The 72,089-nt window shown below is 37.1% G+C and overlaps 2 protein-coding genes across 6 annotated transcripts; both read right to left on the bottom strand.

Moving 5' to 3' along the window:
• Nucleotides 1–15,333: 15,333 nt before the first annotated feature.
• On the bottom strand, nt 15,334–19,294 carry LOC112174531 (beta carbonic anhydrase 5, chloroplastic). Of its 5 annotated transcripts, none has more exons than XM_024312318.2 (9): nt 18,992–19,294; nt 18,837–18,904; nt 18,175–18,336; nt 18,042–18,090; nt 17,776–17,889; nt 17,594–17,647; nt 17,140–17,222; nt 16,928–17,030; nt 15,334–15,678 (listed from the first exon to the last, which is right to left on the bottom strand). In XM_024312318.2, the coding sequence occupies exons 1-9, from the start codon at nt 19,070–19,072 to the stop codon at nt 15,475–15,477; spliced, it is 918 nt and encodes a 305-aa protein (XP_024168086.1). In that variant the 5' UTR covers nt 19,073–19,294; the 3' UTR covers nt 15,334–15,474. The 5 variants fall into 5 exon arrangements, with proteins under 5 accessions (XP_024168086.1, XP_024168088.1, XP_024168087.1 ...); XM_024312320.2 differs by having other exon boundaries at nt 16,928–17,033; nt 18,175–18,333; nt 18,855–18,904; nt 18,992–19,291; XM_024312319.2 differs by having other exon boundaries at nt 16,928–17,033; nt 18,855–18,904; nt 18,992–19,288.
• A 37,036-nt stretch (nt 19,295–56,330) lies between these two features.
• Nucleotides 56,331–58,533, bottom strand: LOC112172608 (serine/arginine repetitive matrix protein 1). Its single transcript, XM_024310008.2, has one exon. It carries the CDS (start codon nt 58,386–58,388, stop codon nt 56,661–56,663), a length of 1,728 nt encoding a protein of 575 aa, XP_024165776.1. The 5' UTR covers nt 58,389–58,533; the 3' UTR covers nt 56,331–56,660.
• Between the last annotated feature and the right edge of the window lie 13,556 nt (nt 58,534–72,089).

Below are 72,089 nucleotides of genomic sequence, written 5' to 3'. Positions count from 1 at the left end.
ATCTCCAATTGTTAGCACTGCATATAGTCCAATCTTCAATTGATTCTTTAATTCATGCCTTTAAAGTTCAAATCTCTTAAGGAGAAATCATGAAAAGAGAGGGAGTAAGAGAAGCAGAAAGGAAATTTGGTAAGTTTGGGGTGGCTTTTAATTAATTTATTAATTCATTTGAGAACAAAGCCAAGAGTTCTAGCACTTTTTGATGACTTTGGTCAAGAATGGCAAAGCATAAGGGGACGCTGAAATGCATAAGGAAGAAGGTTTTGGTCTAGGTTTATTCTTATCTTTTTATTTGTTTTTTTTAAGGATAAGTATAAAATTGTATTATTTCCATATCATCAGGATCTTAGTTGCAAAATTGATGACATAGCAGGTGCCGCATCATTTGGTAATAATATTTGGTATAATCTTTTGGTATCTCAAGCATTTTCGTTAGTGAAATAATCTTCTCTTGACTACCATTTTCAGAGAATAATAACTCATAAGTCCATTTAATCCATGCCAAAAATCCTCCTCTCTTTTCATTATTTTCTGTTTGGTCAAACCCTCTTTTAGATAGGATTTAATTCCAATAAATTTCCAATATTTCTTTTCTCCACTTTCTCTTTTTCCAATTAATTAAAATAACTCTTTTCCTTTTTTCTTCCTCTTTTTCTTCTCACTCTTCACCAAGAAACATCATCTTTTTTCTTTTTTCTTTTTCTTTTCAACCAAAAACAACATGCAAATAAAATTGAATAATCCACCCCAAGTGAAAAAAACCAATTTACTCCATTAAAGTTGCCGAATTTGTGAGAATGAGGGTTATTCTTCAACCCAAGAACCTTACCCTTTGGATTTCACCAAAAACTCAATCGATCTCCTCCTTGGCTCCTTTGACAACACTCTATCTCTACATAAAACCAACATGCAATTCACCATCTTACAATAAACCCAAAATTTCAAGGCTAGGGCATGAAACCTTACCCAAAGATGACAATTTTACTCTTCTCCCTTTGATTATGACTACGAGCTTAGAGATATCTCCAAATAAATATGAAATTTATACTTGTATGTCACTAAATCTTAACCTAAAATATAATAGGAACTCGGATTCAAGCCTAGAATGAAGAATCTCACCTCAAATTAACCTATGAATGGAGAAATCTTGAAAACCCCTCTAGTTTGCTTTCGAGTTTGAGAGATTTCGTGGATTTGAGGCTTGATCTCATGATATCATGCTCAGATTTGGGTAGAGGAGAAGAAAACAAGAAAATTTGGAGGTTTTGGCATTTTCCGGCGGCGGCAGCCGGTGAGGTGTTTCCTACGGCTGGGCGATTTCCGGCGAGAAGATTGAGAGAGAGAGTCTTGGGTAGAGAGAGAGAGAGCATAAATGAAAATGAGGCTAGGGTTGGGCTTTAATCTGATTTTCACTATAATTTCTAACCTATTTGCAAGCCCAATGCTTAAACACCAAATCCAACTTCCAATCCTTATTTCCTTATCGAAATTTCTCAACATCCCAACACTTCCGAAACCCTATATTTCTCTAGACCTATAAATTAATCACGCCTTATTTCCATGGCCTCAAAAAATTACCTAAGCGCGAAATATATGTGCTATAAAGTAAAAGAAATATTACTGAGGCTCACAAGAATCAAGATTCAATTGTTGACAAAACCTAGCTTTTGGGCGTCTAATTACCGATCAAAGAAAAAAAAAAGGGAAAACTTTAAGAATTTACCTTTCGTGGTGTGGTGAAGTGAAGCTAAATCCATCTCTGGGATTTGAAAATCTGAAATAGCTCTCTTGATGCGGCTAAAATAGCCTCACAATTGAACCCTGCAAAATATAGTTGTCAGTATAGGATAAGCAGGGATCGTTCAGTCCGGGGATTGTAGGGTACACCTACACAAAAAGGTCAATTAACAAATAAAAGAATAAAATGGGGGGTTTTGAAAGTTGGTTCCTAATCTACTTAAATAAAAAACAAAACAAATAAACCTATATACAATGATCGACTTGCCTAACCTAGACCAATATCACTCGGAAATTACTAAGTGTAAAACCAGAAAATTCATTTCAACATGATACAAAAATGTGCCCATCTTAAATGCCTAGATAAGAGCCCAAATGAAAAGCCTCAGCGAATCAAACCATTTATCTTATTGTAGGATTGGATCGGAAAAGTCCTTACCAAGCCTAATACTACTAATTTTCGAAAACACTAAGCGTAATTCTCTTAACTAGTAGTATTATCTAACCCTCGAATCAACTCACACGTGCAAATTAACCATTAGACAAAGAATTTAACACGTAATTTTCAGAATCATTTAATCATTAAAGCATGAATTTTTACCACCCGTTAGAACTAATTACTACTTGTTTAACTCAGCGTCTTAACAAATAACAATTGCTCTTGGCAAATTAAGCAAACACACAAGAACTCTCACCGTTATTCTAGTATGCAAACTTATTAACCTAACTCTGAAAATTACCTAAACACGAAAAAGGGCACAAGATTGTAACATGCATCATAAAGGAATTCTCGAAATCAACTCAATAATAAACTGAAAATCTCAAAAATATTAATAAAAATATTCTGAAAATCTCATGTCTCCAATTACACAACTCGCAAATCCAAACACACAAAACTGAAACAAAAATTGTAAATAGAGTCATAGTTACACTTTGAAGCTTTCCTCAGCGGCTTAGCAACACGGTGATGAACTCGTCTCTGCTATGGTGGTGGAGCGTCCTTGACTCAGCGCCTAAGAGCTTTGTAGATTGATGGATGGATGGTGTCATGGTCTTGTAGGAGATGGAAGTTTAAGGAGTGAATTGGGCAGAGTCTCGGAAAATTTTTTGGCTAGGAAGTGATGTTAATTCAGTTCTGGACGTTGCCTATTTATAGGGGAGCATTGGTTGGCTTTTGTCGATCATACCCTCCATCATTGGACCGATGGGATTGCATCGTAATTCCTTTAATTTTCCAACTGAAACATCTCCTTTATGGCCTTAACTCCTCTCATAATGTGGCAATTCCTTTAATTTCCAAGCTGAAACGTCTTTCTCTTATTTATTTTCCAGTTGAAACATCTTTCTCTTTTATTCCTCAACTGAAAACATCTTTCTCATTTATTCCCCAATTGAAAACGTCTTTCTCCGTTATTTCCTTTCTTCATTGCTTGGTCAAATATTTTAATGCTTTATTTTATGACTCCATCATTGCTGTTTCCAAGAGTTCCACCAGGCAACGTTTCCTACAACAAGCAAGAGAATATCAGAATTTTCTAGAGAAAATAAAGGGAATTAAAATGTAAAGACCGCAAAAACAGTCGACAGTGAGGAATCCCGATCTAGCTAAGATTTTTCATGAATTTTACTTTTTTCGCCTATTTCACTCCAAACACTCAACAAGACTCTGAAAACGACTCGATGACTCAAAACATGAAACTAAAAGAGAAACAAGGCTAAAATGGGGCATATACTCAATAATATTGTCACACTTTTTGCTCCTATCAATTACCCCACACTTAGCTTTTTCTAGTCTCTTAGCAAAACAAAAATACAAAACAAAACAAAGACTCGACAAAAAACTAGTAAATGACTCTACTTCCCCTAACTGTTGTCTCAGAGACTCCAAACTCATGGCTTTCACGTTAAACACTTATTCAAAATTGCATATATAATTCCATGGTTAATAAACATGTGACACTCATATGACTAAGCAAGATATGGAGAACTTAAGTTATATAGTGAATGATAGCATGTTTCGAACAAGTTCAATCCAAACTCATAGGGCATACTCTCGATTTTTCTCTCAAAAATGGCTATGCTTAAAAGCTTCACACTCAAGTATATGTAAGAGAATAAATTGTAAGGCAACAAACAACTTGCATATTTCATCAATAAAAGCATTTTGTGAAGAATTATTAAAGACCTCAAGAAATGACTAAGTGCACAAATGGACCTAAACCATAAGCTCGACTGCGTACCTGACTCCACTAACCAAAGGCTACCCATCTCAAGGATCAAGTAAGTACTTAAAACAGGTTGTAATGGGGCTAAGCTAGGGTTTTTGAAATGAAGATTAAGGATACAAAAATCCTAAGGACCTAGCAGAGCATATATGGACCACCTTATGTCACCATTTTTGTGAGCCAATTATCATTGTTTTAGGCCCAACCTTCACTCTAACTAATATGGAAACGGACAAAGGCCAAATTTTCAACTTTGAGCCTTCTACAAATTTGAAAGTCCAAAACCATACTTAAACAATTTCCCAAGAGTTTTCTTTTCAATTTTTCTTTTGTTTTGCCGTTTTTCTTTCTTTCTTTTTCATTTTCATTTTCTTTCATTTTTTTTTTTACGGCAAATTTTTTTTTTCTTGGATTTTCCCCACCCCACACTTGTCTTTCATCGTCACCCTTACATACTATGTCATGCTCTACTAAGTTCCTAAGACAAGGGTAGAGATATCCTGTACTAAGCTCATGGTAGGGTAGTGAAGGTGATGAAACAAAGGTTTTCAACGTAGGCTCAAAGGGGTTCATTCTAAGGAATCCCACGATGGGCACAATTGGGGACACATGCTTGTTTGGCTCTGGTGGTTACCCTAATGCCTTCTATCCTATCCAGGATCAGAGCATATTATGGCATACAAGTTTTGACAGTCACAACAGTCGAGTTCTAATATTCTCTAGTCCATTAAAATCTATGGCACATGATCATTGGATTTTCAAAGAATGATGAGGTTTTGCAAATATAGCCATGAAATTATGAATTTATCAATAAGCACTCGAAAAGAAAGCAGTTTTAGCTCAACAGCTCACTTAGGGTCAAATGAATTAGACTTAATCCTAGCATGCTTAATGAACCAAGTTACAATCCTATCTCAAATCTTCATACAAGTATCACAACGTCGATTAACCACATAATTCAATTAAGTCCTATTTTGACTGTGAAAACCTTCAGCCATGAATTCAGAGACATGTTCATCCCAGACGTTAGGGGCATCCTAAGACACAAGCAAACCAAAAAAAAAAAGACTCTAAAAAACCATGGAATTTTTTTTTTATTAAAAAAAAAAACTAAAATAAAAGTGTAAACCCCCGCCCCCCACCCCCCCCCCCTCCCCACACACACACTTAGAATCTACATTGTCCTCAATGTAGGCAAGAAATATGGTATATAGACCCTAAATATGGGGGGCTACGAAAATAAGGGAAAGGTAAAATAAACAAACAAACAAAGACACAAGTACAATTCAACGTAAGCAAGTGAAGGGATAGAAATGTCAAACTCTCGTTGATGGCTCCTCCACAGCTTCGGTTGAAATGGGTTGCCTCCCATGCAGCGCTTAATATTTATAGTCCTTCAGTCTGGACTTTTCTCCTGGTTCACACGTGCTTGGTCAAGTGTTAGTAACATATATAAGGATCGAAATACAAACATTATGTCTTTCCTAAACTTTCTAAGTTACTTTTATTTACATACTTAGGTACTGGAACAGAGAACCTCGTTTGTGCAATGGGACTATAGAACGGCTACCCTCGACGAGGTCATGTTTAATCCAATATACCTTAAGCATGTCACACAACAATATATATATATATATATTTTTTTTTGAGCTTGTTATAAACATAGTTAATATCTCAATTGATTCCAAGTTGTAAGTCGAGCCCAATAGAAACCACTACTACTGGTGAGATACGATATAGAGATAGTCGCCTAGACATAAGTCTCTTTCCTTTGTTTCAGAAGGCCGAATGGCCAGATTAAGAGGTAAGTGAGAGGGAGGACTCATTTTAGTGATACTACGGATGCTACTCCCTCATTGAGGTTTAGGCCATTATTGGCTACCCCCACATAGTGGTTTAGGCTCATTCTATAATATCTCTGAGATCCAATTGAACCCATCACCCAACGTCTCAATCTAAGACACCATCCGTATGCCCCTTACTCAGCTGGGAAATTAACTTATGTGTTAGATCGTTCTCCAAGTGCTAATAAAGGCCGCCCTCAATCTCAAGAGACCTTAGTAAAGGTACTAATGAAGGGTTTAGGCCAATATTAACAAAAGGGCCCTTGTCTACTCATACGATTTTACATACTTACAACAATTAAATATTTACCTAAATTCATAACCTAAGTATATTAATCTAAGTGAAACACATTCAATTTACAATATGGTTAAAAAAAAAACTTCTATAAATTGTACAACAATTATAAAAGACATGCTTAATTCGTAACACTCATAAAACTTAAACAAAATCACAATTAAAGCTGGGCCTAACCGAAATCGCAATTTGTCACCATTCCACAAGTGTAGTACAAAAATTAGCATGCATTCTATATACAACAAAATCAATGACACTTTAAGTGCAAGGGATTTTAACAATCCCCGGCAACGGCGCCAAAAATTGATGCGGCTAAAATAGCCTCACAATTGAACCCTGCAAAATGTAGTTGTCAGTATAGGATAAGCAGGGATCGTTCAGTCCGGGGATTGTAGGGTACACCTACACAAAAAGGTCAATTAACAAATAAAAGAATAAAATGGGGGGTTTTGAAAGTTGGTTCCTAATCTACTTAAAATAAAAACAAAACAAATAAACCTATATACAATGATCGACTTCCCTAACCTAGACCAATACCACTCGGAAATTACTAAGTGTAAAAACAGAAAATTCATTTCAACATGCTACAAAAATGTGCCCATCTTAAATGCCTAGATAAGAGCCCAAATGAAAAGCCTCAGCGGATCAATCCATTTATCTGATTCGTTCTAATGTAGGATTGGATCGGAAAAGTCCTTACCAAGCCTAATACTATTAATTTTCGAAAACACTCAACGTAATTCTCTTAACTAGTAGTATTATCTAACCCTCGAATCACCTCACACGTGCAAATTAACCATTAGACATAGAATTTAACACGTAATTTTCAGAATCATTTAATCATTAAAGCATGATTTTTTACCACCCGTTAGAACTAATTACTACTTGTTTAACTCAGCGTCTTAACAAATAGCAATTGCTCTTGGCAAATTAAGCAAACACACAAGAACTCTCACCGTTATTCTAGCATGCAAACTTATTAACCTAACTCTGAAAATTACCTAAACACGAAAAAGGGCACAAGATTGTAACATGCATCATAAAAGAATTCTCGAAATCAACACAATAATAAACTGAAAATCTCAAAAATATTAATAAAAATATTCTGAAAATCTCATGTCTCCAATTACACAACTCGCAAATCCAAACACACAAAATTGAAACAAAAATTGTAAATAGAGTCATAGTTACACTTTGAAGCTTTCCTCAGCGGCTTAGCAACACGGTGATGAACTCGTCTCTGCTATGGTGGTGGAGCGTCCTTGACTCAGCGCCTAAGAGCTATGTAGATTGATGGATGGATGGTGTCACGGTCTTGTAGGAGATGAAAGTTTAAGGAGTGAATTGGGCAGAGTCTCGGAAAAGTTTTTGGCTAGGAAGTGATGTTAATTCAGTTCTGAACGCTGCCTATTTATAGGGGAGCATTGGTTGGCTTTTGCCGATCATACCCTCTATCATTGGACTGATGGGATTGCATCGTAATTCCTTTAATTTTCCAACTGAAACATCTCCTTTATGGCCTTAACTCCTCTCATAATGTGGCAATTCCTTTAATTTCCAAGCTGAAACGTCTTTCTCTTATTTATTTTCCTATTGAAACATCTTTCTCTTTTATTCCTCAACTGAAAACGTTTTTCTCCTTTATTCCCCAACTGAAAACGTCTTTCTCCGTTATTTCCCTTCTTCATTGCTTGGTCAAATATCTTAATGTTTTATTTTATGACTCCATCATTGCTGTTTCCAAGAGTTCCACCAGGCAACGTTTCCTACAACAAGCAGGAGAATATCAGAATTTTCTAGAGAAAATAAAGGGAATTAAAATGTAAAGACCGCAAAAACAGTCGACAGTGAGGAATCCTGATCTAGCTAAGATTTTTCATGAATTTTACTTTTTCCGCCTATTTCACTCCAAACACTCAACAAGACTCTGAAAACGACTCGATGACTCAAAACACGAAACTAAGAGAGAAACAAGGCTAAAATGGGGCATATACTCAATAATATTGTCACACTTTTTGCTCCTATCATCTGTCTCCCTCTCCCTCTCTCCCCCCCCCCCCTCTCTTTCTCTCTCTACAAAACGGAGATTAACTCCAACTTGGTCAATGACAACAGTATATATAATCCCTCTCTAATAACTTCTAAATCTCCTACAAATTTGTTCCACAAGTTCACACAAACTCTAACCTGGGACTCTTCCCATAAATTGAGAGAGAGAGACTTAGTGAGAGACTTTTTTTGATCTGGAAAGAGCAAGAAACAAGATAAGAAGAAAAAGAGAGAAAGGAAAAGATTTTTAGAAATAAAATAAAAATATAATAGATTAAGCCCTGAAGGGACGGTAATAAACTTCAAAAATTGCTAGCTGACAACCTCCGTAACAGAGCTAACGACTCTAGGTACTTATCTTCGATCAGAGTAAGAATAGGTACCGCTCTGATATTTTCAAAACGTGAGGTACTGAAATTTATATTGAGCAATAGTTCAGGTACCGTATGGACTAATTTTTCTATTTTGTTATGCTTTTACCTTTTATTAATTAGTTTTTAACCTAGTTTTATTTTTATAGATCTCTTGGAGCAATAGATTGAAGAAATGAGCTAAATGGCACATGTTAAGCATGTGATTCCACAAATGACGGCATGAGGAATGGGATGAGACGAATTTGGCATGTGTTAAGCACATGTGACGTTTTTAGAGGCTTGGCACATGTTTTGCATGTGAAAATTGAAATGCCTAAATTTTAGCTAAGTATCATGTGCATTTTTAATAAAGAAATGTGACATTTAAATGAAAATGTGCAATGATAGGAGCATTTTAATGCGATGTTTTAATAGTTATTTCCTTATATTTTACTTAGTTATTTCCTTAAATAAATAAATTTTAATTTAGTTTTTATTTTCTAGGTACATTGGAATAAATGACAAGGAAATAAGCTGAAATGAAGAAATGAAGTTTTCTTGGTCCAACTAGGAATCCCAGTCAATGCAGGAATCCTGATGAGGCTAGGAAACCTGAAGGCACTAGGAGACCACATGGCTTGAAGATGACGTGGGAGATATTATGGGAGATTAAATCTGATTTTTGCATGGGAAATGATGGAGATAATGTGAAAATCAAGGAGATTACGTTGAGAAAATCAAGGGAGAGTTTCAAGGGATTGTGCAACAAGAAAATGCTCAAAACAAGTCCACATTCGTTTCTTAATTCCCTCAAGATATGTTGGCTGGAATTAGAGAATAAAATCTGCAATTTTAATGTGAAAATCAAGAGAAAATCAAGGGGAGGATATTAAGGATAAAGCCATAGAGAGATTTAAGGGAGAAAAGGTCCAAAATGAGTCGGGATACATTGTCTAGGTTCATGCCTAGATATTTGGCCGAAAATTGTGAATAAAATCATATTAAATCATGGGAAAATCAGCAACAAAATATTAGGGATTGATTTTGGAGCTTTTTGATTGGTTGGATGACACAACAGAGCCGACGTGGCGCTACGTGTTTGGTCGAAGTTGTGTGGTGCAACCAGAAAATTCTTTGGAAATTAAATTCATGAAGCCTTGCCTTCCCCTATATATAGCCTCCTCTCTAGACATAACAACACCATCACAACACAACAACACCTCCCTCCCTCAGTAAATAAACATCAGAAAAATTCTCTCCATTCTCTATAAAAGCTCTGCGTCTCAACCAAGGAGGAGAAGAAGTCATGCAATACATCAAGATCCTATCCGCCATTCACCCTTGGGTCGTCCCTAGAAGGTTGCTTGCTTTCAAGGATCTTCGAGTTCTTCGTCTCAAGGCTTGTCATCCATCTTTCACGGTGTATTTCATACTTTCTTTAGTTTTCCTTTGTTTGATTCATAGAGTTATGAATTCTAGTTAACATGACGTTAAGGGCAAAGTTTAAAGCCCGTTTATATGTTTTGAAATAAAGTTGTGATTTCTTTATGTTGATTTATATGTTGCTTATGTGAGATTGCTTGATTGATTTTGTTTTACAGAGAACTTTTGCATGTTTATGTTCTTTGGTGGCCAACTTAGGATATATGCATGTAATTGGAGATAATTTAAGTAGTAAAGGCTTTGGACAAAAGTCGAAATCAATTAAGGAGGATTGCAAATAGGTGAACTTATTCATAACTAAGTTGTGCACTTTGGTTGACATCATTTCTTTGTTCTTCATGCATTGAATGCGTTCTTGAGTAGCTAGCTTTCTAGACTATGATTGCATGTTCAATAGGTTTAATTTAGGTGCTTTCACTTAGATTAAATATTGAAGGAAAGTAAAATATGGGAAATCGTTTGCTTTCTAACGTTTCACATGGTCAACTTCTTTCTCATGACATAGAAGATCAACTATAGGAATTGTGATTAGATTTCATTCATATGATTGTGGTTTTGATCTTTGTTACTTTCGTTCCACCCGTGTATATATGTTTTTATATTTTCTTTATTCTGTTTAGTTTAATTTTCGAAAACCCTAAGTCTATAACCCCACCTTGGTTTTGTTATTTTGTATATATACTTTATTTAATTTTTGTAAATATTATACTTTATACTTTTATTAATTCTTTATTTGTTTTACAATGATATGTGTACCCTCAATCCCGGTTAAAACGATCCCTATTTACCGTATACTAACGATGACATTTCAGGGTTAAATTGTGTGCTTACTTTTAGCGTATTCATGCAAGGCATGTGCAACTTAAACATCATGTGCAAGGGAGGATGTGGCGCCATTTAGGCCTAAATTTTAGGGAAATACTTTCATAAGTTGTAGGACTTTCCTATAACTAACTTTCTTATTTTTTAGGGAAGTTGTTGTTTGACTTTTCAAGGCCTATTTGGACAAGAATTTCTAGTACACGTTGGAGAAGGATTCCATAGCTCACAAGGAGACTTTGAAGACTTAATATTTCGGTCTTTTAAGGAGCAATGTTGTGAATCTCATTCATAATTTCGTCCTAGATTAAGGTAAGGCCGTGAAGAATATTCAAGTGAGTTCATGTTTAATGAAGGCATTCATATTTTTAGTGAAGGAATGTGACATTTAAATGAAAGTGTGCAACTTAAACATTATGTGCAAGGGAGGATGTGGTGCCACCTTGGCCTAAATTTTAGGGAAATACTTCCCTAAATTGTAAGACTTTTCTATAACTAACTTTCCTATTTTTTAGGTTATTGTTTGACTTTTCAAAGCCTATTTGGACAAGAATTTCTAGTAGAAGTTGGAGAATGATTCCATAGCTCGAAAGGAGAATTTGAAGACTTACCATTTTGGTCATTTAAGGAGCAATTTTTTGAATATCATTTATAATTTCGTCCCAGACTAAAGCAAGGCCATGAAGAATATTCAAGTGAGCTCATGAAGATTCAAGATCATTCTAGAAGCCTTCCATGACGTCAAAGATGAAGACCAATCCATTCTAGATTAGATTTCCCTTCTCTAAATAGTTTAGAATAGCCTAAGTTGTTTAAGAGATGGATTTTGTAAGGCTAAACACTATATAAAGCCATTTAATTTTCACAAAGAAATTCACCATCCTTCTCTCATCCATAGCTTACTCAAAGTTTCGAACTCTCTAGCATCTACAAGTGTAAAAGCTGAAGTTCCATTCATTGTGCCGCAACTCTCATCCTTGAGACATCGAGGAGTTCATTCAATACATCTTCTCTTCCTTTCTCTTCTATTTTTAGTTCTTACTTGTTTATACTTATGAATTTTTGCATGTTTTACAAAACTATGAATAACTAACTTTCTTTAAGTCAGGGAAGTCACTATGAAGCCCTGCTTATGTGCAAACTTATAATGTTTTAACTTAGAAACTCTTTGATTGATTATGTAAATTTCGATTTGTTTTACAGAAAACTTTTACGTGTTGATTGTCTTTGGTTGCAAACTTAGATTAATTTGCATGTAATTGGAGCTAGGGTTAAAGAGAGAATTCACCTAATTGTTTTGTTTATTTTATCCACTAAATAGTAACCACTTTGGACAAAGGGGAAGTCGAAAATTAATTAACGATTTTCTTAAGTTAGTGTGTTTCACACTAAGAAAACTTTAATCAACACACAAACTTTCTTTGTGCTCAATTATTCTTGCATGACTTATTAGTAGTTATGTTTCAATGCTAGGGAGCCTACTTAAGAATGCGTTTAACAAAAGAGTGAGTTTCACTGCGTTAAATGACTTTAGAAAGGTAATAAGGACAAATTCAATGTGTTTCATGATTGTTTTTGTTTGTTGTCAATCACATGTTAATTGAATGTTTCTAAAATCTTTTTCTAAGTATTGCATATAAATGGTTGTGGATTGGTAGTGCCTTTAACTTGTTCACCTCATTAGTCACATCCCTTAAACAATTCTAAAGCTTTTTAACTTGTTTTTTTCGTTTCCAATATTCAAAAACCTCCAAAACATTTCGTTGATTTTCTTTTCTTTAATTTCCTTGAGTTTTATTTTAATTAATTTTAATTACTTTCAATTTATATTTTCTAACGTTTTAGTATTTTTGTATTTACTAGGTACAACGTGAAAAGACAGAGTATCCCTCCAATCCTTTTGACTACAAACTATTACAACGAGAGTTAAATTGTGCACTTACTTTGAGCATATCAGATTTATAATTTAGGATTAAATACTTGTTACTCCTCATACTTTTCCCTGAAAAACAGTTTGGTCCCTCGCCTTTTAAATTAAACTGAATAGTCCTTATTCTCTCTAATTCTCACAAGTCCAAAATTATCCGAAATGACTATTATGCCCCTCATTTTCTTTTTTTATTATTATTTTAATTTTTTCTCTATTTTTTTAATTTTTCTCCCCTTTTTTTAATACTCTCTCTCTCTCTCTCTCCCCCCTCTCTCTCCCTCCCCCCCTCTCTCTCTCTCCAATCTCGACAAGCTACTCCTGAAATTGGCTCCACCCCAACCTCCCCAACTCGACTGGAAACCCGGGATTTCTCTCCTTCTCTCCTGGCCGCACGGTCTCTCTCTCTCCCTCAACCTCTCTTCTTCTTCTCTTCCTCTTCCATCATCGAAGACCACCACTTCCGGCCACCATCTCATAGCACCACAATCACCAGTCGAATCCATACCGAAACCCGAGCCAATCACAACCATACGCAATCACAACCATACATCGATCCTCGTCCCCACACGCACACTGCAAGCTCCAATGCCACTACTCCTCACCCATCATCTTCTCCGGTGCTCCGATCATCATACCGGAACTCATCACTTCCTTCAATCAATTCCAACACCACGGCCGGTGGATCAATCACTCTTCCTCCATCTTTATTCTCCAAAACCTCGTAGCTGCTCTCCATCTCCTTTAGCCCCGCCCTCTGGTTCCCACTCATCTTCGATAGCGAATTCGACCCCGCCGGAAAAGCCATCGACATGTTGTTGATTGAAACGTCGTCGTTTTCGTACCTAACATTTGGGGACATCAACGGCAGAATCTGCGATTGTCGGTGATTGTACCACTGGAGAACCAGGAGGAGGTGGATGAGGAAGAGCTCCTCGAATAGCACCGGAGCCAATTCCGTCTGGGCGAGCGCCAGCTCGGATCGAAAGATCTGGGGGATGCAAACGGCGGCGGCAGAGGCCGTAGATGAGGGAGAGGTAATAATAATAAAAAGAGAAAATGAGGGGTATAATAGTCATTTCAGATCATTTTGGACTTGTTATATGAGAATTAGAGAGAATAAGGACTATTCAGTTTAACTTAAAAGGCGAGGGACCAAACTGTTTTTTATGAAAAAGTATGAGGAGTAACGAGTATTTAATCCTATAATTTATCCATAAATTTCAAGTCCTAGGACATGCAATGGGTGAGAGGGACTTGATTTCACGGATACTTAGTGCAAATTTTGGTGGTTAACTTACTTCTAGTCACATGGTTAAGGAATTGTTTTAGCTCTTGGGGTACCTGCCATTAAGGATATATTACATGTATACAACTTCAGACTGATAAGGCCTTATACTAGAATGTTTGGTGTTATGGAAAGCTTATCAGCAACATCAAATCTCCTCTTTTAAATAATGAAGGATTCAAGAAAGTCGGTTTCAATTAAGTTTATGTAAATTCTTTTAGTGGGATTCAAGTTAACAAGTTGATAGTCAGTTGACGACAGTGCAAATTTTTTCCGTACTTACTTATTAACTGACTTTTCTGGATTCAGGCTCACGTTTGTATCAAGTTATATATCCTTGGTCTAGACTCGAAACAAAAATATCTTGGTGCAAGTTGTTCTAGTTGTTTACTACATATAAAAGGAAAAAAGAAAAGAAAAAAAAAACTCTTTTCCGGCAACATCGCATGGGTGAGTTACCTAGTATTTGCTCGTATATAGGGTTTGGGACCATTAGCATGAAAAAGTATGAACTCAAGGCCATGATACATTTGTTGTCGCTTTCCTCAATTATAGTCTCCAGGACTTTAGGCCCAATTGACTTTCTTCCTACCTTGATCTACTTTTCTTCTTTCCCATGGGCTTACCATAGGACGTCTCAAAGAAGAAAGAAACTAGCAGATTCGTAAATTGCATGAAACCAAAGTAAGATCCTCCGAGAGTAGCGACTAATGCTGGTAACTTGAGCCTAAATGCAGTATTTTCTCATCGGGCAAGGATTGATGTAGGTAGCTTGAACCCAAAGGTAAAGATTTCTCATAAGAGCAAGGACTGATGCCGGAAAACGCATGCACACTAGCAAAGGCACCTGCCTTCAGGCCTTCCTCATGGTCAGAAGTAGTGGTGTTGGGGGTGGAATTTTTAGAAGCTACCATTATCAAAGCATCATGTTTAGGTTGCTTTTCGATAAATTCACCATAAATTCCAAACCTCAAAACCCTCAGAAGTCAAATTTCAATCCAGACCTCGAGACTATCACCGGAAGGAGCCTCCTGTCAAACAGATACGCAGGTCACCACTTTAGTGAAGACACTTGATTGGAGAAACACGTCAACCATAACAACACCAAAAAGCAAACCATAGGGGCCAGAAAACCCCGAAGCAAAACCCTAGTACGTAAGGAACAAACCCCAATTAGAACCACTAGGAAGGAAGAGAGATAAGATCTCAATGCCAGCTCCACCCAGAAACCACAAGAGAATCAAGGAGAGAGCTCAATTCTCCATCAAAACCATCAAAGAACTCCTCGTCCATCCTTGCGATTGCTATTACTGCAAGCGAGGGTAAACACACTACAAAGTTCAAGTGTTCTCCTTTTATCGAAGCTCTCAGGAAAGTTTAATTTAATAACACATTAACCCAATACATTTTATTGTTCAAATCGTCTTATTACATTAATGGTCACACATATCTCAGAATAATATGAGGAAAAATTCAGACAACAGAGCCAAAATTTCAGCTCCAAAGTATATGACTTTTAACTGAGATTCTGCCATTTTTCTCTTTCAAATTGTCTTCCTTGTAATCGAGTGTCCATTTCTCAAATGTACAGTCAACAAAATCATAATAACCACCATGTACAGAAAGAATGCCTTTCTTCACCTTTTCTTCTATCCAAGGGTAAGTGAGTAGGTTTAACAACGAACGGTTGACTGATTCCTGCACAATAACACCCATTCAACATTTCTGTAATCAGTGCCTTTTCTTCATAGAAGTTTTTTGATTAAATAAAAAAAAAAAATTAACAACGATATACAAAGTGGGAAAAAAAAATAAAGACAGTTTGAGCAAAAGATCTAAATGCTCAACTGTCACTCACGTAGTTAAAACCCCAATCTATGTCACAAAAAGAACTAAATCATTGAAAATATTTGATTAAAGTATTGGGAGGAATCATCACATCAAACTGTGTTGAACTTTGTAGATAGCAACACTATGAGAATATCACTTTGGTAATGAGCACATACCAATGAAATAAAGAAAATACAAATTGACAATTGTTGTGCAAAGGAAAGCTAGTGCATGGCACCAGTACTTGATGCAGAAGTTTGTGAGCTGTGAAGTGAAGCATGTTTTCCGGGAAATTAACATGGTTGCTGACATGCTATCCAAGTGTAGCCTTACTGAGGATTTGGGTTTGCATTTCATGGAGCAATGATGAGGACATCATAGCCAAACCTTTTAAGGTTTATGAGCGAAAGAAATGGAAAAGAGAGCAGCTAGTCATTCCCTTTCCATATGGTTTGATTAAATTGCTTTCAGTCTAGAAGTCTCTAGGCAGGTGTATTTCAGTTTCAGTTTGGGTCAGTTTCAGTTTGGGACTTTTAAGGTTTCTTTATTATTTCAGTTTCAGTTAGGAGTTTAAATTCCTTTATTAGGTCTTTTATGCTTCAGTTTTGTGAAGTGTAACAGCCCTAGCTATGAAAGAGTCTTTAATGCTAGTTAATATGAGCTATCTGCTCAAATATAAATAAGTGTAAGTGCCAAGTGGCCAGATATGTCGTGATGAATAAAAATTTCAAGAGTGTTTCTGAGTTTTCCAGAGATTGGAGTGTTGGTGTGAAGCCTTGTGTGTGGGTGAGAAACCTGGGAGGGAATCCTAGTTCTTAGTTTTCACCTTCTACCCTACAAAACCTGTGTGTTAAAGCCCTATACCTTAGAGTTTGTTGATCCTGGTGTCTAGGCAGTGATTATACCGCATCAAGCAACCTCCTCCGCAAGTTATCAATCTCCTTCTTGACGACTTGTGTGAAAGTCCTAAGTTTAGGACCATAGTTTCTCATATGTAGTTTTTTCTTTTAGGCCCTTTGGGTCCCCATATATCCAAAAAAAAGAAAGAAAAAAAAGAAAGAAAGAAAGCTTGTGCATGGCACACATTTGTAATTACATAAAATATAAAATTAGTTACCTTCTCACAGTGTTTGCATTGCTGGTCAAAGCTGAGCTTGGAGGCAGCAGCCTTTGTCCACAACCTTGCATCCTTCCCATTGACAACCCAACTTTGGATAAAGCTACTGATAAAACGAGTTTTAAGGAAGTCAGACACTTAACTTGATAGAAGAAAAGATCATACAGGACAATCATAATCCTCAACTTGTAAACTGAACAAGTATACTTAACCTTTTATCTATTTCATCATTCATACTCATAAGAGCACGAATGCCTCCACAACAGCTGTGACCAACAACCAATATGTTTTTGACCTGCAAATTAACTATAATTTAGGACATTTGAACAAAGGAATGCATAGTTCGGTAGGGTTGCATCTGTTTTCCATTTTACTATTAAGAAATACATCATACTAATTAAACTTGCTACCTTCTCTTATTGCCGAGATTCAGTAAATTTCTATGGCATCAAATATAAACTTTTTATAGAAAGATCTAATAATTATAAACTAGTGCCACATATTGGTGCTTTTCTCTGTCACCCCCTCTCAAATATTTAATTTCCTACTGAACGGCCTGAAAATAGTGCCTAAATATGAGTATGTAATTGCCTAAATATTTCCTACCTTACAAGTGTCAATAGCTTAAAGACAGATTAGCATGGAAAGAATTGACGGGATACTTACTTCAAGAGAATTTACAGAAAATTCTAGTGCAGCATTTGTTTCTGAGGGTCCACTCTGCAAAAAATAAAAAATAATAATAAATAAATAAATAAATATCAGTTAGGAAAGAAACACATCTATTGCATAATATATATCATGTCATTGGCGAGTTTTCAATTTTTGTGGCATTATGTCAAGTTTACCTCAAATGGGGGTACCAAATTTGCAATGTTGCGCACCATAAATGCTTCTCCTGGCTGGAATCCCAGAATGGTTGAGGGACAGACCCTAGAGTCTGCACAACCAATCACCAAGAACTGTTCCAGAAACCATCAGTACACATGCATATTCTCCCTGACACTCAAAACAAGAATGAAGCAAACAGCAAATGCATCTATCTAAAGATATACTTGATCCTTCACTACATATGGGCAGTTAATTACTCAATTGTGAAAATTTAGAATACTACCTTTGGTGCTTGACCCTTTGCAAGATTTTGATAGTGTTCCAAGTTTTCCCTATTAAGAATGAGTCAAACAAGAAATCAGAACTGCGGAACTATATGAAGTATTAGCTTCAAGAGCAGAGTACTGGCCACTCACAGATATTTATGCTTTTTGAAGCTAAGAAACCGATGTTTCATATCTTCAAACAAATCGCTCCCATCTTCAGTTTCCACTACTCTCTCCAGTTTGTTGCTCTTAAGTTCTTGAGTCAGCCCTAAGGACTCTCTGGAAGCCTTTATGGTCAAACCTGGATAACTGCTGCAGACAGAAGAAAGAAAACGCTTCAACACCCAGCAATAATCTTTGAAATTTCAGGTTAAGCAGGTTACTTAAAAGGCGATTTAAACATAATTAGAGACATTCTTATCTCTTAGGATCAATCCGAAGGTTGCATGTAGTCTGTAACCTTATACTGTAAACATCTCCTATATACAAACCATGAAACAAAGAAAATCAGAGTTTTGTGACACCACAAAAAGACCTCTAATTAATCCCATCACATTGATCTCACTAAGTCCATGAATTTGCAGCTGAGGTGTAAAGAACTGATTGAACAAAGACAGAGTCAATAATATCAAAGAACAAATCTAGAGTCCTCCATCAATTTCAATCAGCAGTATCAAAGTTACAAGAACAAACGTGCTTTGTGCCACAATTGCATCTCTCATGACATCTCTCAGACCAATCAAAATACAGTACATTTAGAGCACAAGGCTGAAAACTAGAACAATTTTGCAAGCGAAACTTGATTGAGTTACTTGGAATTACTGAATAACCTGAAACGGGTCTGCTGAAATTCCCCTGATTTGAGCTTAGAACCAAAGATCTGTAGCAAAAGTTGCAAGACATGAACAAAAAACCAACAAAATGAAATGCTTCAGTTCAAAGAGAAATTAAGAGGAAATGAACTTACTGTGGATGATTGAATATGTAACGAGAATGAGTACGACGAGTCTTTTGAAAGGGAGGAGGAGGTCGGGGGCAGAATTGCCATGGAAGAGAGAGAGAGAGAGAGACAGGTGTCAGAGGCTCAGAATGGAAGAAGAGACATTATGGAGAGATTGGAGTTTAAAGCAAGGTAAGGTTGGTTGGGGATGAGTTGGGTGGGCGGATCAAGAAACATTTGTCCGTCTCCCAGAAAGACGGAGAAAACGAAGTAAAACATATACACTGGCACTAGCTAGCCCCGAATGAGAATGAGATGCTCAACTGTCTATTGAGGATCGATGTGACGTCCACGGTGAGAGTTAAACAGCATCATGTCCAACTTTCCTTTTTCTTCTTCTTTTCTTCTCTCTTCCTTTTTCTTTTTCCATTGTGAGATAGATCTATCTCGTTTTGGAAATTTTGGTCAACTCAAACATGTCCCCCGCCAAACACAACCCTCTCATATGGCTGCTAATATTATTTGGAGGGTGAGATTACAAGATCATAGACAGTCACAACCTACACAATTTCACATGGTTCTTGATTAACATCAACTGATCAAAAGCTAGAGAATCCTAAAATTGGTGATAAAAAAATAAAGGATTAATTTCAGTTTACCCCCCCTGAGGTTTGGGGGTGTCATCATTTCACCCCCTGTACTTTCAATTTTGAATTTTTACCCCCTAAACTTTCCAATTTCAATCAGCCGTGTCCAATTTCTACTATTCCGTCCAAATTGGACGTTAAGTTTGACTTTTGAGAGCTAAAATGGTCATTTCAACATAAAAATTTAAAAAAATAAAAAAAATATTTTTTTTTCTGTTTTTTAGTTTTTTTTTTTTTTTTTTTTTCAGTTTCTTCGCTTTTTAATTTTTTTTTGTTTCTTAGTTTTTTTTTTTTTAATTTATTTTATTTTGTCTTCAATCTATACACCACAAGTTATAATAGGTTTATGAAAATAAAAAAATACTCTAGGCAGTTAAAAGCCGCTCGCTGGTCTACGATATTTGTGACATATCTCAGATAAAGTGAAGAATTTAGGATATATCCCCAATAAAGTAAAGAAATATCTGTAAAAAATAATTTTACACTTTATCTGTAAATAAATATCTGTAAAAAATGATTTTACACAGATATTTCTTCACTTTATTGGGGATATACAGATATTTATAGATAAAGTGTAAAATCATTTTTTACAAATATTTCTTCACTTTATTGGGGATATATCATAAAATTCTTCAATTTATTGGAGATATATCATAAATATCGTAGACCAAAAATGATTTTACACAGATATTTCTTCACTTTATTGGGGATATACAGATATTTATTTACAGATAAAGTGTAAAATTATTTTTTACAAATATTTCTTCACTTTATTGGGGATATATCCTAAAATTCTTCACTTTATCAGAGATATATCACAAATATCATAGACCAGCGAGCGGCTTTCAACCACGTAGAGTATTTTTTTTGTTTTTATAAACCTATTATAACTTGTGGTGTATAGGTTGAAGACAAAAAAAAAAATTAAAAATTAAAAAAAAATTGAAGAAACAGAAAAAAAAATAAAAATAAAAATAAAAATAAAAAAAATAAATTATTTTTTTAATTTTAATTTTTTTTTAATTTTTTATGTTGAAATGACCATTTTAGCCCTGAAAAGTCAAACTTAACGTCCAATTTGGACGGAATAGTAGAAATTGGACACGGTTGATTGAAATTGGAAAGTTTAGAGGGTAAAAATTCAAAATTGAAAGTACAGGGGGTCAAATGATGACACCCCCAAACCTCAGGGGGGTAAACTGAAATTAATCCAAAAATAAATAAAACAAACTATAATGGTCCAACTGATAGATCTATTGTGAGATAGATCTATCTCGTTTTGGAAATTTTGGTCAACTCAAACATGTCCCCCGCCAAACACAACCCTCTCATATGGCTGCTAATATTATTTGGAGGGTGAGATTACAAGATCATATACAGTCACAACCTACACAATTTCACAGGGTTCTTGATTAACATCAACTGATCAAAAGCTAGAGAATCCTAAAATTGGTGATAAAAAAATAAATAAAACAAACTATAATGGTCCAACTACAATTTCTTCACTAGGGATGACAACAACTCCGCCACAAAGTAGTCACGCCTCTGTGGAAACTCATCATGTTTATTATTTCCAATGTTCTCTACATCGTTATATCATTGTCAAGTTAAGCTAGGAAAAAACATGACAAAACTAAAAGCACCGCCAAATTAGATCTACATGAGACAACAAGCCTCCGCCATCCACTGATCCCAACCACCTCCAACGCCACCATTCACTATCATAGCCCATATGGCCCCATGACACCAAATCAGGGTGCCCAGGTCCAAATTTGAGTCCCACTAGGACAAAACATGATATTTGCCTCAACCAACAAATCCACCAATACCACCAAGGGCCACAATCAAAATCAAAAGAAATCTGACGATGGAGAAGACACACCAACATCAACACAACCACCATAACTATCCATCACAACAACCTACCAACATGGAAATCGTGTTAACCAGTAGAACCATACAATGTTCATTAGAACACAAATCACAGAGATTGGAAACCACCCGAACCACACAATATTCACAATTAATAGAGCATAGTAGATAGATTGGAAACCAAATATATAGTCTGGATGTTTCAAGTCAAACCTTTAACCATGTAAATAAGTGGTAGAGCTAGGCATAATCAGAAATGGCTTGGAACTACCTCCTATCGTCTTATTGGTCTCACTAGCGTGAACCCTGGAAACACCACAAGACAAGCTTTTGCCTGAGCTAAGCTTCAAGCCAAAAGACACGGTAATGCGCCTCCCGAACGTGACCTCTCAGAGAGGTCTGAAAGGACAAAAATAAAGCCTATTAGTCCCCCATCGGAAACAAAGAGAAAGACATTCCTCACTTTACCTATAAAAGGTTTCTTCTTCTCTCTTCATTGATTACACATTTATTATTTGTCTAATGTTACTCTGTCAACATAAATACATTGACTGATTTAAGCATCGAAGAAGTGAAGACTGCTAATTGCAGTCTCCCACTTGACATCAGTGTATTTCATTTGATAGGTTATGGCATCGTTCACCCACACCATAACATCTGAGACACCAGACCCCTTATCTACCTTTAAGAGGATCAAACCCCTCTAATTTCAAGCATTAACATCGACGTTGTCTATGGAAATCAAAAGGTTACTCACTCATGGTGCGGCTAAAAGCAAGCGCATAATTTAACCCTGAAATGTCATTAGTAGTACGTAATAAATAGGGATCGTTCTATTCCGGGGATTGAGGGTACACCTGTCAATGTAGGACAAACAAACAATTAAAATTAAAACAAAGTATAATATTCACAAAGATATTCACAAGTATAAACATTATTTACGAAAAAGGGGGATTTTGTTTTTGGTTTTTTGAAAATAAAACTAAGTTAACAAAACAATTAAAATGCAAAAACATAAAAATACGAATGGAATGAGAGAACAAAGATCAAAATCGAAACATATGATTAAAATTGATTCAAACCCTAATATTGTTCATCTAAGTCATGAGAAAGGAGTTGATCATGTGAAACATTCGAAAGCAAATGAATTCCCATTTTTTACTTTTCAATGCTAATTAACCTAAGCGAAAGCACCTAGATTAATCCTATCAAACATGCAATCAAACCCTAGAAAGCTAGTCAATCATGTCATGTTTAACGCATTACACATAGAGAAAGGCTATCAACTCAAGTGTACAACTTAGTATGGAAAAGTCCACCTAATTGCAATCCTCATTAATTAAATTCGATCTTTGTACAAAACCTTTACTACTTTGATTCAAGTTTACACAAAACGAAAAGTCGATTTCATGTTCTTAAACCTAGCACCAATTATATCAAAACCCTAAGTGTTTGCAACCACATAAGATTAAAATACAAAAGTTATCTATAACGCAAATTTAATTAAACAAACCCACATAAGCAACTCTCGAATCACAATAATATGAATCTGAAAATTCTCAATTAATCATAAAAATTCCAGAAATTAATATTTGTTCAAACACATATGTCAACTAGTTCATAACCAACGAAATTCAAAGCAAAGGTTACAAAGGAGAATCGGATTACACCGTGAGATGGGGATGGTGATGAACGATTGATGTGGTGGTCTCTTGAATCTCGAAAGCAAGCTTCAAGGTTGGAGATGGATGATGGATGCTCACGGCTATGCTTCTTCTCCCTTGGCCTTGCTTGAACTCGTGGAGATGACTAGAGGATGGAGAAACTCACGGCTATGCTAAGAAGATTTTCTTATTGTTTTCTAAAGTGTAAATTGTATGGGGGGGAGGAACCCCTGACGTTGAGAAAAGGGGAGAATATATAGGGGCACGGCTAGGGTTCTCCAAGCAATCAGAAATCACTTCAACCAATGGTATGATGCCAAGTAAGCCTTGTGATGTGGTCCAACCAATCGTAGAATGCCAAGTAAGCCTTGGTGTGTCATCTAACCAATCAAAACTCTCCAAATTAATTCCCTAAATTCCTTTAATATATATCCTTGCCGAAATTATATAAGGATTTTCTGATTTTCTTCATTAATTTCGGCCAAGAATATCTTAGGAGAGAGTAATTGCCGAAATTCCATAAATAAATTCTGATTTGCTTCACCAATTTCGGCCACAAATATCCTTGGGAAAGTAATTGCCGAAATTCCATAAATAAATGCTGATTTGCTTCACCATTTTCGGCCAAAGATCACATTTAAATCTTCCAAGAATATCTCTTTGCCCTTAAAAATCTCCCTTGAATTACTCCAATCAAAATCTTCAATTATATTTTCAGATTTTCATGTTGCCTCCTCCTTTTCCTCTTTGTATTTTACGGCAAACACATATATATTCTCCAAAAATATCTCTCATGTGTCACAAACCCTAATTTCCATGGGCCTTTATCCATTTGCCGAAATCCATAACCTCTTGAGAGTTCTTGGGCCTTTGTGCGTCACCTTCAAGCCATGTCATCTTCTAATGTCTTCAAGAAGCTTCTTTCAATGCCATGACACTTCATTTTTCTGCTTTCCTTTCTTGGTTGACTCAAGAGTCTTGTTTTGGCAGGGTTTCCTCTTCTGGACAAGGTTTCCTGGTTGAAACAGGATTTCCTGGTTGAACAAGGAAAACTTCATTTCTTCTTTTCAGCTTATTTATGCAGCCCTTTGTATCTCATTTTGTCTCCTTCCAACATTGGCGAGCTCCTCTTTCCATTTGTGAGTTCATTTCCACTTTTTAGCTCCGAGGTCCTGAAAATAGAAACTAGTAAGAAAAATAGAAACTTTCCTAAAATGAAAAATGGCAACTTTCCTAAACTGAAAATGGAAACTTTCCAAAAATGAAAAATAGAAACTACAAAATAGAAACTTTCTACAAATAGGAACTTTCCCAATCGAAGAATGGAAACTTTCCTAAACAGAGTTTTATTAAGGAAATAACGCAGAAAATGTAGGGAAATGCAGTTAAAACGTTGCATTAAAATGCTCCTATCAACTCATCACTATCATGACTAAAGGTGATGACGGAGCTGCACCCAACCCAGTCAAAGCAAAATCCGCTAATCCTCAGCCAGTAGAACGCCAACACCAATGCTCAACGTCAAGTCATCACTCCAATAAGGCTGTATTCCTTTCCGCAGTGGAAAATGACCATATCGGAAGCCTACAGTGAATTCTAAGTCAAGATCTCAAAGCCAAGCTAGAGATGTCTCTGGTGGACCTATACCATGCCAACAGAGAGCGCGAACAAGAGTGCAAGGAGAAGGCAATGGCCCAACATCAAGTTGCAGAGTTGCTGGCAGTGTTAAGGAGTAGCATGCATTTCACAAGAATTTCACACTCACAGAGCATAGGGCAAGATGAAGACATCAAGGTCAGAGATGGGGTAGCACCGGAGGTTGGTGCAATGCCAACAAACCAAGTGCATGTAAGCGTTTTGCTCAACCATTCTGAGCTTAAGGGGCTTGGAGTGGCACCCTATCCAAAGAGTTGTCATTAGGACTCGCACCCTAATGAAAACTCTTTCAGCGTCGGGCAGCCCAGACTGGTGGCTAATCAAGCATTGTCATGCCAACAACTAGTCCTAATCAGCAACCAGGCTTACCCCCGGCCCACCGTTGACGCCACGGCCCTAATCCTTGATAAAGTGCAAGAGTTGGAGGAGAGGCTACTGTGAGAAGAAGAAGGCGCCCCAGTGCCAACGGTAAACCCATTATCTGCCGCACACCTTGCCCAATTCAGTCATAGAATCTTGTAGACGTTAAGGCTAGCCTATGCCAAAACTCCCAAAATTGCCCAATACTGCATCTAACAGGCCCACCATGATACCCAAAATAGGGGTTAAAGAAGATTAAGAGAGTGTGAGGGAACAAGAACTGCTCGAGGAGAAATTTCACCAAAAACATGCTTAGGGCCTTTCTTCAGGGCCTAAATGGCCATATTATTGCAGGGACTTCTATAATTCCAAGCCAAAACCTTCATGGTGGGAAGGGATTAAAGATGCATGTCAAAGCAAAGCCTAGATCAATGAAATCTTGGCGGAGTATACTTTTTTTCAGTGGAGGGAAGGGATTCTTAACATGTACTTTTCGTGTTAATGGTTTAGCACTAAACCAAACTATATATTAATAAACAAATTTTTTGATCCTAGGATCATAATTTATAGACTAATAAAACTAAACATCAACCCAAATAACAATAAAAATTTGAAAATGATAACGCGTTGTGTACAATTTTACTAAGACTAACATAATAAAGAATTTAAATTCAATCAAATAGGTGGATGTGTAAACAGTCTCGATCACGGTTAACCTTTACTTATGGCTGATAGATTTTAAAGGGGATACTTCTGTTAACAATCTCACGGTTAACTATTAATCATTTACTGATAGTTAAGTTGAAGTACTTAGACGGACAAAGCGTTACAAAACCTTGTAAAACTTATTGACCACAAACAAGAACAAAATGAAAGTAAACAAGTTGTTAAAGGCAATAAACTATGTGCAACTGGTAAACTTCCATTTCACAAGCATTAAACCTGAGCAAACGAAGATGCCCCCCAAAAGTTAATTAAGCAGTGACGCAGATCACCCAACAGTCTCAATTACACAAACGTTGCCAATAGAAAACAAATATTTTTAGAATCGAGGTTGTCCCTCTATCAAATAATCTAGACAACTCGAGGTTGCTAACAATAGAAATTTGCTACAACATGTGCATCTAAGTCGACACCATGAGTGTAAAACTCAAACCTAGATCTAACCTGAGTCCAAGACTCGAACTTGAACTAAATGCAGAACAAACTCGAGTTCTAGATCTGGCATCAAAACTAATAGGAATGCACTGCTCCCAAAGCCAAATCACCAACCATGGCCACAAGCAGATTATGTCAACCATATTGCATTCTCCAAATGGAAAATTTCAGTGATAGTACATGAAGTTTTCGCCATTGAAGTTCCAGAAATATCAAAATAGTACCTAGACTAACAAACCCTACTCATTTTTGATATCCACCATTAACATCTCTGTTAGTCTGTATGCCACCTAGCATATTTGTAAGGGAAAATAGGTCTCTTCTAGCTTTTCGACCAATCCTTAGAGCCAGTCCCAAAACCAGACCTTTCTCCCTTCAGCCTTACAACACATTCCTCCCAAAACCTACCACCCTAAATATATCAAAGGGGCCAGTAGCTTTATCAACTCTTCCTCGTTGTGAATTGGGTCTTGTTTAAGAGCTCTTGTTAGCATTTCAAGCCTCTCACGGTCAATCCAGACCTAAAAATCCGTGAGTCGACTCAGCAACTGAGTTGAGGCATGATGAGTCAGAAAGAACCCTATGTTGTGGTGAGTATTGGACTTCCGGAGGGAAACGACGAGGATTTTGAGGCTGGCTAGGTATTGGGACAGAGTGGAGAGATGTGGGTCTCGAGAGAGGAGCGAGTCAAACTCAATCTTGAGCTCGAGGAGTGCATTAATGGCCGGCGAGTCGACTGAGTCAGTACTTGATAGGAGCATTTTAATGCGACGTTTTAACTGTTATTTCCCTATATTTTCTGCGTTATTTCCTTAATAAAACTCTGTTTAGGAAAGTTTCCGTTCTTCGAATGGGAAAGTTCCTAATTGTAGAAAGTTTCCGTTTTGTAGTTTCTATTTTCCAATTTTAGAAAGTTTCCATTTTAGTTTAAGAAAGTTTCCATTTCTTATTTTAGAAAGCTTCTATTTTCAGGTTTTTGGAATAAATAAGCAGAATTGAGTTCATAAATGGAACGAGAAGCTTCATGAAGATGACATGGAATAAACAAGGTGACAATGTGGGAATTAAAGATGATTGATTGAGGATTTCAAGGAGAGATTTTCTTGGGAGACTTTTATGGAAAGAAATATTGTTGGAGGAATAATTTGGTGTGATTGCCAACGTGAAAATTAGAAATAATCAAGGAGATGACGCCAAGAGAGATTCAAGGGAGATATTTATGGAAGGAAAATATGTGTGCACCAAGGAAAAGCTTAAAAGGCGTCTAGATTCATCCCTAAATTCCCTAAAGGAATGTTAGCCGAAATTCATGAAGAAAATCAGAATAATTTCAAGAAAATTCGGCAATTAAATATTAGGGAGTTATTTTAGAGAATTTTGATTGGTTGGAACACATCACAAGGCTTACTTGGCATTCTATGATTGGTTGGACCACATCACAAGCTTACTTGGCGAATTATCATTGGTTGAAGCTATGTGGAAAATTCTGATTGCTTTGTGAACCCTAGCCGTGCTCCTATATATACCCACCTCTTTGACGTTGAGAAGGGTTCCTCTCCCCCATACAATTTACACTTTAGAAAAAAATCAGAAAATCTTCTTAGCATAGCCGTGAGTTTCTCCATCCTCTAGTCATCTCCACGAGTTCAAGCAAGGCCAAGGGAGAAGAAGCATAGCCGTGAGCATCCATCATCCATCTCCAACCTTGAAGCTTGCTTTCGAGATTCAAGAGACCACCACATCAATCGTTCATCACCATCCCCATCTCACGGTGTAATCCGATTCTCCTTTGTAACCTTTGCTTTGAATTTCGTTGGTTATGAACTAGTTGACATATGTGTGTTTGAACAAATATTAATTTCTGGAATTTTTATGATTAATTGAGAATTTTCAGATTCATATTATTGTGATTCGAGAGTTGCTTATGTGGGTTTGTTTAATTAAATTTGCGTTATAGATAACTTTTGTATTTTAATCTTATGTGGTTGCAAACACTTAGGGTTTCGATATAATTGGTGCTAGGTTTAAGAACATGAAATCGACTTTTCGTTTTGTGTAAACTTGAATCAAAGTAGTAAAGGTTTTGTACAAAGATCGAATTTAATTAACGAGGATTGCAATTAGGTGGACTTTTCCATACTAAGTTGTACACTTGAGTTGATAGCCTTTCTCTATGTGTAATGCGTTAAACATGACATGATTGACTAGCTTTCTAGGGTTTGATTGCATGTTTGATAGGATTAATCTAGGTGCTTTCGCTTAGGTTAATTAGCATTGAAAAGTAAAAAATGGGAATTCATTTACTTTCGAACGTTTCACATGATCAACTCCTTTCTCATGACTTAGATGAACAATATTAGGGTTTGAGTCAATTTTAATCATATGTTTCGATTTTGATCTTTGTTCTCTCATTCCATTCGTATTTTTATGTTTTTGCATTTTAATTGTTTTGTTAACTTAGTTTTATTTTCGAAAAACCAAAAACAAAATCCCCCCTTTTCGTGTACAATGTTTATAGTTGTGAATATCTTTGTGAATATTATACTTTGTTTTAATTTTAATTGTTTAATTTTTTGACAATGACAGGTGTACCCTCAATCCCCGGAATAGAACGATCCCTATTTGCTTATACTACTAACGATATTTTCAGGGTTAAATTATGCGCTCCCTAAAGCGACATCAGTACTGATAGAGTCTCCCTTCTCCCTTGTTTCTAACTCTGCCGTTAGCTCTGTGTTGAGTTTCTCAATCCCTCTCTTCAATTCAGTGATCAAAGTTTCGTTCTCGGTGTTGGAGGGATGGAAGATTGAAAAATTTAGGGGCAACAGAAGAGTTGTTGGAGTTGTTGGAGGTCTTTGAGGAGAGAGAGAGAGAGAGAGAGTTGAAAATACTAATCACCTTTTGAAAAGTGAAAAATGGCATAAGGGTTACGGAGTTATTGACGGTACGTACCAAAAGTGTGTCAAGTTTATAAAATCAAGTACCAATGTGATATTTCTAGAACTAAAAGGAAGCTTGATTCTCAGTGGCCAATATTTCATGTACTATTTTTGAAATTTTCCCTTCTCCAAAAGCCAAAATGTTGAATGCGTCACAGTGATTGTAGATGGAGGGTGAGGAAAAACCTTAGTTGTTCTGATGAAGAGGACCACCCACAAACCAATATGCCGAAAATTTCTAGTGAGAGGATGGTAAGGAGGAGATCATAAAATAAGAGTTTTTAGTAGACTCTCTATCTTGGCTCCTTAACTATTTTGAAAAGCTTTTTTTATCTTTATCCATTTTAGCAAGTGCACAAGATTTCTAAGTGATTCTCTATTTAACTTTTAGCTATCTAGCTCTTAAATATAAAGTGAGAGATAAGATTCTCTTTTATAATTTTGGACTAAATTCAGTTTAGTCCCTCAAACTTTAGGGCTAAAATCAGTTTAGTCCCTCAAACTCTAGGACTTAAATCAGTTTGGTCCTTGATTTTTTTTTTTAATCACGATGGTCCTTGTGCTTCTAATTGCATCACTCTCGTCCAAAATTTGAATTTGGCTATAAACATGACATCATATGCTGAGTTGGAACTGATATGGGTCCCACTTTTCAGTTTTTGACCTTTAGTTCGGACAAAGTGTCCAAATTAATGCTTGTAACAAATTTGTTCACTTTTTCAGAATTTTTTTCTTTTTTTTACTTCGCCTCCGCTACCCCCTTCAAAAATAGTTGGATGAACAAGGGGTTTTCAGATTGCAACTACAATTGGATGAACAACACAAGCATTCAATAATCTCAACCTCCCATTGGAAATTCTCCAGTTCAAAGCACCGAGGCTATATATGGGCCATCACACTCTTCCTTCCGATTCACAACCCTCTGCGGCCAATCCAACCTCCTCTTCCACTATGACCAAATCGATCCGGCCTTCTACACTGGCTCTAGGATGTTATCCACCGAATCCCCCACCGAACCCGATTAGCTCCCCTTTGTCCCTGACGCGTCGTATTGGGTCCCACAGTTAAGGTCGAGATCACACAGTCTCACCCAGCTAGTAGAGAAGTTGGCAAATCCATTGATGGAGGAGGATCCATTTGTGGTGAGCTGGGCTAGGTTGGTGGAAGGACCCTGAGTTAAGGAGTGGGTGGGATCAAAAGAAATTCAAGAAAGACTGAAATTTTGGGCCAAACCTTATCTAAACCTTCAAATCAATCCCAAATGCTCTTCCACCCAGGTCCGATATCACTTCATCCAAACCTTCAATTCAACCAGCTTCTATTTCTTAGCTGCCGGTTTCTGCTATAACATTTTCCATTTCTCATTTCAGGTTTCAGAATCCGGATTTTGAAGCTTTGAAACGACATCGTCCAATGACGAGAGGGAGGAGAAGGAGTTAGATCTCACTGATAGGAGCATTTTAATGCGACGTTTTACTTGTTTTTCCCTGCATTTTCTGCGTTATTTCCTTAATAAAACCCTGTTTAGGAAAGTTTCCATTCTTTGATTGGGAAAGTTCCTATTTGTAGAAAGTTTCTATTTTTGTAGTTTCTATTTATCATTTTTAGTAAGTTTCCATTTTCAGTAGTTTCTATTTTTCATTTTTAGAAAGTTTCCCATTTTCATTTTAGGAAAGTTTCTATTTTTCTTACTAGTTTCTATTTTCAGGTCCTTGTCACAAATGAGCTGAAACGAGCTCACAAATGGAGAAAGAAGCTAGCCAACGTTGGAGGGAGACAAGATGAAGTACAAAGGGAAGCACATATGAGCAGAAATGAAGAAAAGAAGTTTTCCTGGTCCAACCAGGAAACCCTGTCCAGAAAAGGAAAGCTTGCCAAAACAAGACTCTTGAGCCAACCATGAATGGAGATCGAATTAATGAAGTGACATGGCATGAGAGAAGCTTCTTGAAGACTCTAGATGATGACATGGCATAGAGGTGACGCATGGAGGCCCAAAAACTCTCAAGACTTGTTGGATTTTCGGCTAATTGGATAAAAGCCCACAAGAGCCCATGGAACTAGGGTTTGTGACGCAAACCCTAGCCCTAAAGATGTTTTGCCGTGAATTTGCAAGAGAGAAACAAGGAGGTGACGTGGAAAATCAGAAATTAAAAGGAGATTTTCTAGGGCTATTTTTATGGAAATAAATCAAGAGATAAACCCTAGAAGACTCCTAGCCGTCCAAGCCAAGAGGAAAACAAGGGAATGCCGTGCAAACCCTAGGGAATTCGGCCAAGAGATAATGAAGAGAGAAATTAGGGTTTTTGCCGTGAGGAAAAATCAGAAAAATAAAGAGATTTCGTGGAGATTTCTTAGGGAGCTTTTAAAGGAAAGAGAATATGTGTTGAACACAAAAAGCTCTCAAAGGAGTCTAGGTTCATCCCCCTTTTATTCTCTAAATATATTGTTGCCGAAATTGGTGTATAAAATCAGAAATTATCTACATATTTCGGCAAGAATTATTTAGGGAATTAATATTGGAATTTTGTGATTGGTTGAACCACCTCATAGGGCTTATGTGGCAAGAAACCATTGGAGGAAATTATGTGGAGGAAGCAAGCACATGCCGTGAGTTTCTCTAGGGTTTTGGACGGCTTGGAAACAAAGGAGGCCGTGCTCCTATATATTCTTCCCCTTTCTCAACGTCAAGGAGTTCCGAGTTCTCACTTTTACGTTTACACTTTGAAAAAAATCAGAAAAACTCTCTCTAGCTAGCCGTGCTTTTCTCCATCCTCTAGGGCAACCACGAAGTTCAAGCAAGGCCAAGGAAGAAGAAGACAAGCCGTGCACATCATCCATCACCATCCTTGAAGATTGCTTTCGAAATTCAAGAGACCATTCATCACTTCATTCATCTCATCTTCATCACGGTGTAATCCGATTCTCCTTGTACCTTTGCTTTGTATTTTCGTTGGTTTTGCCTTAGTTGACACAATTGTTTGAACAAATATTGATTTCTGAAATTTTATGATTAATTGTTAATTTTCAGATTCATATATTGTGATTTATGGTTGGTTTTGTGTGAGTGTTTGATTAAATTTGCATGATAGAAATCTTTTGTATGATAATCTTGAATGGTTCGAAACATTTAGGGTTTTTATGTGATTGTTGCTACGAATTTGAGAACATGGATCAACTTTTTGGTTTTGTGTTCTTGAATCGATAAGTAGTAAAGGTTTTGTACAAAAACCGAATTTAATCAAAGAAGATTGCAATTAGGTGGACTTTTTCATACTAAGTTGCACATTTGAGTTGATAGCCTTTCTAGGTGCTTAATGCGTTAAACATGACTTGATTGACTAGCTTTCTAGGGTTTGATTGCATGTTTGATAGGAGTAATCTAGGTGCTTTCACTTAGGTTAATTAGCATTGAAAGTAAAATATGGGAAATTGTTTGCTTATGAACGTTTCACATGATCAATTCCTCTTGCATGACTATGATGAACAATGATGAACTTGAATCAATTTTAATCATGAGTTTCGACTTTGATCTTTGTTCTTGCATCCCATTTATATTTTTATGTTTTTGCATTTTAATTATTTTCTTAACTTAGTTTAATTTTCGAAAACCAAAACCAAAAATCCCCCCTTTTTCGTAAATATGTATATATTTTGTTATATTTTTGTAAATATTATACTTTGTTTTAAGTTTAATTGTTTAATTGTTTGACAATGACAGGTGTACCCTCAATCCCCGGAATAGAACGATCCCTATTTACTTTATACTACTAATGACATTTCAGGGTTAAATTGGTCGCGCAACAAAAGCGACACCAATTTTTGGCGCCGTTGCCGGGGATTGAAAAATCATTTGTCATATTGTGAATATTTGTTTTTGTTTATATAGTGTTCGAAAAAAAAAAAAAAAACTTACTTGTTAATTGTTCATAATTTGTTAGTTAATTAGTTAATTAATTACTTAGGTTGTTATTTATATTATTGAATACAAATTCTAATTGTAGGTTGTAAATTAAAGAAGGAATAGGTGAAGTCGTGTTTATTAATATTGGCCTAAACCCCTTATTGGTGCCTAGTCCAGGTCCCTTAAGGTTGAGGGCGGCCTTTATTAACATTCATTGAACTGTCTTCACACTTAGGACCTTTTTCATCCAAGTAAGTATAGCCTATGTGGGATGGTGTCTAGAAAGGGGACAACGCTCATGACTGGTTCTTGGATTCAGAAGTGCTTACAAATGGGCGTAAACCTCAATGAGGGAGTAGCCTATGCCAAAATGGATCCTACCTCTTGTGTTCGCCCTCCCCTACCTGGCCATTTCAGTAAGGTTGCCCAAAGGATGTAGGAGGGACTTAGTGTCTTGACGATTATACTTGGGCCGCACGTCCTCTTGATTTACCGCTTGGAATTGAATTTGAAATCAATGGTATTTATAACAAAAGAAAATGTTGTGATTCACTAAGGTATATTGGATTAAACATAGTCTTGAAAAGGGTAGCTGTTTCAGTCCCATTGCACATCGAGACTCCCTGTTCCCGTACCTAAGTGTTGAAAATAATTGTAAAGAAAAGGAAAGAATAAGAATTTTTGTAAGTATTTTCGTAAAAAAAAAAAAAAAAAAAAAAAAAAAAAAAAAAAAAAAAGAGAGAAAAAAAAAAAAAAAAAATTTGTGACGTTTGTTTGTTATTCGTTTGAAAGATTTTGTACAAAGTGTGTCTAATCTTGTAAACAATCCAAAAGAAATGTAAAGAATTAATTGTAAATATTGTTAAATTCTTGATTGTTATAAGTGTGTAAAATCGTATGAGTAGATAAGGGCCCTTTTGTTAATATTGGCCTTAACCCTTCATTAGTGCCTTTCTTAGGTCTTATGAGGTTGAGGGCGGCCTTTATTAGCATTTGGAGAACTGTCTAACACATGAGTTCTTTCCAAGCTGAGTAAGGGGCATATAGATGGTGTCTTAGGTTGAGACCCTGGGTGATGGGTTCAAATTGGATCTCAGAGATACTATAGACCGTGCGTAAACCACAATGTGGGAGTAGCCAATAGGGGCGTAAACCTCAATGAGGGAGTAGCCTCCGTAGTGTCACCAAAATGAGTCCTCCCTCTCACTTATCTCTTAATCTGGCCATCTAGCCTTCTGAAACAAAGGAAAGCGACTTATGTCTAGGCGACTATCCCTAGATCGTATCTCACCAATAGTAGTGGTTTCTATTGGGCTCGACTTACAACTTGTAATCAACTGAGATATTAACTTTATTTGTAAAGATAATAATACACTTGAAGATAACCTCCACTTGTAAATTGTGTTGTTTTGTACATTTTATACTTGTATAAACTTCTTACGTGGTTTATTTGTGAAAAGATTGTGGATAGTTGTTAATTTATACTCTATTTATACTTGTATAAATCATAAATAGTAAATTCGTGAATAGGAACTTGTGAATAGTGACTCGTGAATAGTAAAGTTGATGTATAAATCACTAATTTGTAATTAACTCACTTTATACTTTGCTAACTTCTTTGAATTTTGATGATGTTCAGGATTCCTATGAATGACCGAGCCTTTTAGACCCTCTACACTAAAGGAAATTGAAGCAAGGCTCGCTCGTTTGAAGGGTCCTTCACTCCTTGAGCACACAAGCCCTTCCCCTTCAACATACAAGGAGTACACATTTAACGAGCAAGGGAAGCGGATTTACTTTTCTGAGGAGTCTACATCACCTACACCAAGTCCATCTCCTCCTTCACGTTCACCTTCACCTGTGATTTCGTCCAACTCTACACCACCTTCACCACCACCTGAGGAAGTCGAAGAAGAGAGAATGGCATCTATTAGGGAACTCTCCACCGCAACTGTTGAAGGAGGACCCCCTACAGGCATAGTATACCCTGCCCCTGCAGCTGGAAGACAGGCGGAGTTCGAGCTTAAAAGTGGATTGTTGCACAAGCTCCCTATCTTCCATGGACTTAATATGGAGGATGCTAACAAGCACGTACGAGAATTCCAATCTGTTTGTGCAAACATGCAACCACAAGGGGCGGATGAAAACCTTCTTAAGATGAGAGCATTTCCATTCTCTCTAGCTGATAGAGCCAAGGATTGGCTATATGAGCTTCCTGCAGGTTGTATCACATCATGGGAAACAATGAGAAAGGCCTTCTTGGAGAAATACTTCCCAGCTTCAAAGGTCATCACACTTAGGAAGAAGCTTAGTGGAATAGAGCAAGCCCATGATGAGTCATATGCTGCGTACTATGAGAGGTTCAACTCCCTACTTGCACAATGTCCTCAACATCAAATGAAGGATGAGACCCTACTTACATGCTTTTACGAAGGACTCTTACCCTTGGAAAGGCAAATGTTGGATGCTGCAGCTGGTGGAGCTTTTGTGGATAAGTCACCTGCGGTTGGGAGGGAACTTATAGCTAATCGTGCCCTAAACTCCCAACAGTATGAGGGTGTGAGACAACCCACTCGTAGGGTAAATGAGGTGAGCACTAGTCCTGCCATTGCGGATCAATTGAGCAAACTCACCCTTCTTGTGAACAAGGTGGCGACTACTCAAGGCCATGGAGGACCCTCTGCTTGTGGGGTATGCTTTACTCAAGGACATCCTACGGATCAATGTCCTCAACTGAGTGAGAATGGTGGTTGGGAATCTGTGAATGCTATAGGAGGCTATCAAGGGAACCAAGGGGGTCCCCCACGTCCAAGGTATGATCCATATTCGAATACCTATAACCCTGGATGGAGGGACCACCCCAACTTCAAGTGGACCAACAATGAAAATGTTCAGAACCCTCTTGGTGGAAATTTCCAACGTCCTCAAGGACCTCCCTATCAAAGACCTTACATGCCTCCTCAACACAATGTAGGGAATCCCAATTCTCACTATGATAAGACGATAGAGGCATTGACTAATTCTACTCAGGCATTGACTAATGCCACACAGACTTTGCTTCAAGGACAACAGACCAATGCCAAGGATATTGCAGAGCTCAAGAAGCAAATGGGACAAGTGGTGGACTTCATGACCAAGTTTCATGAGAGTGGTAAGCTTCCGAGCAACACAATTCAAAACCCAAAGGGAAGCTTTGAAGGTTCCACCAACTGAGGAGAAGAGGAAACCACGTCTAGGCTGAGAAGACGTTAAAACCAAGCGCTACTTGGGAGGCAACCCATGCAAATCAGATTTGCTTTCTTTATCCTTATCTTTTATTTTTCGTTTTTGCTTTTTGAATTTAGTATTATTTTCGTAAATTTCATCCCTATATGCTTAAGTGTTTCATTGCATGCTTATTATTGATTACATTGAGGACAATGCAATATTTAAGTGTGGGGGAAGGGATTTACACTTTTATCAAAAAAAAAAAAAAAAAAAAATGAAAAATGTCAAAAATTTAAAAATTTTCGTTACTTTTGTTCTTGTTTTTGAGTCTTAGGATGCCCTTTCAACTGTCTAGGATGATTCTATATCTCTGAAATTATGGCTAAAAGATGATCACAAAATTGAGATGACTTTAAAATGGTATTCTTTGGTTAATTGAGATACATGAAAAATATGTGCCTTGTAGTGGATATGGATTTCGAAACTTTGGTACAGAATATGAGCATGTTAAGATAAGTTTTGATTCATAAAGCCCATGTGAGATAATTGAGCCATGTCCCTTTTTCTTGGAGTGATAAATGAAAAATACATTATTAATTTCTTGGCGATATTTTGATGATCTCATTATTCTTTCATTTGATTGACTGCTTGCCATAGATTAAGTTTGATGGACTAGAGAATGCTAGAATTCGCTCTTGTGCTTGTTGAGACGTTTGTCAATACATGGCCCTGATTCTGGAAGGGATAGAGGCATCCTAGGAATTACCACCATTGCCATATAAACTTGTGTCCCCATTTATGCCCGTCGTGGGACCCCCCTAGATAAGCCCCTTTGAGCCTACATTAAGCCTTTTCATTCATCACCCTTAAAATCCTTAACCATGAAGCTTAGTATAGTTACAACCCTACCCTTTGTTCTAAGAACTTAGTGGAGCTATCTTTTGAGACATACTACATGGGTTTGATGCTAAGGATGAAAATTGAGAAGAGGTGAAAGTTCAAGTGTGGGGGTAGACTTGTCCATAAAAAAAAAAATATGTGAAAGCCGTGAAAAATGAAAAGAAAAGAAAAAAAAATTGTGTACGGCTAGAAAGAAAAGAAAGAAATATTTATGGATTTTAGTCCCCCATACTTAGTGATTTTGGAGTTTACTTTGAACTGAAGGCCCACTACAGAAAAATTTGGCCTTTGTCCATACCACTATAGTTCAAGGGAAGTCTACAATGAAGATTGGGCCCAACATGAAGATATTAGGCCCCTTTTATGTTACCTCTAGGGAAAGTGACGTTTTTGCAATGCCTTGGTGGATTTCTTGAGGTCTCTACATTTACATGTGCTCTGCTAGGTTTTTAGGACACTTTGATAAATCCTTATCCTTCATTTCTTAAAACCTTGAGCCTTGGCCCCATTACAACCTTTAAGAAGACCTTCTTGATCCTTAAGATGGGACAGCCCTTGATGTGGAGATGAGTTACAAGAGTTGAACCTATGGCTTGGGTCCATCTGTGCAAGTAGTTGGTATCCTTCATGAGATCTTTAAAGAAAATTATACATGTGCTTTCGTTTCTTGAATTATGTGATATACTTGCTATCTTTCACATATACTTGAGTGTATAAGCTTTTAAGCATTGCCATGATCTGAGAGAAGAAAGAGTGGATATAACTTGTGAGGATTTGAATCATACTTGTTTGAAGCATGCTTAACAGAAACCATCACCATTGTTCCAACCAAGTCCTACTTGTGTATATGTAACTTATGTGTTTTAATTAACTCTCGAATGCCTAAACATTTATTCTTGGTAAAGTGTTAATCTTGGTGTTGTGAAAGTAAGAGATTGCTGAGACAAAAAGTTGAAGGGCTATAGAGTCTTTGTATGTTTAGAGTCTTTAAATTTTCGTTGAGTCTTAGTGTGATTTTGCTAAGGGACTAGCAAAAGCTAAGTGTGGGGGAATTTGATAGGAGCATTTTAATGCGACGTTTTACTTGTTTTTCCCTGCATTTTCTGCGTTATTTCCTTAATAAAACCCTGTTTAGGAAAGTTTCCATTCTTTGATTGGGAAAGTTCCTATTTGTAGAAAGTTTCTATTTTTGTAGTTTCTATTTATCATTTTTAGTAAGTTTCCATTTTCAGTAGTTTCTATTTTTCATTTTTAGAAAGTTTCCCATTTTCATTTTAGGAAAGTTTCTATTTTTCTTACTAGTTTCTATTTTTAGGTCCTTGTCACAAATGAGCTGAAACGAGCTCACAAATGGAGAAAGAAGCTAGCCAACGTTGGAGGGAGACAAGATGAAGTACAAAGGGAAGCACAAATGAGCAGAAATGAAGAAAAGAAGTTTTCCTGGTCCAACCAGGAAACCCTGTCCAGAAAAGGAAAGCTTGCCAAAACAAGACTCTTGAGCCAACCATGAATGGAGATCGAGTTAATGAAGTGACATGGCATGAGAGAAGCTTCTTGAAGACTCTAGATGATGACATGGCATAGAGGTGACGCATGGAGGCCCAAAAACTCTCAAGACTTGTTGGATTTTCGGCTAATTGGATAAAAGCCCACAAGAGCCCATGGAACTAGGGTTTGTGACGCAAACCCTAGCCCTAAAGATGTTTTGCCGTGAATTTGCAAGAGAGAAACAAGGAGGTGACGTGGAAAATCAGAAATTAAAAGGAGATTTTCTAGGGCTATTTTTATGGAAATAAATCAAGAGATAAACCCTAGAAGACTCCTAGCCGTCCAAGCCAAGAGGAAAACAAGGGAATGCCGTGCAAACCCTAGGGAATTCGGCCAAGAGATAATGAAGAGAGAAATTAGGGTTTTTGCCGTGAGGAAAAATCAGAAAAATAAAGAGATTTCGTGGAGATTTCTTAGGGAGCTTTTAAAGGAAAGAGAATATGTGTTGAACACAAAAAGCTCTCAAAGGAGTCTAGGTTCATCCCCCTTTTATTCTCTAAATATATTGTTGCCGAAATTGGTGTATAAAATCAGAAATTATCTACATATTTCGGCAAGAATTATTTAGGGAATTAATATTGGAATTTTGTGATTGGTTGAACCACCTCATAGGGCTTATGTGGCAAGAAACCATTGGAGGAAATTATGTGGAGGAAGCAAGCACATGCCGTGAGTTTCTCTAGGGTTTTGGACGGCTTGGAAACAAAGGAGGCCGTGCTCCTATATATTCTTCCCCTTTCTCAACGTCAAGGAGTTCCGAGTTCTCACTTTTACGTTTACACTTTGAAAAAAATCAGAAAAACTCTCTCTAGCTAGCCGTGCTTTTCTCCATCCTCTAGGGCAACCACGAAGTTCAAGCAAGGCCAAGGAAGAAGAAGACAAGCCGTGCACATCATCCATCACCATCCTTGAAGATTGCTTTCGAAATTCAAGAGACCATTCATCACTTCATTCATCTCATCTTCATCACGGTGTAATCCGATTCTCCTTGTACCTTTGCTTTGTATTTTCGTTGGTTTTGCCTTAGTTGACACAATTGTTTGAACAAATATTGATTTCTGAAATTTTATGATTAATTGTTAATTTTCAGATTCATATATTGTGATTTATGGTTGGTTTTGTGTGAGTGTTTGATTAAATTTGCATGATAGAAATCTTTTGTATGATAATCTTGAATGGTTCGAAACATTTAGGGTTTTTATGTGATTGTTGCTACGAATTTGAGAACATGGATCAACTTTTTGGTTTTGTGTTCTTGAATCGATAAGTAGTAAAGGTTTTGTACAAAAACCGAATTTAATCAAAGAAGATTGCAATTAGGTGGACTTTTTCATACTAAGTTGCACATTTGAGTTGATAGCCTTTCTAGGTGCTTAATGCGTTAAACATGACTTGATTGACTAGCTTTCTAGGGTTTGATTGCATGTTTGATAGGAGTAATCTAGGTGCTTTCACTTAGGTTAATTAGCATTGAAAGTAAAATATGGGAAATTGTTTGCTTATGAACGTTTCACATGATCAATTCCTCTTGCATGACTATGATGAACAATGATGAACTTGAATCAATTTTAATCATGAGTTTCGACTTTGATCTTTGTTCTTGCATCCCATTTATATTTTTATGTTTTTGCATTTTAATTATTTTCTTAACTTAGTTTAATTTTCGAAAACCAAAACCAAAAATCCCCCCTTTTTCGTAAATATGTATATATTTTGTTATATTTTTGTAAATATTATACTTTGTTTTAAGTTTAATTGTTTAATTGTTTGACAATGACAGGTGTACCCTCAATCCCCGGAATAGAACGATCCCTATTTACTTTATACTACTAATGACATTTCAGGGTTAAATTGGTCGCTCAACAAAAGCGACACCACTCACTCTATCCTGAAAAAAATGAAGCTTTCAGTTAGTTCACTATGTCGGCAAAACTGTTTCTTGTATTGGGATTTTGATTCTTGATCTGGGTTTGAAGAAGAGCCTTTGATTTTGATGTGGGTGATTGGAAATTAATAGGAAGCTAGCTACAGATGGGTTCTTTGGAAAGTGGGGTTGAAGAGAGACCTTTTTCTTCGTTCTTCTTCTAATGGTGGTAGAAGTGATAGGAACTTGTTTTTACAGATACACAGATCGAGGGTTTCAAGTTTCTTGCTCGTGAAGAAGTTAGACTAACTCTAATGGATTTGCAGTGTGGCAGTGTTTCTCTTTTTTGTGGCTTCTGAGTTTCTGAGAGATTAAATGAGAGAGAGTGATCATTTTTTTTTTTTTTTATGAATTTAGCCTCAAAGGTTATTTTGAGAATTTACCTTTCTTGGAGGGTCAAAGGTTGAGAAGTGGGACCCCTATGTCGGTTCCAACTCAACACATAACGTCATGTTTTGAGCCAAATTTAAATTTTACACAAAGTCACAAACTGAATTACAAAAAGTTTAAAGTTTGAAACTAATAAGTTATACAACTGATCAAGATGAAAGTTTGAAACAATGAAACATTAAAACATTTAAAGTCTTAGAACACAAATGATCAAACTCACAAGCTCATAAATGAACTAGTCATCAACATTGATTGCAGCGTTTCCCTTCCCCTTTGCTTTTGGGATTGTTGGATGTGTGTTTCTGCTTGAGTCAATGCTCTCATGATCTAACCAAACACCAGAAAGATAATAGTAAGCATGCAAAGTTGTTCAACACTTGTAAGAACACAGGAAAAAAAAATTTAAATGCAAACTGATCAAGTACCTACTTCAATTTGTTCATAGAACTCAGTGTTTTCAATGGAAGACTCCTCATCTTCCACTTGAGCAATATCATATCCCAACAATCAATTTTGCATGCAGATTAAACTATCCTATTTAAGAGTCTATGAACACCTAAATGCATCAATCACTCTGGCTCCAGCGCTAAAAGAAGACTCGGATGCTACTGTGGATGTTTGAATGGCAAGTACATTTCTTGCTATTGCGTCCAAAACAGGGAACTTAGGACCATTTATCTTCCACCAACACAATATGTCAAAATCCTCTTCCTCTTCATCAACAAATTCAAGGGGGGCATTCAAATACTAATCCACTTCATGTGCCATGACAGTCTTATCACTCTCTTGGACAAACCTTTTTCCAATTATTTAGCATCTGATCCTCACACCTTTCCTAAAATTACTTCTGCTACTAGTGTTTGTGCTACTTGAACTTGTAGGGCTTGGATGTTTTTGCATATATCTGCCACCATCTACTACTGGTACATACTAAGAAGCAATGAGACAGAAATTGATGTATTAATACTTGGAGCAAACATAGACACAAAAGGCTGAAAAGTAAAAACACTAATAGAAACGAAACAAAGTTTAACATCACGAACTTAGAGTTGTGCCTCATCGTAGAGTGCCATCAATAAAGAATTATTCTCATTGGATCTGTGTTGCACATCAAATTCTTCAAACCCTCTTCCTTCAAGGAATATGTGTAATTCCTAAGCTTGAACCTTGTATCGAGTACAAGTTTGATGATAACCAAGTGGTTGAGTCTTGAAAGCTGCCATAGTATTTCAAGAACCTAGATCTCATATTTGCAGCCATATCGGTTAACACCTTTTCTGTATCGGAACTAGTTTCCATCTCAGGTTTAAGGAATAGGTTGTTGATGTTTTTCTCCATTGTTATAACATCATGAAACGTTGTATGCACAGTTGGATGCAAGCTTGCACTAACTTGCAGTGTCACATCATAAAAAACTCTAAGCAGCTCAACAAAAATCTCAGCCTTTTCCCAATCTAGTTTTTCAGGAGGTCCAACTCTATTTCTCTTGTTAGTACTATGAATGATATGCCTTCCTCATCATACTTCTCCTCTGGTTCATTAAAATAACTTAGATACAACTGATCCTCATCTTCCTCCATCCTAACAAAAGCTTTCTTGAATTTTATGACTGCCTCAAACATTAGATAAGTGATACGCTCAAAATGAGTGTCAATTTAAACCCTAAAAAGAAACATTAGTTAGTATTAGGGCTGTCACTCGGTCGGTTCGAATCGGTTATAGGTATTACCAACTTCAAAACCAAAGTTTTCGATTTCAAAATTCATCTACCAATTACCAACCAAAATTTTCGGTTATTAATCATAACTACCAAATTCGGTATTTCAGTTTTCGATATTACCAACTTTAGAACAACTAATTCTTTGTAATTAAAATCAGAACGAACAAAACCAGGTTCTTTAATTTTATAATTGTAAACTTTGTACTCATCTCCTAATAACAGCTTATTTCTTTTGTATATATGACATCAAGTTTGAGTCATTTTCAATAAAACTAGGTTATTTAACCATCTTTAACTAGGTTACTTAAAATACATGTACTATTAATGTAGTATATGTAGTAATGTTCATACTATTATGAAATTTTTTTTTGTTTATTTCTTAATATACATGTTTGTGTATTGAAAATCATAGTATATAAAGCTAATATTTAGATATTCGGTATTTACCAAAACCAAACCAACTTTTTAAGTAATTTTCGATTTCGATTTTATCCGTCTCGGTTACCAAAAAGTTGGTTTACCAGACTTAAAACATCGGTTGGTATTCGGTCGGTTTGATAATTACCAAATCAAGTGGCAGCCCTAGTTAGTATAGAGCAATCAGGGATCGTTCAAAATCGAGGATTGTGGGTGCTCACATATAAACATGAAACAACAAACATTTACAAGTATGAATTACACGAAGTTAAAGTATATATAAACAACAATTTTGAAATAAACAAAGAGATAGAATCCAAATTAGACACAGATTAAGAATCCTACTCCAAAACAGATATAGAATACAAATCATAGTCAAACTAGAAATCCTATACACATAACGAATACTAATCATACACAAAGTAGGAAACCAAATCCAATTACAAAACAAATTTTAAACTAACACGAATTAGAAATCAATACAAACAACAAATCCTAAACAAACTCTAACTATACAAATCCATATACAACACAAACACAACATGCATAACGTCACAAACAAAAACCTAAAACATTGTTTACTTAACTAAGTATAGGTGATCGGACGAATATTTTCTATGTTTTTAATGCATTTCTCTCTACATTTTACTTAGTTATTCTCTTAACAATATCATCTCTGACTTAGTTTTTTTTTTAGGTAGTTTTGAGTCAAAAATGAAGGCAAGGAGGAAATGAGGCACGGAAATGAAGAAATGACAGAGTCCTAGTTGGACTAGGAAACCTGATGACACTAGGAGTCCTGGTAATGCTAGGAGACCTGGTGACGCTAGGAGATGTTGTGACTTCAAGATGACTCAAAATTGCTCAAGAATGTTCTAGAATGCACAAGGAATTTCGGCAATTGAAGGAATGAGTTTTGAAATTGTCAAATTGAGAAGTCTGGCCCAAAGATTGAAGCATGTGACTTGCACATGAGTTTCTAGACCCTTCTTGACGTCTTGGAGGAGTCCTAAACCAATTCTATTTGGGTTTTGCAGTGAAAGATAAAGAATATTCAAGAAGATTTCGGAAATCCCAAAAAGGGAGAGTTTTTAGGAATCTGCCTATGCAGATCAGTCAACTTCGACCGAGCCCTGAGGACAGCTCAGAACGAACTAAATTGCGATCTATATGTGGTTGGAAAGCTATGGATGTCTAGTTTCCAGAAATTTTTACAGTTAATCAATATCAATTTTCTAGAAGAAGTTATGACCAATTTAGTACACAAAGGTCAATCTGCCCGGAAATCGGTTTTGTGCGAATAAGGAGAGTTTGGAGGTGAATATCTTTTGTGACGAGTTTGGGAAAGTCTCTACTCCATATTTGATCTGATTTTGAGGATATATTGCAGCCATGATGATGTGGACCAATGAGACAATTTAAGAAGAAATCTACATCAACACGAAGAAGGAAGGAGAATCAGAATTGAAGACGAAGAGCTAGGGTTTGACGTCTAGGGCTTCTCTATATATACACACCTATGATAGACGTTTTTGAAATATTCCTTCACTCCATTCAGCCATCTCTCTCCCTCCATACATGTCCACCTCTTCCACAACTCAAAAATATCATCAAACCTTGAATCAAATACGCAATCCTCCCCTTTTCTGTCTCAAAATTTCGTCATCCTCTCTTCAAGTCAAGAAGCCATGATCAAGCTCCATCTACATCTCCTTGCCGTGGTTCTCATCTTGCCTCCACCACCTTTGAAGCTTTCTTGCGTCCTTGAGATCTTCAAAAGTGTAACCATGTCTTTTTCTAGTTTAATTTAGGTTTTCTGTTCTTGTAATTCAAAACATATTTTTGTTTTGTTATTTTGGATGTTTCGAATTCTTGTTAGATTAAAGATTGATTTCCAATAGTCATGAAGCATTTTTGTTTTAGGTTTTTCAGATTATAATTTTCGATTTCAAATGTGTTATGATTGTTTGTTGATTTTGTGCTTCAATCCCACCCTTTATGTGTTTATGTTCTTTGGGTGCAACTTAGAATTATAACCATGTAATTGCATCCAAATTAAGATATGCTAGCGTTCTAGGTCTTAATTGCTTAAGTGGAAAACCTATAATTCCTTAGGTAAATCAACAATGAGCTTTGCATGATAAGATTAGCGTTCTAACTTCTTGTCTTTGCTTAAATCAATCAAACTTCCACATGTTCTTAATGCATTAATTGTGTATTGTTAATGAATTGATCACTCACTAGCTTTGCATGATTAATAGGGTTAATTATAGTGCGTTCATCTAGTTAATCTAATTGTTAGGTCCATAATTACCTACTAATTATTCCCCTAATCTTTCACTTTTGCTTAATCTTTGTGTTTATTTATATATATTTATTATGTTTTCCTTATCATGCTAGGAAATGATGGAGAAGCTTGGAAATGCACTAAAAAGTCAACTTTAGTACATTTTCCTACTCCGACTAGGAGAAATCGAGCTAGGCAAGGAAGGAACAGCGGAAGGCCGACCAAATGAACTTCATCATAGGAGCACAATGTGCAACGATATTAATGAGTATATGCTCCATTTCAGCCTTGTTTCTCCCTTAAGTTTCGTGTTTTGAGTCATCGAGACATTTTAAGAGTCTTGTAGAGTGTTTGGTGTGAAATAGGCAGAAAACGCAAAATTCATGAAAAATCCTAGCTGGATCAGGATTCCTCACCGTCATGCTAATCTGTGGGCCTTAAGATAGAATTTATGGGAGTATTTTTCTGAAATAAAATTGTTTTAATTTCTTTTATTTTCTCTAAAAGAATTTAATTTTGTGCCCTTTATTAAATCAAGTTGACCAAGCAATGAAGAAGGGAAATAAAGAGAAAGACGTTTTCAGTTGGAGAATAAAGGAGAAAGATGTTTCAGCTTGGAAATTAAAGGAATTGCCCTATTATGAGAGGAGTTAAGGCCTTAAAGGAGATGTTTCAGTTGGAAAATTAAAGGAATTATGATGCAATCCCATCAGTCCAATGATGAAGGGTATGATCGACAAAAGCCAACCAATGCTCCCCTATAAATAGGCAACGTCAGAACAAGATTTGCATCACTTCCTAGCCAAGATCATTTCCTGGCCTATCACTTCCTGGCCAAAAACCATTCCAAGACTGCCCAATTCACTCCTCAAACCTCCATCTTCTACAAGACCGTGACCACCGTCCATCCATCAATCTACGAAGCTCTTAAGCGCTCAGTCAAGGACGCTCCACCACCATAGCAGAGACGTGTTCATCACCTTGTTGCCAAGCCACTGAGGAAAGCTTCAAAGTGTAACTATGACTCTCCTTATAATTTTTGTTTCAGTTTTGTGTGTTTCGATTTGCGAGTTGTGTAATTGGAGACATGAAATTTTCAGAATATTTTTATTAATATTTTTGAGATTTTCAGTTTATTATTGAGTTAATTTCGAGAATTCTTTTATGATGCATGTTACAATCTTGTACCCTTTTACGTGTTTAGGTAATTTTCAGAGTTAGGTTCATAAGTTTGCATGCTAGAATCACGCTGAGTGTTCTTGTGTGTTTGCTTAATTTGCCAAGAGTAATTGTTATTTGTTAAGACGCTGAGTTAAAACAAGTAGTAATTAGTTCTAATGGGTGATAAAAATCATGCTTTAATGATTAAATGATTCTAGAAATTACGTGTTAAATTCTATGTGTAATGGTTAATTTGCACGTGTGAGTTGATTCGAGGGTTAGATAATGCTGCTAGTTAAGAGAATTACGCTGAGTGTTTTCAAAAATTAGTAGTATTAGGCTTGGTAAGGACTTTTCCAATCCAAGCGTGGGTACATTAGAATGAATCAAATAAGTGGATTGATCCGCTGAGACTTTTCATTTGAGCTCTTATCTATGCATTAAAGATGGGCACATTTTTGTAGCATGTTGAAATGGATTTTCTGTTTTTACACTAAGTAATTTCTGAGTGGTATTGGTCTAGGTTAGGGAAGTCGATCATTGTATATAAGTTTATTTGTTTTGTTTTCATTTTAAGTAGATTGGGAACCAAATTTCAAAAGCCCCCCATTTTATTCTTTTATTTGTTAATTGACCTTTTTGTGTAGGTGTACCCAACAATCCTCGGACTGAACGATCCCTGCTTATCCTATACTGACAACTACATTTTGCAGAATCATTGTGAGGCTATTTTAGCCGCATCAAGCCGCATCACTTCAAATGAGTTGAAACTTTCCAGATTCATTCTAGACATCCTAAAGATCATTTATTATGAAGAGTGAAAGAGCTAGTTCGGAGTGGAAGGGCTTCAAAAGATTGACACAAATTTCTGACTAAAAGACGAAAACTGTAAAACCGGACCTGTACGTATTCCGACAGCATTTCCGGACAAACCACGGCGAACTAAGCTCTGAAATTTTACTTTGATGATCTACACTCATGGAGGAATATTTGGTATGAAGAAGTCAAAAGCCAATTCGGAACCTTAGATGGAGATTCAATTGAAGGAAGAAAGGAGAAGAAAATGCACAAACGGACAAAGAAATAGGTCAATGGGGGTCAACGCCGGATTCTGGACTTTTCCGGTCGAGTTGGCCGGCCAAGAACATGGGTGGAGGACAGGAAAGAGCTGATTAGGGTTAGAGACTTTAGGTGGGAAGACTTTAGGTCTAGGTTATTTTGAAATTCAAAAGTTGAAAGATGACAAGTGATCCAATTCTTACACTTTACACCTTTGTCTCCTATTTATTACCTTGTTCCCCTACACTATAACCCTTCTACCCTTATTTTTTCTCCTCCACCAAAATATCTATGGGCTTTCTAGGTTATTTCTATGTAGAGTTAAAAACTTGATCCACATTTTGTGCTTACACATTTGTCAATCACATCTAGCCCTTCATTCATTTTGATCTCCACCCTTGATTTGAATTGTCTTGGCCTTTAAATAGCCTATTCTCTCTCCCCAAAACTGTTCACCCTTCTAGTCTCTCATTTTGCAACACCAAAATCTTTCCTTTCTCTAGTTCTAGCATAGTTTCTCTCTAGTTTTGAGTTTTAGTTCATAGTTTCCTAGCTTTGTGTAGAGATAGGTGTATAGCTTCTTGAGTTCTTGGTTTTTCCTTACCAAAACCGAAGTATCTATACACTTTTGATCAATCACAATTCTAGTTTCATATATTCAAGCCTTGTTCATCCTAGTTTTAAGAGATTTTGCAGAATTGTATGGTGTTTTTGGTTCCTTTCTCTTATTAGAAACCAAAGATACCATACTAGGAAGCATTTCTCACTTTGTTTTGCATCTTGGAGGATAGAAAGTGTTCTTAGAGGTACGGTTTGGTTCTTTTTGGAATCAAACCCGTGGGTATTCCTTCATTTCTCTACTCTTCTCTCTCTTTACTTGATGCTTTATAAGTTTATGGCTTTAGTTTATGTAGTTATGGGTTGTGAGTAGAATAAATTTGGGGCTAGGGCCAAACTCATGTATAAAACAATGTGATGCCATGTTTTTGATGAATATACATGTTTTGAATCCTTTAGCAACTTTACTTTAATGCTTTCTTACATATGTTTTTGGATTTGTCACCTAGAAGCATATTGTAGGAATTAATGAAATCGGAAACTTAAGCTTGACAATCTTTTGTAACCGAGAAGCATGTATAGCTAATAGGGTGGTGGTCTAGCTTATTCTTACGGGAAGAACTAGACTGCTTGGGTTTCTTACCTTAAAATTAATGCTTGGTGCCGTGAGTTTAAGAGTCGAGAGGCCTTAGGCTTTACGACATCAAAGTCCTTTTATGTTTTAGCAAATGTAAATGGGACTAAGGTTGTGTGATCTAGCTTTGCTCTAGCGACATGGTTAGGTTCCATGATTAGTTGGTATCTCGGTTTCTCTAGCGAAAACCGAGGGGGAATTTATCAAAGCATGTTGTTATTAGAAAATGGATTTACATTATATGCATGAGGGAGGCTAGGTGCAAAAACCTATGCTCCTATTTATCTCATTGGTCAAAGTCTCTATTTTATTTTGTTTTTATTAGCTTAGTTTATTTTTGTGCAACTTATTTTACTTTATAGAAATTAAAATCAACAAAACCGATACACCACTTTACCATTGTAAATATCATTATTGATAGTTTTGGCTTCCAAAGGGCCGAGACTATTAATTTGTAAAAAGATAGACTCACATGTATTTTCTAGGTTTTATTTTTGCCGTAATCTAATTAGGGTAGAGTTACTCAATCCCTTGGGTACGATACTCTTACTTTTCCCGTTTACTAAAACTTGACCTCCTATACTTGGGAGTAGGAGATATCATTTTTGCACATATTTTTGTACTCAATGATGTCCCCAACACTAATTATGGGAAGTAATAAGAACTTATGCATGTGTTCATGGTTTGTTCTTGATTGATTTCTTTCCATGACATGTTTGATTCGAAAATTATGTTTGATAATCTGCTTAATGTGTTGATGGTTGGTTAATTATATCTCTACTTTCTCCATTCATTTACTTCTACTTTGATTCAGATTTGTTTGATCACTTGTATAATATGTAGTAGTTAGATTTAATTACAAACTTTCGAAATACCCTATATTCTAATTTTGTAAATATATACTTTGTTTTATTTTTGTTTTATACTTTGTCAATAATACTAATTTGTTTAACGTTTTTGACAGGAAGTATACCCCAATCCCCGGCTTAGAACGATACCCTACTTACTCATTCTACAATTCGATGCAGGGTTTAAATTGGCACTCACTTTGAGTGTATCAATAGGATTAGATTATTTACGAATTAATTAATGTATTTTCAGATTTGTTATTATGTACAATTCACGATTTCTATACAACCTAAAATCCTAAAACGATTTACACATATACACAAACACAAAACGCAAACATAAAAGGGGGTCTTAAAGATTGAAATTGAAAATTAATTTCAGAAAACATATAAATATAATACGATTTTATTTTTAGAAAGATGAATAAGGAAATCTTTGGAAAAAAAATTTATCAACCACAAATCAAGATCAATTCATTACATGCATCCTTAATCCTATACTAGTTACCATGAAAAGTTATCAACCAAGAAACAAAATTAAAAGTAAACAATGTCCCTTATTTTACTTTCCTTTACTCAATTGACTTAGCAAAGCACCAAAACAATCTATTTCAAAACATGCATCACACAATCAAAGAAATCATGCAAAAATCAGGTTTCAAATCATTAAGAACAAGCGAAAGTTTGGTTAATAAATATGCTCATTCAAGTACACAAAGCATGTCAATTCAAAGCATACGCAATCTTATTTCGACTCATATCCTAAGCTTTTACTACTTATTTGAATTAGAGGTACAAAACATAAACCTAATTGCTAGCTCCAATTACGATTACTCAATATGTTTCGAACCAAAGAACAAAAGTACATAAACGTTTTCAGTTAAACAAAATTAGATTATCTTTTCATGAAATCGCAACACATAAAGGTTAAGAGCACATAACACAAATATCACATTGAAAAGAGCATCAAAATTGTTCCCAAAAATCAGATTATGACCTCATAGTTTTCGGTTTACACATAGAAAATCCAAAGTAGAAATTCTATCTATAATTACACATAACCGTGAAGAAGATGAATGGAAAAGCATATGAACAACCCTTGATTACGTCCCAAAGATCCAAAGCAGCTCCAAGGTGGCAGTACAAGTGGTGATCACGGCAATGGAAGGTGGTGGCACGGCTAGCTCCTTGAAGATTGTGAAAAACCTAAAACTAGAGAGAACACAAGTGAGAATACGAAATTGTGGAGAGAATGGTGAACTTTGCAACGTCAAAATCACTTGTATATATAGTGAGACGTTAAAAGCTCTCCAATTTCGTTTCTACTTGCTTATCTCTCAGTTTGTATTGATCCAGGCTTTCCTTTGAATTTTTTGATTGGTTGACACATCCTTGGACCAATAAATTAATTCCATATCAACAAGGCTACATCATCTCTTCAATTTGTGTTCAATATGTACTCTAGATGATGATTGACATCAAGAACATCCTAGAATCCTCTAGAATTCACAGCAACACAAAGTAGAATGCAATCCGGACTCCTATCTTCATCTTGATTCCAAATCCGAGTTCCATATGTATTCCAAGAAGTGTGCACGTCACATGACCTTCTAGAGTCTTCCAAATATCACGGCAAAGTACTCCATATTAAATCGGGAATCCTTGTTGCATATTTATTCTAATTTCTAAATTAATAATGTATTTCATGGCACACACTTTGCACATGACTTCCACACGAGTTCTAGAAGCTTGATGATCCTTCCTTGACTTCTCCTAGCTTCCATAGGTCTCCTAGTCTCATCAGGACTCCATATGATAACTAGTTTCCTAGTCCAATAAGGACTTCTTGGCCGAAATCTTCTACAAGCTTTCAGAACTTTCTCTAGCAATTCTTGTTCAACAAGGACTCCTTGTGACACTAGGTTTCCTTATCCGACTCAAATTAGGACTGCTGATTTAAGTAGAACTCCTAATGTCGGCGACTTAAAAGTTTGAGTCTAAGTCAGCTTCTGATTCCTACTCCAACTAGGATTCCTTTTCCTAGTCGAACTGGGAGAACTTCCATTTCTTCATTTCCATGTCCCTTTTGCCTTCCGTAGTCATTTTTGGACTTTGAGACTCCATTTAGCTCCTAATGTATCTCCACGAACATAATGTACCTACAAAACACTAACTAAGTTAATATGATCAAGTTAAAGGAAATAACTTAGCAATATATAGGGTTTAAGACATTATAAACGTCGCATTTTATGCTCCTATCAATAAGTTGCATTCTATCTTGTAGGGATATCAAGACAAACTAGCCCTTGAAGAGGAAGTTTTTCCCTTTCCACAGCTTTTCAAAAACTATCTAGTCGATTAGGTGAAGACCTAACATACTTGACAACATTCCTAATGGCTAACACACTCCTTTGCAGCCTCTTCAAGCCATGTCCTACAATCAGATTGATTATGTGGGCTGTGCATCTCACATGCATGTTTTTACCACCTAAAACTGGTTTGTAACCCTCGGACTTATTCATCTTTGATATAAGCTACTCTAAAGTTGACTTATTGGCAAATGCATTATCAATAATTATAGTTAAAACCTTCCCAATCTCCCACTGCAATAAACATGACTCTGTAAACCTGCCTATAGTTGCCCCTTGATGATTTTGCATAACACAAAAGTTTATAAGCCTCTTGTGCATTTTCCAATCAAGAACAACAAAATGGGCAGTAAGCACCATATAGTTGATGTTTTGCAAACTAGTCCAAGTGTCTGTTGTGAGACACACTCTATAACCCTTCATAGTGTTTTGGCTAATTCTTTTTTTTTTTGTGCATCATATATTCTTAGAAAGTTTGTAACTAGTTTCCTACGAGAGGGCACTTTAAACAGGGGGCACACTTTAGTACAAAACTGATGAAAACCTTTCTTCTCAACAAAGGTAAAGGGCAACTTATCTATGACAACCATTTTTACACAAGCTTCTATCGTAAGCTACTGTAGTTAGCTTGTTTCACTGAGACTTATCACCTACAATAACCCTCTGAGTCTTACTCATATTTGGTGGATAGTACCTACAAAATTGATTAATATGCCTAATCATCCCCGAAGTACCATACTTAGAAGTTAGAACTATCCATTGCAAAGTCTCCAATTTTTTTCTCTAAGACAGTAAACATAGTAAGCACATTTTTTAACAATGTCTATCTTATTCCCTTCAACATCTTTACCCTTCTCAATCTTGTCATATTCCTTAAAGTGTTCCCAAACAAAACTACGTTTAATACCAGAACTAACTGGATTAGCAGAATCACTTGCAGGAGCTTAGAAGGTAAGGTTGCCGTTGAAGAATCTTCAAGCGCTGAAGCAGTTGGATGAGGCCAAGCAACTGGCTTCTTCCTTCGAGCCATCGAATCGAATAACTGAGATGGATGAAATTGGAAAGAAATTGAACTAAGATGGACCAACAAGGCAACGATGAGATTCAGAGATTCGAAATTTGGGGAAATTGGAAAGAAATTGGGGATTTAGAAATTTGGAGAAAAACTGGAGAAGAGAGTTTAGAATTGGGGATCGAGGACTCAAGGTTAAATTAGTCGTTTAGGTTGAAAAATCTCGTGATCAGGTGTGGGTGATCCTATGTGTACCCATAGAATTGACCCAAAACACCAATCCAGCTTAGCCACATAATACGATTAATTAAAAGTTTAATTTATATAAAATAAACGGGACGGACCGGCCCCGGACCCATTTCCTCATAATGGTACGGAAAGGGCCCAAACAGTGATTTATGAATTCAAAACCATCCCATCTCGCCAAATTCGGGTCGGTTTTGGGACGATACCAAGACTTAGGTTTCGGGTGCCCAACCCGCGCCTAACTCTAGATTCATAAAGAAACTGATGATCAAATGCTACCGAAAAAATAAACAAATATACAGAAAGCCTAAGCATCTTTCATAATCCGAGTGTGCAACACCGTCCACTCTTTGAGTTTTTTGTTTTTATTTTTATTTTTATTTTTACTATACATTCCCACCCCACCACCAAGGGCAACGAAGTCACCTCTCCCGGGCCTATCTAGCTACTTTTGCATTCCCATAAGTCACCTCCCAATTACTAGCATTAATGCAACGAGTACTTACAGCTGTCTCTCTCTTTAAAAAGTTTAAACCACATTGAAGGGATTGGATTCATCATTGATGGCCAGGTTGTAGATTCCAAAGCATTTTTCCATGATTAATTCTCACCTTCTGCAGCAATGCCATGCCTCCTCCCTATCTCCTGTTCCAAACTCCTTGAAGCCAACATGCGATTGCGAATTGTTGTATGCATCAGCAAAACTTTGGCCAGACAATTTGAAAGTATTAGGTACATCTATCGAACCAAAGCCAGTGTGTAAAATTAGGTCCAATTTGGTCTCTCTCACAACGATACAAGTCCATCTCTTTAGTTCTTGCCCAAAAAAAAAAAAAAAAAAAAAAACCCATCTCTTCAATTCAGTAAGATGGAAGCAGATGCAAAATTAGGAAAATGAACTTACTAAACTGGTTGTTTGAATTAGGCACAAAATTGACAGTTTACAATAAGGAATAAAGATCAATAAGTGATTTTTTTCATGAACACTGAACCTGATATCTCTCATCACTGGGTAAGATATACCACTGAACTAACTCGATGGATCAGAAAAAGTAGTTAAATGTACTTTCTGTTTTCCCAAACCATATTGTAACCCAAGTGCAAGTGGAAACTTATGAAATCTTGGTCAAAAGAAGAAAAACAAAATTAATAAAGAACTATGATTGGCCCATGATGTGTGGAAAAAAGAAATCTTTTAACACAAGAAAAATCCCAAATTACTCGTCTGCTAATCTCTTAAAGGTTCCTTGTTCAGGAGCCTAGATACACAAATTTGCTGTGATGTCCCATTGACAATTTATAGCATACGGAAAAGATTTATATATTACAATCATAACTACACATGAGAAGATTTATAGTAAACAAACAAACAAAACAAAACGGATGAAGCCCATTTACAGGCGCCTAACCTCTCTAAAATGTAAACTTCTATTCTCATTAATCATGCAATCTTACAGTGCTGCCCAAAAAGGCTATTCAAATAGAGAAACTAAGAGTAAAGAGTTTACATCACAATCAGAAATAGAAAATGAAAATATGAACCCGCCTAAAAGGAGCAATATCTAAATCTATATTTGGTATACCAGCTTCCACTCGTTCAATTATATCAAAGATTCACAAAATTTGCATGCGCAGAGTACAAAGCAATATTGATTCAGTGATCATTTGTGTCATATAAAAGCACTTCAGTATTAGTATTGGCAAAAGGGGCAAAAAAAAAAAAAAAACTCCAGCACTCATAACCACCTCGTAATACTAAACCTTCTAATCTATGTAAATCTACCTTAATTATAGTGCAAACAGCAACATAAAACTGACAAAATATGCAATCTATACCTTCAACCCCCCCACCCCCGCGAAAAAGCAAAGAACAAATATATATTTTCCTGCCTCTTATTGCACTACAATTCTCATTACTATGGGCAAAGATGTGTATCACAAAAGCATATATCCCCATATACTTCATTGTAGTTTCTCAACTGAGCAGAACTAATTGGTCCAATATAGTCAATGAAACCTAAGAGATGATATGAAATAGGAGAATTCAGCCAATTGCAGCATAACAACACTAGCAGAATTAAAAGACTGCACAATTCATCTCTTGAGATGCACTACACCAATAATGCACTCTTTTGAGTCCTCTAGCACAGCTCTGCGTATGTATGAAACTGTAATACTGATATATTGTATCTTGTACAGAAGCACAATTGCCAGGGGGAAAAAAGAGAAGAGCTTCATATATGACAGGATCACGAAAATGAAGAAACATAGTGTGGAAAATAAGATATATAAATGGCACAACTCACTTCCCACAAAAGAAGAAAAAGGACTTGAGAGACCAGAGATTGTTCACTCTGAACATAATTTGGACAAAAGGAAAGAATTGTTATCACTCCATCCAACCTTTCTATATAGTCTAGCAAAGAGAGAAACCAGGCTGCAAAATAGTAAATGGAGTAAGTTTGCATGTTTCCTAGAATAGAAAGACGTACACAGCAAACTCCAGTTTGACTCATTCTGTGCCAAAAGCACAGATTTACTTATCTATGACAAAGAATAGACATCAGTTTGCCTTGTTGCACTGTAATGGTTAACAGCGAGCATTTGCTTTATGATTTCAAGAGTTTAAAAAGGGTGACCATTCTGTATATAGTGTACACTAGCAACAAAGGATGCTGTAGGGAACCAATTTATGGATCCCATGAAGTATTGAATCTTTTTCACGTCATCTCGTGCTTTCCATCAGACCAAAATATCCTACAGTTTGCTCAAGAACTATATAATTATGACACCCTAAAATGAAGAAATGTTAGTTGTCTCACAAACAAAATCCTAGATGTAAGATCATAAATATGATATAAGAAGGAACAATGGGATTATAAGATCTGCAGACAACTAAAACAGAAATATTCATGACTAAAGCATCTGCATACTTTATCACCACAATTGATTCCCTATGTTTGTCTAATATGGTGCTAAACTCCAAATTTTAGATCCATCCTTGCACCATAAGATATCTACGTACAGAAATTGAACTAACATTTCAAGAGCTAGAGCTAGATTTAAGTTTACATAGCTGCAGATTACACATCAAAATAACAGAGCCATTAAACAAAACACTTAGAAGCTCTTCTTCACCTTTCAATACATCATGCATCCGAAAAGCAACTACAACAGCTAAAGCAGCAATGAGAAAAAGTAAAGTCTTACCCTTCACTAATTAGCCTTTACCTTGTCATTGCCAACAACATTGAGTATGGGCAGACTGCTCAAGAACTCATCAAGACCTTCGAAGAACTCAATCCCTTCGATATTATCCTCCTCCCCATTTGCTGTCCCGTTCCCATCACTCATTGTCTGAGCAGCATGCTCCTCTACCTCATTATTACTAAACTCCACATTCAAATCCAATTTCCCCAACGCAGCAGCACCTCGCTTTCTTGCACTAGCACTTGTCTTCTTACTGGATTCCCCATTGGATGCAGACACAGCACCCAGTGTCCCACCATTACTCACCATGCCCTGCCCACCAACATTTTGAGTCCCCTTCCTTAATCTCTCCGAAGCTCTTGCAGGGGTTCTAGAAGTGGAAGCTTTTCCTTTTGGTCTTCCTACTCTCTTCTTCCTCCTCTTATCCTTCTGCCACTCATCATCGGATTCCTCACTGGGATCGGAAATGTCAAGGAAGGCGTCATCATCGTCGTAGTAAACCCTTGACCCCACAGCAGCGTTCTTAGGTCTCCCAACTTTCTTCTTAGTACCCGGTAAAGGGCAAGCAAACATAGTTGAAAAGGGAGTCCAGTTAGATGACCCTCCTGTATCTTTAACACTCCCTGATAACCCCATTGGGAAATAGGCCCAGCAGCAGAAATTTGCTTCCCCATTGTCCATCACAGGCGGTGTCGATATCACCGCCGCGTGGAAAGCCCTCTTACAGTTTTGACACCGAAGCATACACTCCTCATAAACTCTCGAGTACTCAAAGAGGTGATAACAGTAGGGGCATGCCGTCCAGAAATTCCCGGAATCAGACTCCGCTTGCACCTGAGTTGTACTAAGCGACTCAGATGGGAGAGGGGCAGCTGACTCTGACTCAAACTCAGTCACATTGTTAGCCACATTGTTAGGATTCGGCGTTTCTTCCTCACCGGCCACTCTTCCGTCCTTCTTCCTTGGGCTTTTTCTCACTGGCTTATTCTGCTGCTGCTGCTGCTTCTGTGGTGATTGTTGATTTTGCGGCGGCGGCGGCGGCGGCGGTGGCGGTGGCGGCTGTCGCTTTTCTTGTGTCTGAGGTGGCGGTTGCGGCGGTTGTGATCTCTGCTCAAGTGGTTGCGGTTGTAATTGGTGCGGAAACGGTTGAGCCTGCAGCTGCTGCGGCCGCTGAAGTGGCTGCAGCCGCTGTTGAAATGGTTGTTGCGGTGGTTGCAGCGGCGGCGGCGGCGGCGGTGCATGCATTTGCAAGAACTGCCTTTCAAACAACTGAGTTGACCCGGAGGAGGGCGGAGGCGAGTCGAACCGGGAGTAGATATTCAAGTCGTGGTCGTAGAGGGCCTTCTTGGAGGGGTTTGAGAGCACGGTCCAGGCCTCGGAGACGAGACGGAAGGCCTGATCGGCGTAAGGAAACCGATTGGCCTGAGGGTTGAGGAGAAGGGCGAGGCGACGGTACTGAGTCGCCACGAGCTCAAGGCTGTGAGTGCGGTGGGCCAGTTGAAGAATCGCGTACCAGTCGGGCTGGTTGTTGATCCGTGACTCTCCGGCGAGGAGCGTGTCGGCCACGGCGATTAGTTGGTCGGTGGCGCCCAGCCTCGGGTCGGACTCTCGGGCACGGATCGCGAAGCTCTTGGTCCCGTGCAGGTCACGTGTCGTCAGTAGCTTCACGGCGGTGCTCAGCCACCGCTCCGCTTCCGCTCTGTTGGTGGTGTTGAAATGGTTATGGAAGTCCATTTCACCTCTATCTCTCTGTCACTCACTCACTCTCTCTCTCTCTCTCGCTCTCCAACACTCGCTTTGCCTTTTCAGTCGTGTGTTTGGGTGGAGTTCAGTTTGGACAGAGCTGAAAGGTTTCGAGCTTTTCGGGTTGACCAAACAGGACCTGTCTTTCTCTGAAATCACGGGCTTAGTCTGCTGGTTCAGTGTGGCACTTGGGAACTGTTTTGGGGTATTTTTGGAATGTCGGTAATGCCCTTTATCCAATTGGGTTTGTCAAGTGAGCTCGTGAGACGAAATATTATACCTATTACCTTGCAGTAATAAACTTGAAATGGAAAGGTAATGTCTTCCGAAGAGAAACTCTAAGCCTAGGGTTTCTTCTAGCGGCGGCTTTTGTCCGGCCGTGCCCAGAGCCGTTTCTGGCTAGGTGAGATTGTTGGCGATGGCATCTTGGTGGTCGGTGACGATGACAGTGCGGTGGATTTGGGTCAGACCTTGACGAAGCAACGACAGTAGGATTTGGAGGCATGTGTGAACTTTGTTTGCTTTTAACCTAGTTTGCCGATTGAAATCTTCTCACGACATAGTAAAGGATTTTAAGAATTATAAATTAACTTGAGCATAATTAGTGGCACGTAACAAGTGTCCCTAACGTTTCATCAGTGGCGGAGCAATATAGGGGCACAGTGGGTCCCGTGACCCACTGACTTTTTAATTACAAATACAATTTAGTTACTTTAGATCATTGATTGCAAGCTTGGTGTAGTGGTTGGGCTACCTTATGCTGCTAAAGAGGTTCATGGTTTAATTAGTAGCGGTATTTTTATATTTTTTTCTTGTACTTTTTTTTTTGGTTGTTTGTTTTTGGTTTGTGTTGTTTTATGCTTACTTAATTATAAGAGTGTAAAAGTAAAATGGAATTGGAATTTGTCTACTCATTTCATTTCATAGCCTCTTTATATAGGGGTAGAATTACAATGGAAATATCAATTAACATCAATTACAATAATGATAGTGAATGATGATTGTGATGTGATTGCAATTCCTTGATTTCCTTTTCGTCAGTTTCTTTGACGAAGGCACATAATGTGTTTTTTCTTTAACACTCCCCCTGTGCCAAGTCAAAAACGAAATGGTGCATGAGTTGTTGTCTCACTAAAAACTTTGCCAAGTGACAATAAAAACCATGTGGGACAAAAAAAATACACATTGGTCGAAGGAAAAGAGCACAACGCACCTCTTACATTTAAGGATGACATGTGTGTGTTAGACTCCCTCTGACGTCTGCATGTCCCCCTGATCCTTACATTAATCAAGGGAGCTTGGAAAGTCTTCGCATTCCTATATTTTTCACATGTTTCTCAAATACGGCCTTAGGCAATGATTTTGTGAACAAATCTACCACATTCTCCTCAGACCTTACTTGATTCACTCGAATCTTGAGGGGAGCATGTTGTTGCTGATTATAGAAAAACTTTGGCGATATGCGTTTTGTATTATCACCCTTGATATAACCTAGCTTCATCTATTCAATGCAAGCTGCATTATTTTCATAAATACAAGTAGGCTCTTCAATCGTAGAACTCAAACCACTAGTCCCTCGAATATGTGTAATGATAGCTCTTAACCATAGACACTCACGAACCGCCTCATGTAGAGCAATGGTCTTTAAGTGGTCCGAGGAGGTAGCCACAGGGGTTTGCTTGGTTGATCTCCAAGATATCGCCGTGTTCCCAATGATAAATACTTAACCAGTTTAAAAACGACCTTTATGTGGGTTACAGAGGTACCCATCATCAACAAAACCAACCAAAACATCATTTGGGGTTCTGGTGTAGTGAGTGGCGCTTTCGCCATCAACATTTACTTTAGGGATTCCAGTTCCATCTGCGGTCTCTCTTGTCTCTCTATAGGAAAAGAATAGTCTCAAGTCAATGGTTTCTTTTAAGTATCGAAAAATGTTCTTGATACCATTACAGTGACACTGCGTTGGCACTGAGCTAAATCTAGCTAATAAGTTCACTAAGAATGCAATGTTTGGTCGAGTACATTGGGCTGTGATGCCCGGAAATTTGTAATTATTTTTCGAGGAATTTCTGGAATCTAAATTATGGTTGTTCAAGGTTGACTTTTGATACGTTGGGATTCTCCGAAAACTTTCTTCACAAAAGTTATAGAGCGCGTCGATACGAGTTCGTGGACATGTGGAACGCGAGAATCGGAGTTCGTATGAAGAAGTTATGGCCATTGGAAGAAGTTTCCATTTTGGTATAAATAAGGAATTTCCGAAAATATTTTCATAAAATCCCATTTTCTATTTTCGGAAATTTTCTTCTCTCCGTTCTCTCTCCTCACCCAGCGCGACCCGACCTAGACCCGGTGGATCTGACCCGCTTTTTCCGGCGGATTCTGGCGTTCTCCGGCCAAGTGACCACCACAGATCGTTTCGCCACCATCTCGCCGTCCTCCCTCTGGTGCTTGACGGCGACGGAAATCACCGGCAAGTGGAGATCGGAGCAACTACAGTGAAGCAATCAGGACCAGGTCAGAAGTTCACATTTCCAGCGATGTCTCGGTCGATCCTTCTTGGTTTTGGAATCTCCTCCTCCTCCTGATCATCCTCATACTCGCCTTGAAGGATGATTTTGCGTGTGGAGTGAAAGATTAAGGTTTGAAAATCTGCAGTGCACAACGAATCTGGGGCTAGATCAGACGGCTGCGATTGGCCGATCTTGCAAGCTTGATCTAGGACTATCTAGGTCGAACCAGACTTAGCTCCAGGTATGAAAGTTGCTCTATTCTCCGTGATGAACATTTCTGGTTGGCTTGATTGTTGTGGTTTTGAGTTTTGGCCATTGGTGGTTGTGGTGGTTGCACCGCTGACTGTGGCGGAGTTATGGTGGCCTTCCGGCCATGGAATGGTTAGTTTCTGGTATTGTATATCATCTACTGGTCGATAAGAGCATTTTGATATATAACACGCAATTTTTGGAGATCGTATGATTATATTGTGATTTTTATGGTTTCAGACCGTTTGATGCTTCGATCTGTGAGGATCCGAGCGTCCGATCGACTTGTGGTTTGGACATATCGATCGTAGAAGTATTCCGGAGACATTGGGTGGTCCCGGATGTGGTTTTGCCTCGATTGGTGTCACTTTGGGAATTTTAGTTCAAAACAAGGGTTTCAGACTTAAATCATTTGTGAATCGTTACTGATTTGAGATCATTGGTGATTAGGTGCTTCTAGAGGTGAATTGGACGAGTTGTTGGTGATAGTGTTAGTTCGGTTCTGTATACAAGACACAGCTAGATTCTGAGCTGAGTAATCTCACAAGGTTCAAGGTTCAAGGTTCATTAATGAATGGATTTCCTTTATCATTTTGAGAGTTATTGATTTAACTGCAAACTATAGTTGGTATGGCATTCCTGAGCGGATGACTACATAATTATATATTTATGTGAAATATATATGTTTTGGTGGATTTGTGGATTTATGGAAACAATGTGCATGATTGATGCGTTTTATTGTTTTGTGTTGTGGCTTTTCGGAAAACAATTGGTGGAAAATGGTATTTCTATTGTTTTGAAAAGTGTTTGAGGATTTGAGAGTCACAGGTTGTGATTTCTCATTTTGGTTTGATTTAACGTTTTGATCCGATGACCGGTGGTCTGAGGATGTGAGAGTCACAGGTTGTGATTTCTCCTTTTGGGTTGATTTAACGTTTTGATCTGACGACCGGTGGTCTGAGGATTTGAGAGTCACAGGTTGTGATTTCTCCTTTTGATTTGATTTGACATTTTGATCTGAGGGTCAGGCTGGCCTAAGGATCCGGGGTTGCAGGTTGCATCCTCAGGCAGTGTTATATTGTAAGGTTGAACCTTGGCCGGGTGACAGGTTACGATTCAGTTAGAGCTCTAGTCTGTCTGCCATGGTACTTCATAGATCTAAGTAGGTTACTTACGACTCCTGGGTACGTATTTTGTCCAGGTTGGACCAAAGAATCATATTCCATTTGTTAGGTTAATGATAGGTATGATTGATGTGTGTTGATATATTGTCTAGGTTGGACCGATTTGATGTGTTTTGTCCAGGTTGGACCAATTTGTGTTTTGTCTAGGTTGGACCGATTTGTGTTTTGACCAGGTTGGACCGATTTGATGTGTTTTGTCCAGGTTGGACCGATTTGTGTTTTGTCCAGGTTGGACAGAATTGATGTGTTTTGTCCAGGTTGGACCGATTCATGTTTTGTTCAGGTTGGACCGAATTGATGTTTTGTTGTGAGTTGACTTTTATTATCTAGGTTGGATCGATTTATCATATTTGAATTATTAGGTTAACGATTTATATGATTTTGTCACGGTGTGACTTTTGTTGTTTTCTTTTGAGAAAAGAGTATTGTTTTAGGAAGCATGGTATGTTTTCCTGATTTTCGAGTTGAAAGGTTTTCCTCGTTTTGGTGTGAGTTGTGTGGTGTTTGTTTTGAGTTACTCATATGGGCTTGCAAAAGCTTACCGGGTTTGTTGTGTGACAACCTGGTACACTATTCAACTGGTGTAGGGGTTAATCTTGCAGGTTAGGATAATCAAGCTGGAGCTGAGATAGCGCCTTTGCAGCTTCATGGTAGGAAGCCATCACTACTACAAAAAATGCATCACACAACGGTGGAAATCTGTTGTGTGATTTGGACCATGTCTGTCGTCTATCTCGGTGTTGTGTGATGAGCACACTCCAACAACGGTGTTTCACTGTTGTGTGTATACCATAGACACAACACATAAGTTAAAACCGTTGCACCGATTCTGCGCATGCCAATGCCAGATTTTGGATGCGACGCATTCAATTGTTGTTTCGATGGTAATAAGACAATAGAAGTAAATACACGTTGTTGTTGGTTAACTTTTCACACAACAGAAAAATAACACTCAGACAACGGAAGTAATACCATACTGTTGTTGGTTAACTTATCATACAACAGAAAAATATGGCAACTATTGTTGGTTGTTCCTTCACACAACAGATATCATGAAGTAACTGTTGTATGTGTGAAGCTCAATGTTGAATTCTTCACAAGTCATACAACATATTGTTTCTATACCGTTATGTGATTTAACATGAGACAACTGATATCTATTCTTTCTGTTATGTGAGTACTAATGAGACAACAAAATTTTATAGAGACCGTTGAGTGATTTTAGTGGTTTATTGTGTGATTGACGACAAATGTGTATTCATACAACGTTCAGTCATTATCGATATTCTACCTAGAATATTTGCATAAATATAATGCTCAATATATATTACATAATGAAGTATTCTAATTCAAGGGTCTAGTGTACCAAAAGAGCTAGCATTTGTCAATCATCTATATATACATTCATGTATCCAAAAGAGCTAGCATTTGCCAATCATCTATATATATATATATATATATATATCTCCAAAAAAGCTAGCATTTGCACAAATATAATGCTCTATATACTTCCGATGACCTTGAAGCTTTTGCTAGGTCCAGGATCTGGTCCATGACTTGCAGATCATGACAGAAGCTTGCAATGCTCTGAACAACATTATCTTCAACATAACCTTGAATGTCTCACTCACAATTGGCCTGCACCATGATTAGATCATTGTTAGAAAACCAAATATGCAAAGAAAAACACCAGACCTTTAAGACCACCGGAATCAATATTTTGCATCCATTTAATTTGAATAACCAATAAGATCAACGAGAACTCAAGTACCTTCCCAAGTTGATCAAATCCATCTAATTGGTTAAGCAACTCCATGAGCGTTCACTGGATTTCACGGTTTGCACTAGTCCCTTAGCTAAAACACTGTCCCCCAATAGGATCGATCTCATCCATAAAAATACAGGGCTAGACATGAAGTCAACAAATAAGGTATGCTTTTTAACAATAATATACAGAGAAAATGCTGAACAAATTTCAAGCCCAATAATCTGACCACGCAATTGGCCTGCAAGATGCAAACTTGTTTAGTGATTTGAAGAAATTTGACAATGTCTACATCAGACACTTGTGTGTATTCAAGCAATAACAAATGCAAACTCTATACAGTTGACAATTGACAGTTGTAAAAGACTATATATTCATGGTTAAGTATCAAAGCATCACCAAAGAAGCAGTCAACTGGATAATCATACATCTTGGGATAGGTTGATATGTATTTCTGCACTGAGGAGGAGATTCCACATTTAGACCTTCTGGTATACCTATGCCAAGTAGTTTATCTTCTTCCAATTGTGGGTCCTCATTTCTTGACAAAGTTCTAATAGAGATCATCTCTAAGCTGCAAATGCGGATGCAATCTATGATTCACATGCCAATGCTCTTCCACTACTTTGCAGCTAAAACTGTCAAAAACTCGTGCAGAGCCAACCCATATCATGGTCTGTTAAAATCTACTCATAGTTAATTTCACCCAAAAATAAAATGCTCATAGTCAATTAAGTTTTTAATTGCAATTGACACAATCATCCAAGTGAATGCATTGTTGGAAACTAAAATCATAGACGAGTAAACTTATCATGCACATTACCTGGAAACTAAAATCATAGCCAAGGCAGCACATTGATCCAAGTGTCAAACTTGTAAAAGTACAAAGATGCATAGTCCGCCATATTAGTTTAGCGAGGATCGGGGAACGATCAATTATCGTTCAACTTAAGTTTGAAAACCAATAGTCTACCAATTTATTTTGTCTATAACTTAAAACAGGGGAAAGTATGGTTCAGAATATACCTCAATTATTTCTAGATTGTAAGTTTCTTTTCTTTGTTTTTTCTTTTCCCGAAAGTGCTGATACTATAAAGTGGAATATGAAAATGCAGACAAGGACTAGAGAATTACTTCTCTTTTGAACTCAGCCAAAGCAGCACCCGAGAAATCTTGGTCTAGGAACTTCTTCACAGCAACTTCCTGTAACTCAACTACAATCCACCAGCGAAAACCAATAGTCAACAGTTAATCCTAATTCCTCTTGTAATGGCTGTGAAATTAAATGCAAAACAATTTCAAGCCTCAGCTAATGAATTAAGTAGATGCATAGTTCCAGGAAGTAATGGCAATATCAGAATCTACCATTAAAATAATGAGAACAAGAGTCCCAATCATGAAAAGATACAAATCTTAGGTAGCCTATAAAAAGATTCAAATAAACTAGGTTCCAGGAACTATGTTTATGTTCTAACAAAATCCTTATAACCAAGAGTTTCCAGGAACTATGTTTATGTTCTAAACAAAGAAAGGTCCAAACTTTACTTACAACGTTCATTATCGAGAGTTCTCAGAAGAATCACTTAATCAGAAACTATCCAAAACAGCTCGAAGAATCACTGAATCAGAAACTATCCAAAATTAGTAATTCAGATTACCCATTAGTACACAGCAACTTCTTCTTCGTGTTCTAATGTTCGACTACCCATTAGTAAATAGCAACTTACTAATTCAGATTACCAAACTAACATGCATAACAGAATGTCAGAAACACAGTAAATTTCTAAATTGGATCAAGAAGGGTGAACTGCATAATACCAATGGTGATGAGTGACTTGAGTGGTGTGGACGAGTTTGACTTGGGCTGCTTTAAGAACCTTTTCGGGTTCAACAGGATCCTTTGGTGCTCTTGTCAATAATTCTGATACACCCAAAACCCAAAACAAAATCAGAAACAAAATGCTTTACCAGATTACCAGCAAATCAGCGACTACCCATCACTCCATCAGTTAAATGAGTAAACAAGGGAATCAAAAATGCAATCATATAAGAGGAAAACAAAACCAGGTGCATTAATAAAACAACATGTGTAGTGAAAGATCCAAATGAAAAATAAGCCACAGAGATAGCAACTTAGACACGCAAAGGTCCCAAATCCCAGAACAATCAAAGCATTGATAGCTCTACTGGTCAGCTTATCCAAATCATCCCCATACTCCATTTCCTCCAGAACCAGACAATTCATATTGAAGACCTACAAATTCTTCAGACCCATCAACCAACAACCGGCTAACTATTTCTTTTTCGCTAAGTTCGGAAAGAAATGTGTTGCCAGACACACACACACACAAAATCACAAAACAATACAGAAATTCATGGAGTCTGTAATAAAACTGAAACAAAGCAAATTGGGGGAAAACAAAAGAAAAAAGAGAATTAGGAAAAGATAGTACCTTGGCTAGATAATGAGCTCTATCAATGCCTTCGACTTTCAAAAAGGTTGAAGCTTCCCTAAAAACGAAACCTGAAATAGCTTTGAGAACGACCTCTTGAGGTGGGCCTTGTTCATCCTTGGAGAGAGCAGGTTGGTTCTCGTTGTGGAAGTAATTGAGTTGGGTTCGTCTGGCGAATTGGCGGGTCAATTGCGGAGAGGAGAAGCCATTTCGAGTTAGGAGTCATTTAAGAAAAAGAAATGGCAGATGACAAAGGCGAAATCAGACCTAGAAGATGATAGAATTCGTTAGAGATAGGGACCTTACCGCATCGAGAAGCCTTGAATTGATTTGGGTAATGCAAAGCGGAGCTTCGATTATCGACTAGGTAGATAGAGTTGGAGGCAGATTTGGAGAATTGGATAAGTGAAGAGCGAGCCCCAATTCAAACCCTAATTTCTCGCTGGAGACTAAGAATAACCGGTGAATTAGGGTAGAGGATTTGGGTTGGTATATCATGGAAGAAAGAATAGAAGCGAGGAGCTGGACTGAGAGAGAAGCTTAGGCTCAACATTTTATAGAGAGATTGCCCCCGGGGGAGGGGAGATGGGAAGGGAAAAATACGTTGAGTGGTTTTACCTCTTCATCTTTTGTTTTTCTTCCTTTCCTTCTTTCTCTCTATCGAACATTCGAACATAAGGGGTTGGTGGCCATAATTTTAGTTCATCCCACAACAGATAGTTAAACAACTGTCGTAAGAGAGTATACATAAAATGATATGTGCCAGAAGAAGGAGGGAAATTTGCCGCTGCCTAAGTTTGGTGGGAGGATTTCAAATCTATTTGAGCCAAAATGAAAATATTGATGCCGCCTATGTTCGTCATTCAGACAACAGAATGACAATACCTGTTGTACAAGATTTTTCATCTTGCCCTAGGTACACCTAGTAGAAATTGTCAAATTGTCATACAACGGAAATAACTAGACCGTTGTACCATGCAGCACATTTCCACAATAGAACATGCATAATTCTGTTGTGTGATAAAGTTGGTGAACTTGTCTCCGGAGGGAATTTTGAGTTCAGTGATGGTGGGATATCTACCTCTAAATTTTGTGTCATTCATACAACAGAACATGCATAATTCTGTTGTGTGATAGAACTTTGAAGAAAAAGTTCTCAATTTGGTAGCATTCCCACAACAGAACTTCATTAACATCGTTGTACAATGAAGTTCACGTTATCAGACGTCGGTAAACTTTTATTCTTTTGTCTGATGGGTGTTGTGTGATGCACTTTTTGTAGTAGTGCATTTTGTGACTTTACCGTTAATAGGGACTTCCGTTGTATAGTTAACTCTGAGTGGCAGTTACGTTTTTTTTTTTGTTGACAATTTAATTCGTAAGTTTGTGTAATATATAACTCTATGGAGCGAGTCTATATTAACTTTGAGGGTTCAGGGCATCAGTGTGTACTTTGTTTAAAGGGAAAAAGATTTCAGGTATTTTGTATTGATGACTAAACATTCACGCATATATAATTATGGGATTATATATATCGATTTTTATTTGTGTAAAAATCAGGGGCGTGACATGGGCTAAGGACAATAATGCGCCTATTGCACTTAGATAAGGAATTTCAGCTCCCAACACCTCTTCATCATCTTCCTTTGGATGAAATGGATATTTCTTTGCATCCCAAACTTCGATCGATCATGGGAGTGCTAGCAAGATGAGCTTTGTCCATGTTAAATCGCCTGAGCATCTTTTGGACATACGTAGACTGGTGGATTAGTATTCCAAAAACTCAGTGTTCTAGTTCAAGGCCTAGACAGAATATAGTTTTCTCAAGATCCTTCATCTCAAATTAGGATTTCAAGTAGCTCGTGGTTTCTCTTATTTCATCAAGAGTACCTATTATGTTCATATCATCGACATATACAGCTACAATTGCAAATCCGAAACTTGTTTTCTTTATGAATACGCAGGGGCATAATTCATCGTTTTTATAGCCCTTCCCAATCAAGTAGTCACTTAGACAGATATACCATGTTTCAGCTGTCTAGGGAAGGGTGTTACGCTTTAAGTAAGTGCGCAATTTAACCCTGAAATGTCATCGTTAGTATATAGTAAATAGGGATCGTTCTATTCCGGGGATTGAGGGTACACCTGTCAATGTAAGACAATTTAAACAATTAAAATAAAAACAAAGTATACTATTCACACATAAACACTATTCACGAATTTAGGGGGGTTTTAGGTTTTTGGTTTTTCGAAAATTAAAAACAAGAAATTAAAACTAAGTATAAACAAAAACACAAATACAAGAATGAAATGTAAGAAACAAAGATTAAAACCAACTTTACAATTGAATTCGAATTAACTCTACATTGTTCTTCCAAGTCATGTGAAAGGAGTTGATCATGTGAAACATTCGAAAGCAAACGATTTCCCATATTTTACTTTTCAATGCTAATTAATCTAAGTGAAAGCACCAAGACTAATCCTATCAAACATGTAATCAAGCCCTAGAAAGCTAGTCAATCATGACATGTTTAACGCATGAAACACATAGAAAGGCTATCAACTCAAGTGTACAACTTAGTATGAATAAGTTCACCTAATTGCAATCCTCTTCAATTGAACTCGATTTTTGTCCAAAACCTTTACTACTTTTGATTTAAGTTACACAAAACAAAAAGTTGATTCATGTTCTTAAATCTAGCACCAATTACATGCATATATCCTAAGTTGGCCACCAAAGAACATAAACATATAAAAGTTTTCTGTAAAACAAATTCAATCGAACGATCACACATAAGCAACTTTGGAATCACAACATAGAAATCGAAAATCCTTAATCAATCATAAAATTTCAGAATTAAAACTTTGTTCAAACATCAATGTCAACTAGAACAATTCCAAAGAAATCAAACAAGGTTACAAAGAAAGAGGTTGAATTACACCGTGAGATGAGATGGGGATGAAGGATAAAACGCTATGGATTCTTGAATCTCGAAAGCAAGCTTCAAGGTGGAGGATGGATGATGATGCTCACGGCTCCTTCTTCTTCTTCTTCTTCTTCTTCCTTGCTTGAAACGTTGAATGCACTAGAGGATGGAGAGAGCTTTCGCGTAGAGAGAATTTTCTGAATTATGGGGGTGTTGTTCTTCTGTTTGATGGTGTGTTGGTGTTTAGAATTGTGTAGAGAATGCTCCTATTTATAGGAGGATGACAACTTAGTCTCCAAGTCTTCAAGATTGATCCACACAGCATTAGCCAATCAGAGAACGCCACGTCAGCTCTGCTATGTCATCCAACCAATAAGAAACCTCCAATTTAACACCTTGATTTAGGGAGATTATTTTTGAATTAATTGCATGATTATTTTCTGATTTATCTCCTCAAATAACTATCCAATCATGCCACACAGCTTCGACCAATCACAGAATGCCATGTCAGCTCTGCCATGTCACTCAACCAATCAAAAAGCTCCAAAATAAATCCATAATCTTTCCAAATACATTATTGCTGATTTTCCCAAAATTTAATCTGATTTTTCTCTTAATTTTCGGCCAAAATACTCTTGAGTGAAAATAGGAATGAATCTGGACTTGTTTTGGACTTTTTCTCCCTTAAATCTCTCCATGGCATCATTATCCTTGATCATCTCTTGATTTTTGACATTAACTCCATAATTTCCCATGGCAAAATCAGCTTTAATTCCCCATAATATCTCCCACGTCATCATGTGGTCTCCTAATGCCTTCAGGTTTCCTAGCCTCATCAGGATTCCTGCGTTGACTAGGATTCCTAGTCGGACCAGGAAAACTCCATTTCTTCATTTCAGCTCATTTCTTCTCCATTTATTTCAATGTACCTATAAAATAAAAACTAAATTAAAAATGATTAAATAAAGGAAATAACTAAGAAAAATATGAGGAAATAATTATTAAAACGTCGCATAAAAATGCTCCTATCAAATTCCCCCACACTTAGCTTTTGCTAGTCCCTTAGCAAAATCAAAACAAAGACACAAACTTAGACTCAACGAAAACTTAAAGAAACAAAATACAAAAACGTTACGACATACAAGGACTCTATTGCCTTTCAACTTTTTGTCTCAGAAATCTCTTACTTTCACAACATTAAGATTACCACTTCACCAAGAATCAATGTTTAGGCATTCGAGAGTTAATTAAAACACATAATCTTCACACACACAAGTAGAACTTGGTTGTAACAATGGTGATGGGTTCTGTTAAGCATGCTTCAAACAAGTTTGATTCAATCCTCACAAGGCATATCCACTCTTTCTTCTCTCAGATCATGGCAATGCTTAAAAGCTTATAATCACTCAATTATATGTGAGAGAAAATATTTTGAGGCAATCAAATAGCTCACATATATAAGAAACGAAAAGCACTTTGTGAATATAAAATTTTTTCTTTTCAAAAGATCTCATGAAAGATATCAACTACTTGCACAGATGGACCCAAGCCATAGGTTCAACTCTTATAACTCATCTCCACAAATCAAAGGTTGTCCCATCTTAAGGATCAAGAAGGTCTTATTAAGGGTTGTAATGGGGCTAAGGCTCAAGGTTTAAAGAAACGAAAGGTAAGGAATTTAACAAAGTGTCCTAAAAACCTAGCAGAGCTCATGTATATGTAGAGACTTCTAGAAATTCACCAATGCATTGTAAAAACGTCACTTCCCATAGAGGTTTTATAAAAGGGCCTAATGTCTTCATGTTGGGCCCTAACTTCACTCTAAACTTCCTTTGGTCTCTAGTGAGTTGGACAAAGGCCAAATTTTTCGATAATGGGCCTTCAATTCAAAGTAAACTCCAAACTTATCAAGTATGGGGGACTAAAATCCATAGACATATTTTCTTTTTCTTAGCCGTGCAAATTTTTTTTTTTCATTTTTTCATTTTTCACGGCTTTCACATATATTTTTTTTCTTTTCATGGACAAGTGTAGCCCCACACTTGAACTTTCACCTCGTCTCAATCTTCATTCTCAATGCCAAATCCTCAAGTAAAATCCCAAAAGATAGCTCCACTAAGTTTTTAGAACAAAGGGTAGGAGTGTAGCTATACTAAGGTTCAGGGTTAAGGATTTTAAGGGTGATGAAAGAAAAGGCTTAATGTAGGCTCAAAGGGGTTTATCTAGGGGAGTCCCACGACGGGCACAAAAGGGGACACAGGCTTATTTGGCAATGGTGGTAATTCCTAGGGTGCCTCTATCCTTTCCAGAATTAGGGACATGTATTGATAAAAGTCTCAACAAGCACAAGAGCGAATTCTAGCATTCTCTAGTCCATCAAACTTAATCTATGGCAAGCAATCAATCAAGATGAAAGAATAATGAGATCATCAAAACATCGCCAAGAAATAAGAATATATTTTTCATTTATCACTCCAAGAAAAAGGGACATGGGCTCAATATCTCACATGGGCTTTTATGAATCAAAACTCATCTTAACATGCTCATATTCAGTACCAAGGTTACGAAATCCATATCCACTACAAGACACACATTTTT

This window comes from Rosa chinensis, chromosome 6, assembly GCF_002994745.2.
Source record: "Rosa chinensis cultivar Old Blush chromosome 6, RchiOBHm-V2, whole genome shotgun sequence".
In the NCBI taxonomy this organism is placed as follows: domain Eukaryota; kingdom Viridiplantae; phylum Streptophyta; class Magnoliopsida; order Rosales; family Rosaceae; genus Rosa; species Rosa chinensis.
This window is presented reverse-complemented; position numbering and strand designations above follow the sequence as displayed.

Excerpts from the sequence above, each read along its gene's own strand:
- LOC112172608 (XM_024310008.2), bottom strand. The coding sequence starts at position 58,388 with ATGGACTTCCATAACCATTTCAACACCACCAACAGAGCGGAAGCGGAG.
- LOC112174531 (XM_024312316.2), bottom strand. The coding sequence starts at position 19,072 with ATGGCAATTCTGCCCCCGACCTCCTCCTCCCTTTCAAAAGACTCGTCG. Across the intron at positions 17,034-17,139 it reads AATGATGAAATAGATAAAAG|TAGCTTTATCCAAAGTTGGG; the intron begins GTTAAGTATACT and ends TCGTTTTATCAG. Across the intron at positions 15,679-16,927 it reads AATGCAAACACTGTGAGAAG|GAATCAGTCAACCGTTCGTT; the intron begins GTAACTAATTTT and ends GTTATTGTGCAG.